The 71,290-nt window shown below is 32.7% G+C and overlaps 7 protein-coding genes across 14 annotated transcripts; 3 read left to right on the top strand and 4 right to left on the bottom strand.

Moving 5' to 3' along the window:
- Positions 1-21,895: 21,895 nt before the first annotated feature.
- LOC125370306 (secreted RxLR effector protein 161-like) lies at positions 21,896-22,570 on the top strand. The gene has a single exon (XM_048375325.1). It carries the CDS (start codon positions 21,896-21,898, stop codon positions 22,568-22,570), a length of 675 nt encoding a protein of 224 aa, XP_048231282.1.
- Positions 22,571-25,138: 2,568 nt separating this feature from the next.
- LOC8279213 lies at positions 25,139-29,333 on the bottom strand. Of its 2 annotated transcripts, XM_048376028.1 has the most exons (7): positions 29,053-29,333; positions 28,701-28,727; positions 27,979-28,101; positions 27,415-27,676; positions 27,011-27,047; positions 26,919-26,968; positions 25,139-26,558 (listed from the first exon to the last, which is right to left on the bottom strand). In XM_048376028.1, the coding sequence occupies exons 1-7, from the start codon at positions 29,109-29,111 to the stop codon at positions 25,344-25,346; spliced, it is 1,773 nt and encodes a 590-aa protein (XP_048231985.1). In that variant the 5' UTR covers positions 29,112-29,333; the 3' UTR covers positions 25,139-25,343. The 2 variants fall into 2 exon arrangements, with proteins under 2 accessions (XP_048231985.1, XP_015574185.2); XM_015718699.3 differs by having other exon boundaries at positions 26,919-27,047.
- Positions 29,334-32,557: 3,224 nt separating this feature from the next.
- LOC8279214 lies at positions 32,558-37,680 on the bottom strand. Of its 5 annotated transcripts, none has more exons than XM_048375885.1 (7): positions 37,590-37,680; positions 37,372-37,448; positions 37,081-37,107; positions 36,845-36,964; positions 36,292-36,538; positions 35,600-35,689; positions 32,558-35,181 (listed from the first exon to the last, which is right to left on the bottom strand). In XM_048375885.1, exons 1-7 carry the CDS (start codon positions 37,659-37,661, stop codon positions 32,824-32,826), a joined length of 2,991 nt encoding a protein of 996 aa, XP_048231842.1. In that variant the 5' UTR covers positions 37,662-37,680; the 3' UTR covers positions 32,558-32,823. The 5 variants fall into 5 exon arrangements, with proteins under 5 accessions (XP_048231842.1, XP_015574179.2, XP_048231843.1 ...); XM_015718693.2 differs by having other exon boundaries at positions 37,372-37,500; positions 37,590-37,607; XM_048375886.1 differs by lacking the exon at positions 37,590-37,680 and having other exon boundaries at positions 36,845-36,978; positions 37,081-37,500.
- A 462-nt stretch (positions 37,681-38,142) lies between these two features.
- Positions 38,143-42,506, bottom strand: LOC8279216. The gene is made up of 5 exons (XM_015718703.3): positions 42,307-42,506; positions 41,941-41,967; positions 41,337-41,459; positions 40,384-40,639; positions 38,143-39,480 (listed from the first exon to the last, which is right to left on the bottom strand). Exons 1-5 carry the CDS (start codon positions 42,363-42,365, stop codon positions 38,506-38,508), a joined length of 1,440 nt encoding a protein of 479 aa, XP_015574189.2. The 5' UTR covers positions 42,366-42,506; the 3' UTR covers positions 38,143-38,505.
- A 9,386-nt stretch (positions 42,507-51,892) lies between these two features.
- Positions 51,893-54,904, top strand: LOC8279220 (L-type lectin-domain containing receptor kinase IX.1). 2 transcript variants are annotated; one of them, XM_025157190.2, is made up of 3 exons: positions 51,894-52,762; positions 52,874-54,112; positions 54,565-54,904. In XM_025157190.2, exons 1-3 carry the CDS (start codon positions 52,114-52,116, stop codon positions 54,606-54,608), a joined length of 1,932 nt encoding a protein of 643 aa, XP_025012958.2. In that variant the 5' UTR covers positions 51,894-52,113; the 3' UTR covers positions 54,609-54,904. The 2 variants fall into 2 exon arrangements, with proteins under 2 accessions (XP_048231356.1, XP_025012958.2); XM_048375399.1 differs by having other exon boundaries at positions 51,893-54,112.
- A 5,132-nt stretch (positions 54,905-60,036) lies between these two features.
- Positions 60,037-62,617, top strand: LOC8279221 (L-type lectin-domain containing receptor kinase IX.1). Of its 2 annotated transcripts, none has more exons than XM_048375420.1 (2): positions 60,037-60,769; positions 61,154-62,617. In XM_048375420.1, the coding sequence occupies exons 1-2, from the start codon at positions 60,235-60,237 to the stop codon at positions 62,284-62,286; spliced, it is 1,668 nt and encodes a 555-aa protein (XP_048231377.1). In that variant the 5' UTR covers positions 60,037-60,234; the 3' UTR covers positions 62,287-62,617. The 2 variants fall into 2 exon arrangements, with proteins under 2 accessions (XP_048231377.1, XP_048231376.1); XM_048375419.1 differs by having other exon boundaries at positions 60,038-60,532; positions 60,646-62,616.
- A 1,025-nt stretch (positions 62,618-63,642) lies between these two features.
- Positions 63,643-66,043, bottom strand: LOC8279222 (anthocyanidin 3-O-glucosyltransferase UFGT-like). Its single transcript, XM_002518307.3, has 2 exons — positions 65,992-66,043; positions 63,643-65,491 (listed from the first exon to the last, which is right to left on the bottom strand). Exon 2 carries the CDS (start codon positions 65,477-65,479, stop codon positions 64,067-64,069), a length of 1,413 nt encoding a protein of 470 aa, XP_002518353.3. The 5' UTR covers positions 65,480-65,491; positions 65,992-66,043; the 3' UTR covers positions 63,643-64,066.
- Positions 66,044-71,290: the final 5,247 nt, after the last annotated feature.

Raw genomic sequence — 71,290 nt, 5'->3', positions numbered from 1 at the left:
GCTTCTATAGCTATCTGGATTGTGTTTCGCATTATGTTATGTAGATTTCCAGGCAGTCATGTCATGTTGGCTAATCTGACAGACTCTTTGTTTATCATGCTATATAGATTTTTCTTCTATATTGGTACTCTTTGATTGCTTATGAATAGAGATTTCAGAACATCTTAATGACCGTACCCACTTGAGCATGAAACGAATCAAGAAATAAATGAGGTCTAAAAAGAAGAAAATTCTTGCTTTGCCATGGATGGCCTGCCTGCTTCTAAAGCTATCCGGGTTAATGTTTGCATTGCGGCAACATATATAGATAACCCTTATGCAGGTTTTTCAGGCAGTCACCTCTGGCTAATGTGGCAGGCTTTTCTTTGTCATGCTAGACCTTTTAACTCTTCTTCTCCGACAATGCATTTGCTTCAATGCCTTGGTAGCTGTAGGAAGAGAAGTCTTACATGAAGAAAAGAGTGTTGTTTGGTAGCCAAGGATGACTTGCCCGCTACATGCATCTAAGTGGTTTCAATTTTTTGAGACACTTTTTCTGCTTCGGGCAGTCTCCTTGGCTATGCTGACAGACTCTTCTCTTTCATGCTAGGCTCTCTTTTCATCAAGTTCTTTGCGTCCATTTCTCTAATGCAATCTCTGAATTTGAATTTGCAGCTCTTCCATGTTATTTAGTCTATGTAGCTATTGCTTTTAGTTACTTTCAATGTGGCATTGTAGTAAAATATTATCGACAAATTTTAAATAATCTTAAAAGTTATCTTTAACATAAATATTCAAATTATAATTCGGCATTTAGCTTGAACCCTTAATAATTTTATCGCAATTACTTGTTTACACTTTTCTAATTGATATGTATAATTTATGCATATTTATTTATTATAATTTTGAGGAATTTAAATGTATTTTTAATAATTTTAATATTAAAAAAAGTTATTAACTCAAGTTTGTTTTAAGATTGAAGATAAAACAAAGTCTAGCTTAATTTTGAATAGTTCATCTTCTATAAGAATTCTTTCCAAACCATTTCCATACCGCTACTTTGTCCTGGCGTATCCTTGATCCCTGCAGATCTTCACACGTGATGGTCAGAAGGCTTTTTGGCAAAGGAAAATAATAGTCACATTATGTTCCTTGCAACATGATTATAATTATAAAAATCGCATTAGCTTTCTCCCGCGTCACTGACGTTAGCCCCTACTTCAATTAAAGCTCGCTTAGTGTCCAGAATTAAGACAGGGGTGGACCGTGGTAACTCGGCGAGTCACTTACTCATGAGATCCAGCCTTGCCTCCCATACTCACTTCAACCTGCTTTCTCTTTATTTTTTTGTTTTAGACTTGGATCTAGGGGATCAGCCGTTCCAGAAAGTTATTAGTATTCAGTCAGTGTCTCACTCTCTTGCAGACTTATCTCATGCCCTGTGAGATTGGTTCTTGGAACCTTCAGTGGAATCTGTCAATTCTCACATCCTCTTCCACCCTTTTGAATTAGGTCTCATGGGTATAAGATTTTTCTCATTCCTTGGAGGCGTGCAACAACAGATTGTCTACTATGCATGTTTTTATATTTTAAGAAGGAATAGGGGACTTTGTAAGATTATTTTAAGTTGAAAAATGATAAAAGCACTCAAGAGGGAGTCGTCAAGGAGGAGAAGAGAAGAGATCGAAGACTCAAATTAAAGATCAAATTCAAGACTTCATTTAGAGTAGAGATTTCAATAAAGAACCATACTCAAAATTTCTTTTCATACTTTTATACTTTTATCCAGAATGATTTTCTTGTTTCTTAATTCTTTTGATTTAGATTTCAATAAAGCATGAGTGGCTAATTTCTTAAGTTTTAGAAAATTGATGAATACTCATTAACTCAATTACGATTGTCTTGCATGAAACTATTGATTGATGAGTAAATAAAGTTTGATTTAGCAACTTGGTTTTTTTGTTCTTTGTGAATATTATGGCAAAATATTTACATATTTAAGATATTGGGTGATGAAATGAGAATTGAAATCCAATATTTATTCATGAATTGCTCTAGAAAAGTGAGAATCAGAGACGACCTCAATCCTACGAGGCTTTATGATTAACCACAAAGCTTAATAGGTTTTAGTTATTGTTTATGATCATGAAAATAGGTCTGGAATTAGTTTTAATATTTTTGGAATAACTTTGAGAAAGTATGAGGGATAATAATGGGTCATTAGTCCTCAAATTGAATATTTAATCTAAATCAAAATAGTTAGTTAATGTAATGGGATCCTAAATCCTAGAGTTGTCTTTAATTGATTGTTTTATCTTCATTATCATATTATAATTTATCTTTATTTTAATAAATCTTATTCATCAATAACTTTTTTCTAAATAATAATTAGTTTTAATATAGATCAGTGCTCGAATTTTCTTTCCTATGGGACAATACTTTACTCATACTATATTACTTGTTAGTAATTTGTATATTTGCAAATTTTTCACAACGCCAATAATCTTTCATACAATTTTTAAATTTAAAATTTTAATAAGTTAAATCATATATATCACTGTCATTTAATAAATTATTGAAGAAATGATTATGAATCCAATTAGAATGTTTGTTATTTGGATAAGTAAAGAAAATATTAAGTCCGTCTTTTTTCAAATAAAGAGACATCTAATCACAAATTATAACAAAAAAAGATATCTAGTGAGTAAAAGTGTTTCGATTTGCAAGGATTTAGTCATTTTCATTATGACCAGTCATTATTATCATGCTGCTCGTACTTGATAACATGAGTTTAGAGCTTAACAACTCCTAATTTCGTTATTTGGCCATCAAATTGTATTTTAACAAGTCATTGATCTGATAAAGTCGATTTGACGATCCAACAATGAAATTAGAAATTGTTAAACTCTAAATTTGTGTAATCAAATATGAGCAAAATAATAATGATGGTTGATCGAGGTGAAGATGATTAGATTTTTGAAAATCGAAATTTGTTAACAATAATTTTTTTTTTTGTCACGATTTATAATCACATATTTTTTTTATTTGAAAAATAAACACATATTCAAAGTTGTAAATTAGATAAAACATATTTTTTATATTTATCCCTTATTAGTTTATACATAAGCAAAACATTTTTTAAGCTTACTATCAAATAATATATTTTTCTAAACATTCAAGGACCTTATCCAATTTTTTTTATATTAGCAAAAAGTTTCAATTAATAAAGTATATTTTTCTTATAGAAAACGCTAAACATTTCGTCACTTGTTCTCCTACGTGGCATATAATAATTTTATAAACTATATCTTAATATTTTAAAGTTAAAAAATAGTCTATAAAAATATTATATATCACACCAGGTAGATAAAAATTAAGATAAATAATAATGGATTTTATAATATTACTCTTTTCTTTTATTTTTTTTATAATTATATTTGAGATAAATATAACTTAATAGAAATCAAATTTTTTTTGGCACTTTATTTCAACGTAATTTTTCTGAAATTGTTTTTTTTTTTTCCATTGATTCTTATTCCTATGTTATTCAATCCAAATAATAGAGAATCCATTATATGTGGGTACTTTTCTAAAAGAGATAAGACACAGTAATATATATATATAAGAAACCTAACAATTGGCTCTTTGGATAAGCAGCAACAAATATATTCCATTATAATTCATTACCCTTACCTTTTGCAACCAATGTACATGTTGCTAGTGACTAGCTGTTGCTGCAATTATTAGTTGCAAAATTCTTGACTTTACATTATTCTGCAGAAAATTTGACCCTATACAAAGCATAAGATCTTACAAAGGTATGGATTGGCTAAAGCTTGGATTCCTTTTCAATTTGGATACGATCTTTCCTGCATCATGTTTTTCTTTAAATCATGGGTCATTTTTCCCATAGTTATATGTAAGTGAGGCAATCCATTTAAGGTGGACCCACCCCAAAGAAAGCTTTCCTGCATAGTTTATGAGAGAAATTATTAATTATACTTGTTTATATATCAAATCGATATATATTAATGATTTAATATTTAAATATAAAATTATATATATATATTCCTTATCTATTTATTGCATGATATATTCAAAAGCTAGATAAGTCTTACCTTTCAAGGAGTTACACACTACTCATTGAACTTTAAGTTATCTACTAGGTAGACTTTCTTAGTTGATGTCTGTTATTTTGTGCTTTTCTTCTCTAGTTGACACTATCTTTTGATTACGTCGAATTTTGTATCCATTTAGGTAAAAGTTTAGTATATGCTCAGTATGTATCATGTTAACTAAAATGATATGACATTGAATATATTAAATGAATTAGAAAAACTTCAGATAAATAGTACAATTATATATTTGACATATTTTAATATAGAGATGTACAAGTTTTCTTCTAATAACGGGATACACTACGGTTTGATAGAGGCCTAATGTATGTTCTCACCTATGTATCAATAGATGATTGACATATATTTATTAGTTTAAAATAATAAAGTATGCGTCGATCATCCTATTCAAAATATAAAATACTTATATGTTACCACTCTTCTATTAGTTGTGGTATATACAACAAACCTAATTAAAAATCTTCCGGTTTGATAAATGAGTATATAATGATATGTGAGTTTTCATATAAAAAAATAATAGCTCGATGCAATACCATTAAGTTTTAGAGACCTAATAAAATAGAAATATGAAATTTTAAGAGCTTAAATATAAATCAATTAAATTAATACTCTAAGAATTGTGGATATGTATTCCTGTGTAAATATAATTGCCTTATTATCATGGAGAGTAGGTGATGAAGTTCTGCTAGGAGCAAATGGAAATCATATGTGCAAGACCTCAAGAAGTAATGCAATTATATTGCAAAGCTAGGCAAGTTATGTGATAATGTAAAAATGACCGGAATATATATTGAAAAATTCTTAGATAGACTAAATTTACCACTAACATATTATTTTTCTTTCTTGATAGTTATATTTTCAGTAATTTATTTATTTATTATAATTAATTCACTCATAATTAAAATCAATAAATATAAATACATCAATTAATAAATAATATCACATGTTATTGGAACTCTAGTTCATTCCACTAGTTATGAGTTCATATTTTAGCTAAGTCAAAAAACAAAAGAAGAGAGAAATATATAGAAGAAATTCCAAATTCATCCACGGAAACGATAGACTAGAGAAATGGAGTTAATGAAGAGCCAGCCTGGCATGAAAGAGAAGAGTCTGCCAGACTAGCCAAGGAGACTGCCCGAAGCAGAAAAAGGGTCTCAAAAACTGAAGCCACTTAGATGCATCGGGCGGGCAAGTCATCCTTGGCTACCAGACAACACCACTCTTTTCTTCATGTAAGACTTTCCCTTCCTACTTGAATAAGTTAGTAAACACTGTAGAAAACGATGCATTGTTGAGAAAGAAGAGAAGGTATAGCATGACAGAAAGAGAGTCTGTCAAATAAGCCAAGATGACTGCCTGAAAACCTACATAAGGGTTACATATATATAATGTAAAGCATAACCCAAATAGTTATAGGAGCAGGCAAGTCATTCTTGGCTATCAAACAAGACTCTTTTTCTTCATGTTACACCTCTCTTCTTTATTTCTTTCATGCTCATGGGGGAATTGCCATTGGTATATCTTGAAGTCTCTATTTATAGCTAGCTAAAATGAAGACAGAATAAATATAAGGTAAATATTTGACACGATTTGACACCATGCATGGTTCAAAACCTATTTCCCTCCTCCATATGTGGACATCACTTTTTGTTTCTCATTTAGGGTTGCCCCATTCTGGAATATGCCACCTTCTTTTTTTCTAATTAGTATTCAGAATTAGTTTAATTGATTTAGAGCATACTAAATAAAACTTTAAAAATAATAAAATACTATCTCAAAAATTTTAAAACAACTTAGAAAGATTATTACTATCTCATTTGAAATATATTATAGCTATTTTATTGTGAAGAAAGCCCTTGAAGCTTGAATCTACTAGTGCTCTCCATGCATGCACAATGAAAGAAATTCCCAAGGAATGGTTAAAACAGCCGATAAATAATTAGAAAAAAACATCATAATTTTTAGGGAAAGGGCTTAAATCTAATTATAAGATTAATTAGTTTCAACCATCCACTTGGGAAAGAGATGAGACGAAATATCTAATTAGTATTTTTGTTTTAACATAAAGTTCATTACATAAGAACAAGACAATATTGAAGTAGGATAATTTTCATTTTCAAGCAAGGATCTATTTAAATTGTTTAATCATTGGGTTTGAAACATTAACGTGGATACGAGCTTGTTATATTTTAAATTTTTTAATTTTATTCTATTAAATTTCTGAAATTTTATTAATCTTATTTGGTATTTATATATGTAATTTTTATTTTAATTAAGAACTATTCCTAACATATTTATTCTATTAAGCTTTTATTTATAATTAGGGACTATTGCGCCCTTATTAATGTAAATACAATGGGTTAATTAAATAAAAATAAAAATATAAGAGAAAATTAAAAAATTGAGAAACTTAATAATGTGTTTATTTATTTATTCTAAAACTATTATTAATGAGAGAATAACTAAAATTTGATGTAAATCAGAAAATGTCTTAAGATTAAATTTCTTCATTCATCATCAAAAAAATATTATTTAAGAGGATGATTTCTATAGTTTACAGTCCATTAAACTAAAATAAAGCAATAAAATTAGGATTTGAAATTCCATTTATTGATAGGAGATAATCTAGTATATATGCTTTTATTTAAAAGCTCAAATATAAGTGAAAATTGCCAGAGTATTATTATCTCTAATACATTACTTATAGGCTACTAAGACATTTAGTTATTAAATTAAAATCCAAGTGTTCCTTAACATTACAGACAGGTGCTTTCACAAGATGCTTATATCTTAAGAGGCCATTTTCATCCTTCATATCTCCTTGGAAGATCAATCCCTCTACTTTCCTTGAACACCAATCCCTTATGAATGCCCCTATCAGAATAAATGAAGTCAATTCTGATGTGGTACACTGAGTCTATTTAAAAATTTTCTCTAAATTCAGTCATTTTTTATTCTTTTACTCTCCCCTCTCTTCCTAGTATAATTTTTTGGAGCTTTTCTAGGAAATGGCTCAACCAAAGTTCTTGTAAAAACACAAAGTCTGAAGCACCCAGATTAAAAAAAAGAAAAAAGAAATAATAATAATAAAGGAAAGGCACAAAGCTTTACTAAGTAATCCATGAAGATGATTCGAGTATTACAAATAACATGATATCTTTGGTATTTGGCTTTATGGCTTTATGCCAATATTCTCAAGATGAGTGTAAAACCCTCTAAGCATATTTTCTATACACCTCTCTTGAAAGTTGAAACAACTGGATTTATGAACTATAATTTTTAATTACTAAATCATGAGAATGTGCCATGTGTAAATATGATATAATTTGACGTATGGGTTCCATATAGAAAGAGAGATTTTTTTTTTAGCCGGAAAATTTTAGCAGCTGATAGCTAATTTAGTCTCAATCAGATGATGATTGTATAATCTTTATTATAAAGTTTTATTTTATTAATTGATAAATAATTTAATTTTTCTATTTATTTGCACTACATTGTCCTTATTAAAACTTATTAATAATGATTACTTTAATTGATCTCATATAATTAATTTATAATTCATAATAAATAATTATTATTTTAAAATTTTATCTAATAATTAAATAATTATGACATTTAAAATAAAAAATTTCTTACTAGTGAAATTTAAATTTAAATTCTTATTTTAAAATAACTTTTATAAATACTTTTAATAATAAATATAATTGAGCTAAATAAAATTAATTAAAATATTTTTTATTAATTTATTATTATTGAAAATAATATAATATAATATAATATATTTAAAGATAAATTATACCATCATTGGTTGTTTAATATATTAATAAAAATTGGTGATAAAATTTTATCAAACAGTTTAATTTATCAGTTATCAACTGCATTAGTCGATCGAACTAACAAATCCTAATTCGAGTGATGAGATGAATTTAGAGAATTCTTATTGAGTTATAATAATTAGTTTAATATATCTGAACTGTACAACACATCATATTTAGTTTTAACTGAATTTTATAAAAATAGCAATTTGACTCTTAGATTTTGTTTTCAGACCTAGTTTTGGCTTTTTCTTTTTTAATACTTTTACTCATAATTTAACTCATGAATTTCTAAATACGATCAATTTTAACCTTTAACAAGAATGAGTTGCAAAATTAAAACAACTAATCGTTTTACCTGTGCATTACATAACCGTTATTATTATTTTAATTATAAAATCAAATTGATAGATACAATTTAATAAAATTTTCAGTATTTAATATTCTTTGTAGAATTTAAAAAAAATAATGACAAACTAATTAGTTTTAAATATTCTTTTTTTAAAAAAAATTTAAAATTTTATTAATGCAATAATATAAAAATTATTTATTAATTAGTTTTAATATTATAAATTAACATACCAGTATAATTAATATTATTATTTTTTAGAATTAATCTAAGATATTATTTTCTATATTAGAATTATTATCTAACTACAAAATTAATTTATTAGTTAATTTTGTTAGATCAAATTAGTCCAATTTTATTTTTTCTAACACTTAACCCCACAACTCCTATTAAAAGACCAAATCAATCCAAACTTTAACTCATCTCTAGGTGTGGATCTCACTTCCCATTGGAATATTAAAATAATATTATTTATTTATTTATTTATATATTTTTAAAATTTAAATAACAAAATACATTTATATTTTTCTAGTTAATTTTTTTCTCACAACTATCACCATTGACATATTATTTCCACTGTTGTTGCATCTTTATATTCATTATCGCCATTCTACTATTTTTATCTAACACATTAATAAACTAATATTATTAATAAATACTCAATTTAAGATCTTTGACAAAAACATGTTATGAAATATTAAATATGACTAAAATTTGAAGTTGTTTGGCCTCAGAATAGGAGTTACGGGTCTAATTGTTGGAAAAAAAATGAAATTGGGTCTATTTAATCCCTTAACACAAGTTCAAGGGGCAAATTGACCCTTTGTCCGTTTATAAGGTTAAAATAGTTCATTGAAATTAGTTTTTCTCGATTACGTGCTAAATTATTCAAAACCTTAAAGCTCATCCACACTCTTCAAGTCCATGGAATTTTCACGTCGCCAACTTGTGAAGAAATGAGCCTAGCATGAAAGAGAAGAGTCTGTCAGCATAGCCAAGGAGACTGCCCGAAGCAGAAAAAGTGTCTCAAAAAATTGAAACCACTTAGATGCATGGAGCGGGCAAGTCATCCTTGGCTACCAAACAACACTCTTTTCTTCATGTAAGACTTCTCTTCCTACAGCTACCAAGGCATTGAAGCAAAATGCATTGTCGGAGAAGAAGAGTCAAAAGGTCTAGCATGACAAAGAAAAGCCTGCCACATTAGCCAAAGGTGACTGCCTGAAAATCCTGCATAAGGGTTATCTATATATGTTGCCGCAATGTAAACAATAACCCGAATAGCTTTAGAAGCAGGCAGGCCATCCATGGCAATCCAGCAAGAATTTTCTTCTTTCTAGACCTCATTTACGTCTTGATTCGTTTCATTCTCAAGTGGGTATGGTCATTAAGATGTTCTGAAATCTCTATTTATAAGCAATCGAAGAACAAAACTTCAGGTCAAGATTCTGACATATATATCTAATGGTCTTGATTCTCTCCTGCCCATATAACCAATTTGCCTCATCCACATTTTATTTCTTATATTTAGTTGCCCCATAATGGAATATATGCTCTTTGTTTGTGAAGAATGTTCCTGCACGAAGGTCTGAATCTGGCATTAATTGGTCATCATGCACAATGTTAAGATGTGCATTAATCTGATAGGCTGCAAACTGAGTTATTCTGTTACAGTTTAAAGTATTTTCATTCCAAGATTCCAACTAATTTGAGAAGAAGCTATCCACTTTTGCCATTAAAGTAAAGGTGTTATTCTGATTGACTTTATGTTCTTGGAACAAATTTTGTTCTTTCTCTTTAATTTCATCCTCTCTCAGCCTTTCATGTTTCGGAGACCTCTCTGGGCAACTGATGGATTCAATAGTTTACTAATTAGTCTATGTAAATGATGATTGTTTATTATGGTTTAAAAAGTTTAACTATATAATAAATAATCATTATTTATAATTAATAATTTATGAAATTATATTTACAGTATTTGGAAAGAAAAGAATATTACATCAGTAACACCTATTTTAAAATAATCTTTTATAAATATTTGTAAACAATAAATTATTAAATATGAAATTGTTAAAATCTAGAGATTCAAGAAATTTATCTCGAAAAGATGATTTCTCGCCTTGCATTGTGCATTCACGGCACCATGATATTGTCAGAATTTAGTGCAACTTATTGCTGGTTTGAACTTGTCAAGTTATTCATTTTTAATAGGAGTCTGTTAGCTTATTTTGGTCCTTTATTTGTGCAAATAAATCAATTTTATGTTAGCTACTCTTGGACAAATTAGTTGAGTTTTTATAGGAATTATTTTAGTTTAAATAGATGTCTTACTGTTAGTAAATTGCAGTGCAGTGCAGCATTTCATATTTCAGTTTCTTTGTATTATCTTTTTTTTGAGTAATAATAATTTTTAGATTTATCTTTATTTTGAGAGATAGAATTTGTGTCATTGAATTTCTGTTATTTGGTATCAGAGCCTGCTGATAATCAAGTGTTTGATATTATTACTCAACCAAGATGAATGGTGGAAGTGCTTCTTCGAGTATAGCTATAGAAAAGCTTGTTGGTAATAATTATAATTACTAGAAGTTATGTATGGAAGCTTTTCTACAAGGGCATAATTTGTGGAATCTTATTGAAGGTGATGAAATAATGATCCCAGCAGATACTCCACAGAATGCCGACTTGCGCCGAAAAAGGAAGATCAAGTGTGGCAAAGCTCTATTTGCTTTACAGACAGCGATCAGCAAGGAATACATTGATCATGTTTGTGATTTGAAGTCACCAAAGCAAGTGTGGAAGACACTTCAAAAATTGTTTACTAAGAAAAATACAGCTCGATTGCAATTTCTTAAGAATGAACTAGCTATGGTAACTCAAGGTAATTTTTCTATTGAAGAATATTTCTTGAAAGTAAAGAATTTATATTCTGAAATTCAGAATTAGATGCGGAGGAGCCGGTGAGTGATGCATGATTGCAACGCTATCTTATTCGTGGACTACAAAAAGATATGATGCCTTTTGTTTCTTCAATAAAAGGGTGGGCAAATCAGCCTTCAATTATTGAATTAGAAGATTTGTTTTCTAATCAGGAAGCATTGGTTAAGCAAATGACTAGCAGCAACAAGCTTTCTCCAGAATCAGAAGATGTGTTGTATGTCAAAGATCAAAGGAGAAAGAATTTCTATTCAAAGCCTTCATCAAGTAATAGAAATCAGTCTAGAACTGAGGAGTCATCAAAGAAATCATTTAAAGCTTGTTACAGGTGTGGAAAACCTGGACATCTCAAACAAGATTGTCGGGTGAAAGTGGTGTGCAATCGATGCGAGAAACCAAGACATATTAAGTCAAATTGCCGAGTCAAAATGCAAGAAACAGAAGCAAATATTGTACATGAAAGCAGCGAGTTTCCAGATCATTCTTGGGAACAATGTTTATCCATTGAGGTTCTTGACCAGCCAGCAAATGTGACTTCAGCTGTGCATCAAGATGATGTGTCTCTAGATGGTCATGCTTTTATTGACTATAGCGAGTAATGGATCGTCAATTCTGGTTGTTCTCATCATGCAACTGGGAATGAAACTCTTCTATCTGATGTTCGTCCACATTATAAGAAGAAGGTCATTATGACAGCTGATAATTCACTACATCCTGTGACGAAAGAAGGAGATTTGAATGATGGTAGTGTTCTTCTCAAGGACATTTATCATGTTCCTGGTGTAAAGAAAAATCTTGCTTATGTATCGCAAATAACAGATTCAGGAAGATATATTCTTTATGGTCCTAAAGATGTTCAAATTCTTTATAACGTAAAACACATTGCTGCTAATGTTCTGTTTTGTGGAAAAAGGAAAGAATCTTTGTATGTTTTATCTACAAGTAATGAATATGTCAAAAAGGCTGGTCATAATGCAAGCTCAATGCTTTGGCATGCTAGCTTGGGTCATGTGGGTTTTCAGTTGCTGCAGAAAATATCCACAAACCAACTTCTTGATGATGTTCCTATTTTTCAAGATATTCAACATGACGAGATTTGTCCGAGTTGCCAATATGGAAAATCTCATCGTCTTCCTTTCTCAAGTTCAAAAAGTAGAGCTCCAGTAGCATTGGAAATGGTTCATTTCGATCTTTTGGGACCAACGAGGATAACAAGCTATACTGGCCTTCATTATGTGATGGTAATTGTGGATGATTTCTCTCTTTTCAGCTGGGTATACTTTTTAGAACACAAAAGTGAAGCCTTTTCTAAGTTTATTCAGTTTAAGCATGATGTAGAAAAAGAATTTGGGTTACAAATCAAGTGCTTGTGGACGGATAATGGAGGGAAATTTCTATCAAAAGATTTTATGGATTACTGCAGAGAGTATGGAATTCAGCGTCAAATAACTTGTCTAGAAACCCAGCAGCAAAATAGGGTGGCTGAGCGCAGGTTAGCTCATCTTACATCAGTTTGTTTGTCTTGGTTACATGCGAAGAGTCTTCCGAGAGAGTTATGGGCAGCAGCTTTTCAAACTACTTGCCATGTCGTAAATCGGCTGCCTCCATGGCCAGGGACAGAATCATCACCATTTGAGCTGCTCTATCATCGTAAACCCAATGTGAGTTATTTTCGTATTTTTGGGTCTATTTGTTATGTTCATGTATTGAAACACAATCGAATTAAGCTTGACCCAAAGGCCAAGAAATGCATTTTTGTTGGCTATGGTACTCATAGGAAGGGTTAGAGATGTATGGATTTGGAAACAAAGAAGGTTATTATTTCTCGTGATGTGGTGTTCGATGAAGTTTCATGTTACAAAGATGATGCAAATGGCAGTAGAAGTACAACTACTCTTGCACTCTTTCCTGATGACTCTACGTTAGGAATAAGTAATTCTTCAATTGAGGGAGGCATTCAAGCTGAGGAAAATACAAATGCCATTACAAATATTGAAGCTGCCACAAGAAAAAAATCCTCCGGGACAGACAAAGCTACCAGGTCACTTGTCTGATTTTGTAGTTGAAATGAATCAATTTTCTGTTTTGTCTTGTTTTTTCATGGGAGATTCTTGTGAAAATGAGCCGAAGTTGTACAATGAAGCTAAAGGTATTTCAGAATGGGAAAATGCAATGGTTGATGAAATTTCAGCACTTAAAAAGAATGACACCTGGGAGCTTATACTAAAGCCGTATGATGCCAATTTAATTACTTATAAGTGGGTTTACAAGCTGAAGAAAAAGGCTGGTGGTATGATTGATAGATACAAAGCTCGTCTTGTTACTCGTGGTTTTTCTCAACAATACAGCCGAGACTATGATGAGACTTTTAGTCCGGTTGCAAGGATGGTAACAGTTCGGGCAATCATTTCTTTAGCTGCTAGTAAAGGCTGGAAATTATGGCAACTCGATGTGAAAAATGTTTTTCTTTATGGAGAGTTGGATCGTGATATTTTTATGGAGCAGCCACAAGAATTTGTCTCTAAGGAATATCCTGATTACGTGTGCAGACTTAATAAGGCGCTATACGGTCTCAAGCAAGCTCCTCATGCTTGGTTCGGTAAGATTGCTCAATATCTTGATTTTTGTGGTTTTAAATCTTCAAATGCTGATCCGGGCCTATTTATTAAGAGAATACCACTGAATGCACCTTGCTCTTACTTTATGTTGATGATATGATTATTACCGGCGATGATATTGTTAAGATTAATTGTCTTCAAGATGCTTTGTCGGTTCGTTTTGAATTGAAAAGTTTAGGAGAAGCTAGTTGTTTCCTTGGTTTGGAAATTTAAAAATGTGATGGTCATTTTGTCTCTCAAAAAGGATATGCAGCCAGTTTATTGCAGAGGTTTCGTATGGGAAATTCAAGAGTAAAAACTACTCCCATGGAACCTAATCTCAAGTTAGCTAGAAATGCAGGAAAGTCATTGGAAGATGCAACATTTTTTGTCAAATTGTTGGTAGTTTCTTTTATTTAACTATCACAAGATCTGATATTGCATTTTCGGTGGGAGTTATTTCTCAAGTTATGGATCAGCCATATGAGATTCATTTGACTACAGCGAAAAGGATTCTTTGTTACATCAAAGGCACTCTAAGTTATGGATTAATGTATGAGCAATCTAAGTCATTTTCTTTGAGTGGCTTTGTAGATGCAGATTGGGCCGGTGACGTGAATGACAAACGCTCCACATCAGGTTTCTGTTTTACAATAGGTTCTGCTGCGATTTCCTGGTGTAGTAAAAAAAAATCTATAGTTGCTCTTTCTAGTTATGAGGCAGAATATGTAGCAGCTACAATGGCTACTCAAAAATGTTTATGGCTAAGGAGACTTATTCAAGAAATGCTGACTACTCACAGTCATCCAATTCAAATTTGTTGTGATAATGAAAGTGCAATAAAACTTGCAGGTAATCTAGTGTTTCATGCTCATTCCAAGCATATCGAAACCCATTACCATTTTGTTCGTGAGAAAGTGTTATCTTAGGAGATTAAGTTGCAGACAATACGAACCGATAAACAAGTTGCAGACATATTTACTAAAGCACTTGCCAAAGCTAAGTTTGAAGCTTTTCGCAAGGCTATTGGAGTTACTGAGAAATAAGTTTGCACTAAGGGAGGCTGTCAGAATTTAGTGCAACTTATTGCTGGTTTGAACTTGTCAATTTATTCATTTTTAATAGGAGTCTGTTAGTTTATTTTGGTCTTTTATTTGTGCAAATAAATCAGTTGTACGTTAGCTACTCTTGGGCAAATTAGTTGAGTCTTTATAGGAATTATTTTAGTTTAAATAAATATCTTACTGTTAGCAAATTGCAGTAGCAGTGCAGCATTTCATATTTCAGTTTTTTTATTTTTTTTTTTGAGTAATAATAATTTTCAAATTTATCTTCATTTTGAGAGATAGAATTTGTATCATTGAATTTGTGTCATTATTATTCGAAAAAAAATAATAAAAAGAAACTGAAATATGAATTGTTGCACTGCTACTGATCCTCAATGTTGTTCTCACTTATTATTGGATTATTTCCACATCAGATCCTCCTCCTGAGTTCTCGTCCCCTCCATTTTCTTCTGAATCCTGAAACTTCATTTTCTGTCAATACTTTGGTGCACTTGATCATCCTCATAGACCCACCTCTTTCGCCACTTGCCTCCATATTTCTCAAGAAAAATACCTGAATTTTGTAATATAGATGTTGAATCCTTAATTCATTAAATCGTAGACCCTTAATTTTTTTAGATGGATATAATTATAAAATGCAGCTAAAAAGTTTTTTTAAAAATTGCATATATAATATATGAGTGGAGTTTTAGTTAAAAGAAAACTTAATGATTATATTAATCTTAAATTTTTAATAACATCATTCAATCGTATTTTAGAGCTACATGAGAGAGTCGGAATACAATACGCTCTGTCTAATTTTAATAAGTCATTTTCAATTTAAGTAAAAATTAAGAAATTCAATTCTTTTCAATTAATATTATTATTTTTAACAATTTTCTTACTAAAACACTCTTAATAGACTTTTTAACATATTAATAGACTTTTAATACAGTGCATAATAATATTAATAAACTTCTCATTTAAAATCAAGAAAATAGAAATTAATTGTAGGTATTAATATTTATGTTAATGAAAAACATTTTATACATTTAATCATTCAACTAACAATTAAAAAGAAAAAGCGACATATTTTTAGACAGACAATCTGACAAAGTGTAATGAAGGGAGTATATAATATACAAATGAAGTGTTTGTACATTGTGACAATATTAATTTCTTTATTTATATAATTATAAATGTGTGTGTGCTATATAATAAATAGTGCACTTTAAAATATGACCATTTTCTGCTTATGCTGCAGTTGCTAATATTCTAAGGTAGAATATCTGTTTTTTTCTTTTTTCTTTTCTTTTCTATCTAACAGTTGTATCGGATCGTGTGTGTAATAGCTGAGACATAAAAGTATAGGAGGTTCCTTGGAAGCATTGGGAAATCTATGGATTTTGGGTTAGGAACATTGGAATTTATGGATTTAATCAAAATCCAATGTTTCTGGAATCCATAGCTTAAAGTTAAATCCATTGTTTTGGAATGTTTTTGTCCAGAGATACCGGCAGTCACAGTTACTCATGTCCGAAGAGAAAGAAACTCAGTGGCAGATCATCTCGCCAAAAATAGCAGTAAGAAGGCAAAAATGAACTTAAATGGATTTGACTTTTGTTTTTGTACTTATTTGTTGCATGTTTACAATATATGAAATGCACACAACAGGAGTTTTTCCCTAAACTATAGCAACCCCAACAATATATGAAAGGAAATGCACACAACAGCAAAGTATTGCTTGATACTAATTATGAAGGTGGTTAGCTTCGTTCATTGTGATGGGAATGTATATATTTGTTTCTGCCCTGTTACTACAATTACCTTGGTGAAATTGCCAAAGACTAGTTGAAATGCTACCATATGTTTCTATTCTCATGACGAGCAGTTTATGTAGTAATAACTGGATCTTTCTGTTGTGCTTTCATGCATGGTTCATTGGTTTGTTCTTGTAAAACAATCTATTAGTTTGTAAACACTACTGAGTACCGCTAGAAATAGATCCCTACAGATTGCAAGTTGGCAGAAAGTATGTATCGATTTATAGGTATTTTTTTAAGGAATTTGATTGTATTGTTTAATTATCACTTTTAATATTTTCCTTATTTTTACCACTGTCGTAGAGAGAATTCAATGCCACATAAAACTCAATATCCCCATAAAAATATATATTTGGAAAGAAAATCATATATACAAATCGACATTCAACCATCAAAGTATACGGAGTTAAGGATTTCTTTTAAGTGACAGAAGTGCTTCCAATTTGGAACAAAGTAATAAAATGGTTCAGGAGGCTTTGAAAAGTATTCTTAAGAGTTTCCGTTTTGAAAACATTTCAGAATAGATCTTGTGCTTCATAGTTAGTGGAGAAGAGAACAGTCTAGCATGAGAGGGAAGAGTTTGTCTGCATAACCAAGGGTAACTGCCCAGAGTCCAAAAAGAATTGAAACCTTAGTCTCTAATTAGTAATGGATCGTGGGCAAGTCATCCTTGGCTACCAAACTAAAAACTCTTATCTTCATGGAAGACTTCTCTTCCTTTCAGAATATGCATAACTCTCCATCTCCAATCAAATGGCAACCGTTATCCATTATCCAGAATGCCCTTGATGAAGATCGAGAAGAAGAGAAGAGAAGAGAAGGTGTAGCATGATAAAGAAGAGCTTGTCAGATTAGCCAAGTTGACTGCCTGATAACCTACATAGGGTTGTTTGTATATCTATAATAAACATGCAAATTAACCACAACTCAGAGATGGCTAGAAGCAGGCAAGTCATCCTTGGCTATCAAACAAGACTCTTATCTTCATGTTAAACCTCTCTTCTTGGTACTTTTGTTTTCATGCTGATCAAGTGGGATATGCCATGCCATTTCTACGTTTTTGTTATCTCTATTTATAGGACAAAGAAAGAATCAAGATTATTGACATTAATTAATACGTTGGCACCTTCATACCCAATTTGCCCCATTCGACTTTTATTTCAGAAATGTCTGCCTCATAATTTGGAATATATTCTGTATGGTTGCTTGGAAATGTACTGCTGAATCTAATTAACACTGGTCTCCATGCGTGCAAATTGCCAAGGCAACTAGCACCGAATCAGCAGTGAAATGGGCGTTTGAATAGGGGAAAATATGAAAAGGAATGTCAACTTAAAGGCTTTTAGACAGCAATTGAAGGAAAATAGGCCTCAAAACTGATCTAGTTTGACCCATATAAAGGGAAATTCCTTAATATGAATGGATAGGAAAGCACACAATTGATAGTTGAAATTTGACTTTAAATAGAGCCTTGATTCTTGATTTTAAGAATTTTTTAAATATTTAGAATTATTCAAACTAATTTAGAGCTTATTAACTTTTTCCATCCACTCATAGAACTGTTGGACTTGGTTCTTTGACTAAGTCTTTGGTTGTTTTATTTGTTAATAATTTCCTGATTTATTGCACTTCTTTTTAGATTCTTTTAGACTTTATTTTCTCAATTCAGTTTTGTAAAAGCTGATATATAACCAGCATCACTTTCAGTCAATAATATATGATTTCTGATTTCAAGAGCTTTTGAGTTTAACATATTTTGGTATCAGAGGCTCACATAGGGGCCTAGTTCAGAAGCTAGTAACTACAGTGTCCTATTTAGTGAGTAAAAGAGTGAAACACCTGAGAGTTGGTGAGGATTGAATTTAAAATGAGTTCAAAATTGGCAACAGATAAATATGTGCAAGCTGCCATTCCTCAATTTGATGGTCACTACGACCATTGGGCCATGCGTATGGAGAATCTTCTCCGATCGAAAGAATATTGGGACCTGATAGAAATGGGAGTTCCTGGGATAAAAGATGGCTAAAGCTAACAGAAGCACAGAAACAAGTGCAACTCAAGGATCTAAAAGCAAAAAATTATCTTTTTTAGGCTATTGATCGCACTATCTTGGAGACAATTCTTGATAAGAGTATTGCTAAGAGCATATGGGTCTCTATGAAGCAAAAAAACCAGGGAACTACAAGGGTCAAGAGAGCTCAACTGCAAGCTTTAAGAAGAGACTTTGAAGTACTACAGATGAAAGAAGGGGACAAAGTGGATGATTACTTTGCTCGGACTTTGACTATTGTGAATAAGATGAAAATTCATGGAGAGAAAATGGAGCAGATCATGGTCATTGAAAAGATTCTAAGGTCTATGACTTCCAGATTTGATTATGTGGTGTGTTCAATAGAGGAATCCAATGATTTGAGCAAACTTACCATAGATGAGCTCCAAAGCAGTTTACTTGTTCATGAGCAGTGAATGAATAGTCACCATAGAGGTGATGAACATGCATTGAATGTCTCTTACGAAGAGGGCAGATGTGGTCGAGGTTCAAACCGAGGTCGCGGGAGAGGCAGAGGCAGGCAAGGAAACAACAAAACACTTGTAGAGTGTTATAAGTGCCACAAATTAGGACACTATCAAAATGAGTGTCCTAGTTTGGAAAAAGGGGCTCATTATGCTGAAATAGATGCTGATGAAGATGAAGAAATAGTACTCATGGCTCAAACAGACTACCATAACTCTAAAAAGAAAGCAATATGGTTCTTGGATTCAGGATGCATCAATCATATGATTGGAGATAAGCAATGGTTCTTTCACCTAGATGAGTCCTTCAGACAAGTAGTGAAACTCGGTAATACCAAAATGGCAGTAATAGGGAAAGGAAGCATCAAACTATGTGTCAATGGCTTGAATCAAGTAATAACTAATGTGTTTTATTTTCCCGAACTAAAGAATAATTTGCTTAGTATTGGTTAGTTGCAAGAATGAAATCTATCTATTCTGATAGAACATGGAGAATGCAAGGTTTATCATCATAAACGAGGATTAATTATGCAGACGCAAATGTCTTCTAATCGAATGTTTATTCTTCTTGCTGAAACACAAGTACAAGCTCCTAAATGTTTAAAGATCACATTGGAGGATCAAACTAACTTGTGGCATCGAAGATTTGGGCATCTAAATTTCAAAGGTCTACGGACCTTGTATGATAAGGAGATGGTAAAGGGCATGCCTCATAATCTTAATGACTCTTATACTATATGTACTACATGCACAGTAGGCAAGCAACATCGACAAACATTTCCTAAGAAGAGTTAATGGAGAGCTACGCAGAAATTGCAACTTGTACATGCTGACATTTGTGGCCCCATTACACCGGAATCAAATAGTCATAAAAGGTACATACTCACATTCATAGATGATTATAGTAGAAAGATATGGGCTTATTTCTTGAATATCAAATCAGAAGCATTCAATATGTTTAAAAAAATCAAGAATCTAGTTGAAAATGAAACAGGAAATGTTATCTGTTGTCTTCGAACTAACCGAGGTGGAGAGTTCACCTCACTTGATTTTAATGAGTATTGCAGTTCAAATAGTATTACAAGATAACTCACAGCTGCCTACACTCCACAACAAAATGGAGTTGCTGAACGAAAGAATCGAACAATCATGAACATGGTACGGTGCATGTTATCAGAGACACATGTTCCAAAAAAATTTTGGCCAGAAGCTGTCAACTGGGCAGTTTACTTGCTCAATTGATGTCCAACTCTTGCTGTGAAAGATAAGATGCCAGAGGAAGCTTGGTGTGGCTTCAAACCTTCAGTAGAATATCTTAAAGTATTCGGTTGTATTGGTCATGCTCACATTTCATACAAAAACAGATAGAAACTTGATGATAAAAGTCTCCAATGTGTATTCTTCGGCTTTAGTCAAGAATCTAAAGCCTATAGAATGTATAATCCTCTGACAAGAAAAATTATTATAAGCAGAGATGTGGTCTTTAAAGAGGATAAAATGTGGGATTAGGGAAAAATAATTGAAAAAGGTAGCAACAAAATAATTCTTGATTGTGGAGACAAAGATGACAGGGTTCGTGAACATGTAACTGAGCATGTAGATGAAGAACATGTAACTGAGCATGTAGATGAAGAAGAAGACGAAGACCAAGTTGGAAATGGAGCAACAAATTCTGTATTAAATTCTTCAAGTGAAGTTGAACACAATTCTCCAAATCTACCTCAAGGGAGGGTTCAAAGAGCACCAATTTGGATGGAAGACTATGAAAATGGGAAAGGATTATCTGATGCAAAATTTAATTTGGTGTTGTTTACTGCCTCTATCCCATATTTTTTGAAGAAGCAGTTAAAAGCACAAAATGGAGGGAGGCAATGAAGTTAGAAATCAAGCCATTGAGAAGAATGGAACTTGGGAGCTAACTACACTTCCAAGTGGAGCAAAAAAAATAGGAATGAAATGGGTGTTCAAAACCAAGCTAAATGAAAATGGGGAAGTGGATAAGTATAAAGCACGACTCGTTGCAAAAGGTTTCTCTCAACAGTTTGGCATAGACTATATCGAAGTCTTTACGCCTGTAGCTCGGTGGGACACCATTGTAATGATTCTAGCTCTTGCTGCTTGTAGAGGATGGTATGTGTATCAACTTGATGTAAAGAGCATCTTTTTGCATAGAGATCTGAATGAAGCCGTATTTGTTGACCAACCTCAAGGCTTTGAAATAAAGGGTGAAGAAGATAAGGTATATAGACTTAAGAAGGCCCTTTACGGGCTCAAGCAAGCTCCGCGAGCTTGGTACAACAAACTTGAATCCTATTTTATAAAAGAAGGTTTCAAGAGGTGTCCAAGTGAACACATATTGTTTACAGAAATTGAAAACAGAGGGAGGTTGCTTATGGTGAGTGTATGTTGATGATCTTATTTTTGCAGGTAATGATGAAGCAATGTTTGAAAATTTTAAAAATTCCATGAAGCAAGAGTCCAACATGTTTGATCTAGGGAGAATGAAATATTTTCTTGGAGTGGAGATTGTGCAAGATAGTGAAGGAATTTTCATCAGTCATAGAAAATATGCCAATGAAATACTTGAAAAATTTGGCATGAAACATTGTAATCCAACAAAAAATCCAATTGTACCAGGTTGTAAACTTGTAAAAGATGAAGGAGGCACGAGTGTGGATGCAACCATTTACAAATGAATGGTAGGCAGCCTCATGTATCTGACTGCTACCATACCTAACTTGGCATTTGTGGTGAGCTTAATTAGTAGATTTATGGAAAGGCCAACTGAAATGCATCAACAAGTTGTTAAAAGGGTACTTCGTTACTTAAAAGGAACCATCGAGTTGGGAATTCTTTACAAGAAAAGAGGACAAGAAATGTTGGTTGGCTACTCAGACAGTGATTATGCTGGAGATATTGAGGATCGAAAAAGTACATCAGGGTATGTGTTCTTAATTAGTTCAGGTGCAGTAGCTTGGTCCTCAAAGAAGCAGCCAGTAGTCACCCTCTCTACCACTGAAGCTGAATTCATAGTCGCTGCCTCTTGTGCTCGTCAAGCTGTATGGATGCGTAGGATTCTTGAAAAACTTGGTTACAATCAAAGTAAATGTACAGATATTTTTTGTGACAACAGTTCTATAATCAAGTTATCTAAGAATCCGGTTATGCATGGAAGAAGCAAACACATTGATGTTAGATTTCATTTCCTCGGAGATCTAACAAAAGATGGGGTTGTTAAGCTGGAGCATTGTGGTTCTAAAGATCAACTAGCTGATATTATGACTAAGCCTTTAAGACTTAAAGTGTTCGTCAGATTAAGGGAGCTACTTGGAGTTAGCAGTAAACTGACTGCAAATTGCATATCAGTTTAAGGGAGGGCTTGTTGGACTTGGTTCTTTGACTAAGTCTTTGGTTGTTTTATTTGTTAATAATGTCCTGATTTATTGGACTTCTGTTTAGATTCTTTTAGACTTTATTTTCTCAATTCAGTTTTGTAAAGGCTGGTATATAACCAGCATCACTTTCAGTCAATAATACATGATTTCTGATTTCAAGAGCTTTTAAGTTTAACATATTTTGGTATTCCAATGGCAACATCGGTTCTTTTGACATAACCTCTTTCATAAAGTTATAGTCAATGACTCAATGCCTAACATAAATGCCACTAAAGGAAACTGTTTATTCATGATAACTTTTTTTGTTTATGAAAAGATACCCAATTACACATGGCTAATTTGGAGCAATAAAATAATTAATAACACAATATTAATTTAGAGTGATCTATAGTGCGCAGGGTAGGTTTTTACGGATGATAAAATATTACTTCAAGAGTTTTAATACAACTGCATATTCAAAACTCGAACTCAAAATTTTAAATCAACTAGAAAAAATTCTTATTATTTCATCTATATATTCTTCAATTAATATATTTGAACAAGACTCTCTCAGCCTAATGGAAATTTAATATGATATGATATTAGACCGTGCAACTGATAACTGAATATTAACGGGTTTTAAAAAATAAGTATAATAGGAAAAATTGTTCCATGTTTTGAATTAAAAGAAATAAGGATTATATGATTATTATATTTTTATTATATAATAGATTATATTTGTATAAATTTAATCACTGAATTCAATTCAGTGACAATATTTATCACTAATAAATATTTACATACTTTCTAATATTAGATTTAAGTTTTTAATAAAATCTCAATTAAAATTTAATATTAAAGATCAAGATTACACAAATAATTAGTTATATTTAAGTTGATCATGATAAGATTTCAATTCAAAAAGTTAAAATTTAAAAGTGAATAATCCATTTTAGTTTAAGATGAACTAAACAATTAATAGAAACCAACTAATTGATTAATGACCCTCGAGCATTTCTTGTATTGAGTTGAAGGTTGTGCTTTGTTCACAGTAATTGTAACAAATGCAACTCTAAATTGTAGTATTCCGAGTTATTAGAGAGCTATCCAACCTTGTACTTTTGTGGCTCTTCCTAGACACAATTTCAGTTTATCAATTTGGGACTAAATTCTTACGATTGCATGGATGAAAACTATAGAATTCTCCCAGAGAATCATACCCCAACATCATTTGCTCAAAGAAAATGATTAAATGGACAACAATTAACAATGATCCACTTTGTAGTCTAAGGTCTCTTTAAGCATTCATGCTTTAAGCCATGTAACCCTTCCAGAAGATCCCTCTTCCCCGTCTATATGATAGTACAGCCATTATATACTGCCAGTGAAATAATTTTCAGCCCTATGGATAGAGGTAAAGCACATCTAGCAAGGATCAACCGGATCTCGTTGTTGCATAGCTCAAGTCGGAGCAAGGCGGACATTCAATAGGCATCACGATCGGACATGAGTGTCTGGAAGTTGTCATTGTATACTCTCGCAGTGACTGCCCAAAAAATTGATGAATTAGGGTTTCTTCATGTTAGACCTCTCTTCCTGTTAACATCAAATTTTGTTGCTGAAAACAACATTACGAAATCTCTATTTATAGCCAATAAAAAGAATGAGAAAATGGCTTCCCCTATGCCCTATCTACGTGACCTTTATTTTTCAACATACATTTGCCCCAGAATGAAATTGTATTCTCTATTTTAATTTTGGAGAAGTAATGCATGAATCTGCTTCATATGTTTTTCATTCTCTTTCACTGTAATAGAATATCTCACAGGAAAAAACCTTGTTCTACTTCTACCAACTCAACATGCCTACCCGTCAGGATGCTGCTGGCGATGAATATGCATACAAAAGAAACTCGTTACCTATCACAGCTTGCATTTGCTTGTGATTGTATTTTCATTTAAAAAGAAAGGGTGTTTAATTATATTATTATTAAGCTCATAGTAACTTTATGTTGATTAATATATTTTTAATTATTTATTATTAATAAATATTTATTGCCATTTAACTCGATGTATATATAAGAAAGTATTTTCAATGGTGCTATTTATTTTAAAAATTTTAATTTCTATAATAAAGAATGTTTTAAAAAATAGTTAAATATAAAAAGTAAAATATTTTATTTAAGTCCAATAGGCTCTATATATTTTATTTTTTTATTTTGCTTTTATTTTCATAAGTATTGAAAGTTTTAACTTCTCTTTTTTTTTTTTTTTTTACTTTCTATCAATAAAAAGATAAAAATTATAAATATCAATTAATTATGTGCATAGAAATTTATAGTATATTTATTAAATATAAATTAAAGAGTAAAATTTAGCTTTCCATTAGATAAATTAATTCTCTATTTTATATCTTAAAAATAAAAACTATATTAAAATATTAGTTTATAACACGATTTTTTAAAATAAAATGACATATAAAAGGTGGATTGTAAATATTCTGAGTATTTTCAAAAAAGAAAAGACATTTAATTTAGATGGTCAGTTTTAATGGAGAGAGTGAAAATCCAAAACATGTTTACCTAGTACAAATTGCAATATATATTATACCATTTAGCTTCTATAAAACAACCAAAGATAAAAATCAGTACAACTTATGCAAAACTTTAGGTAACTGATCAAAGTTATTACAACACATTTTCATAGCCATCTTTACCTATACCAACTTAGTCAACTGTATTGCTGATGCCAACAGCAAATGGCGAACCAACTCAGGCCAGCCCACTGCCCCCAGCACCATTCAGTACTTTCCAATTAGCCAAGTGCTTACTCCCGTTGAGGTGACTGTCCATGTTTCCCTCACTATTACAGCTTATCTTGCAAATAGTACACCGCCAGACAGCATTTCTGACCTCAACAACTCCGCCCTTCATGTTCTCTTGCTTACCTTGCTTCTTCACTTTGCTGCTTGTATTTTTTGGTGAAGACACATTGCCCGATCTATACTTCTCTGCCTCTTCAGATGAATTAGATTTCTTTCCCGTCGAAGCAGGGGAAACATCCCTTTTCAGTGTCTGTATCAGGCTTTTCGCCCTCTCACAAGCATTCAGATGTCGCTTTCCTTGAAGATGTGAAACAACGCTTGCCTCATCCTTGATTGTTGTTCGACAGATACCACAAATCCATGGAATTTGGACATGCTTACAATTTTGTTGGTCAGGAAGATCACTACCAGTCATTTCTTTTTCCACCATCGTAGGGAAAATATTGCTTCTTGATGTCTCAATCTTAACTTTCAGCTTCTCTAGAGCACCCTCATGCCGCCTTCCCTGAAAATGTGAAATAAGGTCCATCTTACTTGTGACTGTTACTTCACAAACAGCACAAAAATTCCATGGTGGTTGTCTGTTATTAGATTGTAGTTTTTCAGGAAGATCGCAACTAGAGTGAGGAGGTGCACTAACTGTAGCTGAAGCAGAAAAAGTCTTGCTTTTCAATGTCTCTTCATTGCCTTTCAGCTTCTCACAAGCATCCACATGTTGCTTTCCTTGAAAATGTAAAATAAAGTCTGCCGCACTTGTGGTTGTTTCTTGACATACAGAACAAATCCACATCTTCTGGACATCCTTAGGATGTTGTCTATCAGGAATATCTGTACCTGCTAATGTTGCGCTATCCATTTCTTTACTTTCCAGAGGCAAATGTGTTTCCACTGAAGCATGGGTTTTGGCATTGGATGTCTGGTTTTCAGCTTCCAGCACCTCAGAAGTACCCTCATGTTGCTTTCCTTGAAGATGTGTGTTATCTGTCTCACTTGCAGTTGTAACCTGACATCCATCACAAGTCCAGTTCTCTCGGATTGTCTTGGAAGGCGGTATGTCAAGGAGATCTCTATCTGCTATCATTGTTTCTGTCATTTCTTTGATCTCCACAGATGCACATGTTCTGTTTCCTGACAGTGCAAAGTCAGGTTTGATTTGTCTAACCTGTGTATAGACATAAGGATGCACAATTGAGTTGTTAGAAAAGATAGAAGTTCATACACTATTATGCAGAACAAACCATATGTAAAACTTCAAAATCATGAGAAATGAAAGGAGAGAAGTCGAGTTAGAAACTATAGCAGGTGCCAAGTAAATGTCTGAATGTGCACTGTCTAATCTAAATATTAAGATGTAGAACCAAATTGCTAAATAAGTAATCCATTGAATGAATGCTTGCAGTGAGTAATTTATTTGCTCTATTTAACACTTTAACAATACAATTTCCCAAAAGATTCACTTTTCCTTATAATGCTGAAACAGTTGATAAATCTCCAAGAAGATATGCAAGACAGTAAACTCTACCTGCTTGGTTGAGGTCGCTTCATTCTTCTCCATTATTGCCACAGCATCACTTTCTTGCTTTGCACTCTTCTCCATTATTGCCACAGCATCACTTTCTTGCTTTGCATCTTTAGCATGTTCAAGCTTTGGCTGCATTTAGCAAAACATGGGGAAAGAAAAGCGTGAGGAGTAAGGATCAGTTCATTATAATATTAAAAACTAAAGCTATACTTAACACTACAGTATTGAGACTTAAACTTCTATAACAATATCACAAATCCGCAACTGCTCCATTCACACTGGTTTTAGGCTGCCACTATATAAATGGCAGAGTAACAAAGAAACCCTGACAAATAGCTGAATGTTTACTGCAGAATTATGAGGACATAAAATTAGCTTTGTGAAGCAAAAGATTATAATTAAAATGATCTGATAAATTTCTATATGTATTGAACAATTTTCTCCACTATATTCTGATTCACGGCCTATTAGGCAGTTGTTTGTATGGGAAACATACCTTGAGAGCTGTTAAAGTACCAAAAGCAATGAGATTCTCCACAGCATCAGGTACAGTTTCTTTTGCTTCTCTCTTTACATCAACTGGAAGGTTATCTTGTTCTAAGAACTCCTTCAGCTTGATGAACCAATCAAGGATGCTGTGTGGGTCGACAGACATGCATGGATGGACAAGCTTTTTATAAACATAAAAAGAACCACCGAAATGAGGTATAACCAAGCAGCCGACAATTATTAGCTTAATATACGGCCAGGAGGGCAACCTTGCATATGGAATCAGAAATTAGAACTAAATTCAAAGAAACTACACATGAAAAGATACAACTGAAGCACATAAACATATAAATCTGTCCAAATCTCAGGAAAGTACCCAACTCAGACCTAAATCCTTTACCATGAGTTTGACCAAGATTGTAGTAGCCAGAAAAGATAATTTTAGCTTTTGCTTTTGGTAATTAATATAGTTTTTATTAAAATATATGGGAAAAACCAACATGTGCAGAAGCACAAGTTGATGAAACAGAGCTGCATAAACAATAAGATGCATAATAGTTAGCACAATTACCATTCAAGTAGCTTTGCAAAAGCATGTTCATATAGCAAAATCAAGGACAAGCAGACCCAATAAGTGATCAGCTTCTCGGTGTCTGACTTCGAGTCTGTCTCAATAGCTTGAATGGAAGCACATCTGTTAAACATGGAAATAATCATCAGCTAAGATATAGTAAACTTAAAAACTCACTTCTCTTTTCAAGTTTTAGTTGTCTAAAGAGATCACTTACCAGTAGTTCTCTAAAGTTACATAATTGAACATTAATATGACAATCCATGTAGCAAGCATAACTCAAAATAGAAAAAGAAAAGAAACAATTGAAAGGAGTCTGGTATACGAGGCTCCTCACCTTGACAAAGGATTGAACATAATAAACATAGTGACTGTGACATAATTAAAAATAGAACCAAAAGTATTCGCAGCAAGAGCGCTCCCCATTTTCCTAGAGTTGGGAGGAGAATAAGGACTTCCCCTCAACCAAAAAGGTGACAACAAACTATATAATGCTAACATCATAAGTACGCCAAATTATATGGTACATCTGTTATGACATGTAAGTATGCAATAATACAATCAAACTATGAGAACCTGGAAATTCAAATTGCTTTTTCACATTGAAATAAATTGGCAAAATCTTAACTTTATTGTGCTGTTGCACTTGACATGACACAACAGATGCATCATGCATCACATGATTTCTGCATAATAGGTACATTCAGGGAAGAGAGACTTACAAAGGATAACCCAATGCAAAGAGAGGCCTGCAAATTGAACAGCAAGAAATTGAGAGTTCAAAGTAGGTAATCCACACAAAAAACAAAAGAATAAGTACAAGAATATGCAAAGCTGAGAAATAAATGGAGGATATATCAGTAATTATAAAGTCAACTTCATCAAGTCATTATCAATCATAAATAAGGTAAACTGAGAAAATTCCTATTACCTAGAAGAAACAATTAACCAAATGAAGATCGAAAAGAAATGGAAAAGACAATTACAGTACCCTTTTTGAGATAAAATTAAAACCTTGCACACAAATAACATTATCAGGCTAAAAGATTCAAACTTTGGAACTTGAAAGCATACCATGCAAGAACATCAAAACATTCCACAGCAACATTGACGAGAAGACCCATTAAACCCATGCTGCAATTTCTTTGGGAACCTCCTTAGAGATGATTTCTTGGCTTAAATCTCCATTAAAAGACAGCTCATCATGCTGCAATACCAACACGGCTAAGAAATGTAAGTACATTTCTTTTATATATGTAATGAAGTAGAAAAGTTAGAAACTTGAAAGCAGTCAGGCAGTCGCTTCTTGATTCACGAAATGTCGAGCTTGCCCCTCAGTTGTGTTCTTTAATCCCTACTCGAATCCTTACACGGAAAATATTCGCTCCAGTAAAATGACACGCGGACTTAACTGGTTCCTGTAATGAAAAGAGGAACTGGTTGGCGCGTCCGAAGAGTGCAAAGCAAAAGATTCTCCTCGTACGGACTGTGAGTTAGATTGACCCTTTTTCAATCCTTTCCTTTAGTTCTCTTTAGTCCTTATAAAACTTGTATTTTCCAATTAAGTCCTTTAGGTTTTTATTTTCTTCATAAAGTCTAAAAATCTAAAAACCCTATCATTCTACAGTTGCTAAATTACCTTTAAAAGCTAAAAAGCTAACTTTTGATTGATATTTAAATTCATCCATAATAACATAAAATGGAATTTGAACCTAATGAATATTCTTGTATCCTTTTCAGGGTTGGCTCATAATATTTGTGGCCTTATATAAGAATCCATTTAATGGCCCTTTAATAATATAAATATAATATAAGATTACTTAAAATTTATTATTTTATTTTTGCCTTTTGAGATGTAAATTAATTAAATTTTTGTATTCAAATTTAAAAAATAATTTTTTCTCAATTGATAATATAGCTAAATTACTTAATTTTTCTTATGATATGGTTAAATGTAAATAGTATTTTATTAATTTTTAACGTGAAAAAATTATTTCCATTGCAAATACATTAACAAAAATAATTAATAATATTCTATAAATTATCCATATATTTAAAAAAATTACTCTTTTTATGAATTTAGTATCTCAAAAGGACTTTTAACTCACTTTTATAATTCTTTTAAATTTTCTAATTATAAAAATAAATTTAAACCATCAATGAGAACGGATATCATGTTTTAAAAAAATTTAAAATTAAATAATTTTTTTCAAATTATCATCGTCAAGTAATTTTAAGTTAAATATATTATAAAAGAAATCAAAATTTTAAATTGGTTTAAGATATTTTAACCCTCGTTACTAAGAAAATTATTAATTGATAACATTAATTACCCTAAAAAATAGATTAATTTTGTTTAGAATTTTAAGAAAAGTTCTCTATAAAATTAATAATTATTATTAAATACATCTAAAAGATTTTATATATATATATATATATATATATATAGTAATTGTTTTTCGGGGCCCTAGGCATATTTCTTGGTGACCTATGCCTCAAGCCCATCCTCATTCTTCATATGTAATTTTTACAACTTGTCATAGTGAAGAAGAGAACAGCCTACCATGAAAGAGAAGAATCTGTCTCATAACCAAAGATAACTGCCCAAATCCAAAAAATTAAAGCCTTAATCAGCCTCTAATTAGTAGTGGAGTGGGCAAGTCATCCTTGGCTATCAAACAGAATTCTTATCTTCATGTAAGACCTCTCAAGATATATAATATTCCAATCTCTAATAAAATGACAATCATCAATTTCAATCCATTGTCCCCACCAAGGCAGAAAGTTAGGGACAATGCCTTTGTGCAAAGATCAAGAGAAAGAAGAGAAGGTGTAGCATGATAAAGAAGAGCCTGTCAAATTAGCCAAGGTGACTGCCTGGTAAACCTACACAAGGGTTATGTTTATATTGATAATGCAAATTGGATCACAACCCAAAAATGGTTAGGAGCAGGCAAGTCATCCTTGGCTATCAGACAAGACTCTTTTCTTCATGTCAAACCCCTCTTCTTGATACTTTTGTTCATGCTGATCAAGAGAAGCATGCCATTACTATAGTTCTTTTTTTTCCTTTGTTTTTGTAGTACATGCCATTACTATGTTTTGACATCTCTTTTTATAGCCAAAGAAAGAATCAAGATTTTGACATTTTAGTTTGGCTCTTCTCCAGTTTCCATAACCAATTTGCTTACCAAATATCCGTATGACCTTTTTGTTTCTCAAAGGGTTTCCCCATAATTTGGAATATATTCTTCTCAGTTGCTAGCAAAAGTGCAAAATTTTTGAATTGGATCTAATCAACAACAATTCTCATGCACATTGCCAAGGCATGCAACTGGCAAAGAATCAGCAAGGACATGGGCAATTGATCAGCAGGCTTCAGAAAAGGAAAAAAAAAGGAAAAAACTGAAGGAATGTCAACTTAAAAGGCCTTTACACAACAATTGAAGAAGAAGTAAACATCAACATGTCTAAAACTGATTTTGGTTTAACCCCACATCAAAGCAAAGAGTAAAGACACACCATTAATGACCATATGCATTTCTCCTCCCACTCATAAGATTATGATTCCAATGGAAACATCAATACATTTGACATGCCTTCACCATAAAAGGTACATATGCCCAGTATCCACCTTACACATATAGAAAGGAAACATATGTTACACAATATTTGAACCATATTGATCCATAATCATGGGATGGCCAAAAAGACTTTGTAAATTATTTCAATTCTAGAACTGTATTTTCTCAAGGGTTGCTTTTCTAGTTCACTTTCCTTAAAGATTATAAACTTTTCAGAAATATCAAAGCTATAACCTTCTCTTTAATTTGAATAGAAAACCATGCTTGTTATATATATCCATAATGAACTAGAAATTTATTGACAATGGGGAAGGGTGAAAGGAAACATTTCTGCTTTATTGTGTCGAATCCTTGAGAAAGAACAAGCTCTTCGTCTCAAATATTCAGAAGCTGTTAGGATGTCTAGGCATACTTATTATTTTTATAAATAATATTATTTTTTTATTTGATTATTACATTATAATCTAGAAAAAGGAAAAGAAATTATCAATTGGTTTCTTTTTTAGCCAAGAAGGAACCATCAAACTCAAAGAAATGTGTGTCTGTGTTTTTCCTTTAAAAAACAAAAAGAAATAAGCATTTTAAGAAAAAAAGAAATATCTAATTTCATGGTCCATGAGATAGAAATATTTTATAATTTAATTTAAATATCGGAAAATAAAAGCATATATAGAAGCCTGAAAGTTAGTTCAAACAACAGAATTAGTTTAAATAACTCACTTTGAATGAGAATAAAATAAGGGATTTGACCTTACCGGATGAAATTTAGATTTAAAATTTATAAAAAAAGAAAAAATTCAAACCAATCAATGGATTTCATGAAACAAAATTATTAAAAATCAGTTATTCATAGTTTAATATGTGGATATGCAAAATTGTATATTCAGTAAATATACTCAACATATGAATATAATACATATTTCTTTTTTATTATATACTTTTTAAAATTGAAATTGTATAAATTCAATGTGATATAAACAAAAATACAGAACACATTAAAAGAAAAATAATTGTTATAATATTATCTTGTTGGAAAGGTAAAACACCACATATGTACTGCAAATGAACCACAATTACAGAACTGCATTACACTATAATTGAACTACACCAAGAAATGGATCCAAGGAGGAAGAAGACTAACAATTCAGAGACAAAGTTTATGTATATTGATCGACTCTGGTAGAAGGGTCACATAAACTGTAAGGCCAACTTTACCTTAAACAATATACAGTCACCTGCCATGGTGATGAGGCCAACTAACTCAGACCAGCCCGCTACCACTGACCCCATTCTGCTCTCGAGTCCTAGCCAAGTGCTTTTTTCCATTTAAGTGAGGTTTTATGTTTCCTTCGTTATTGAACTTTATGTTACAGATGGTGCACTGCCACACAGAATCTCTGACCTCAATATATCTGTTGTTCGTTGGGTTCCCAAGCTTACCTTGCTTCATTGCTTCATCTCTTGTTGTTTCAGGAGAAGACACATTACCTGATGTATGTTTCTTTGGCTCCTCTTCAAGTGCATTACATTTCTTTGCCACTGAAAGAGGAGAAAACTCAATTGTTGTCTTCGGCTTCTGGGCTTTGAGCTTCTCACTAGCATCCTCAAGATCTGTCTCACTTGATGTTGTTGCTGGACACATAGCACACGTACACTCCTGCTGGATAAACTTAGAATGTGGCATTTCAGGAATTCCTTGATCTGCTACTAGTAGGGTTGTCATTTCCATGCTCTCCAAAGGTACGTGTGTTGTCAATGAAAGAGGGAAAACCTTACTTTTTGATGTCTGGCTCTTGGCTTTCAGCCTCTCACACATATCCTCGTGCTGCTTTCCTTGAGAATGAGAAATATGATCTACCTCACTTGTGGTCACTACCGGACTTACGCTGCAACTCCATTCCTTTTGGATGTCCATGGAAGGGGGTATGTCGTAAACATCACTACCAGCTTCCGAGACAGGTGCTGTTTCTTTAGGTGTACCTGGTTCCAGTAGATCAAGGGAACTGTTGCTTTCTAATTGTAACATCCAGTTTGCTTTCAGGTTATTGGAAGAAGCCTCATTTTGCCTTCCCTGAAGATGAGAAATAGAGATTGTCTCACTTGCATCAGTAACCTGCTCCTTGATATCTTTAGTAGGTGCTTTGGTGAGAAGATCACCTGCTACTGCTGCTTCTGGCATTTCTTTATTACGTGCACTTGTTTCCAATGAATGAAGAGAATTCTCATTTTTTAAAATCTCATTCTTGGCTTTCAGCGTCCTTGAAGCAGCCTCATGCCGCCTTCCTTGAAGATGAGAAATAAAGTTTGTCTTATTAGTGACTGTAACCTGACATATAGGACAGTTCCACTCCTGGATGCTCTTGGGTTCCTTGTATGGAAAATCTCCACCCACTTCCATTGCAGTTGCCATTTCTTTAGGTGCATCCGTCTCCATTAAATCAAGGGAATTGTTGCTTTGGAACATCCAGTCCTCAGCTTTCAGCTTATCGGAAGCAGCCTCATGTTGGCTTCCTTGAAGATGGGATATAAAGAATGTCTGATTTGCGTCTGTAACTTGACATATAGAATAGGTGCTCTCCTTAATGTCGGTGCAAGGTGATTTGGTGGGAAGATCACCTGCTACTGCTGCTTCTGGCATCTCTTTATTAGGCGCACCTGTTTCCAGTGGATCAAGGGAATTCTCATTTCTCAAAATCTGGTTCTTGGGTTTCAGCATCTTTGAAGCAGCCTCATGTCGCCTTCCTTGAAGATGAGAAATAAAGCTTGTCTCATCAGTGACTGTAACCTGACATATAGGACAGTTCCACTCCTGGCTGTTCTTAGGTGTCTTGCATGGTAGATTTCCACCTGCTTCCACTACAGTTGCCATTTCTTGAGGTACTACAACAGAGGAATTTCCGTTCTGCAACATTTGGTTCTTGGCTTTTAGCTTCTCACAAGCAGCCTCTTGTTGCCTTCCATGAAGATAGGAAATAAATTCTCTCTCACTTGTACTTGTTACCTGACTTATAGGACAGCTCCAATCCTGCTGAATGTTCTTACTAGGTGATTTGTCATGAAGATCTCCACTCTCAACCGTTGCAGCTGCCATTACTTTAGCGGCACCCATTTTCATTGAAGCACACAAATTCTCACTTTGCATCAAATGTTCATTGGCTTTCAGCTTCCAGGAAGCAACATCATGCTTGCCTCCATGAAGATGGGAAATAAAGACTGTCTGACTGGTGGTTGTTACCTGGCATATAGGACAGTTCCACTCCTGAATGTTATTAGAAGGTGGTTGTTCAGGAAGATCTCTGCCCACTTCCATTGCACTTGCCATTTCTTTAGGTGCATCTCTTTCTGCTGAACCTACGGTTTGTAACATCTGGTTCTGGACTTTCAACTTCTCAGATGCAGCCTTATGTCGCTTTCCTAGAAGATGGGAAATACAGTCTGCCTCACTTGTGGTTGTTACCTGACATATCGGACAGACCCACTCCTTTGAGATTTTCCTAGAAGGTGGTATGTCAGGAAGAAGATCTTGACATGATCCCATCGCAGCTGTCAGTTCTTTGATCTCTAAAGCAGCAGATATTCTATCTACTGCAGGAGCAAGATAATGTTTTATTTTTCCAACCTGAGAATGCATTGAAAAGAAAAAAAAGAAGTTAAGGATACAATCCCAGTTGCAAGAAAGTTTGTATTAATGATGAGGAAGCACATGCAACATAATGAAATTTTAACTAATCAATGACAAGCACATAAACACCTTTTTATACATTGCTCAATCAGCATACATAGCAACATTTTACAACTAATTTTCAGAACTATCAATTTATAATATGAGAGCTTGAAATGTCCAATTTGTGCCACGCATCCATTTTCCACATTCCTCCTCTCGTCTCTCACTTTTACTGAATACTCAAAGGCTTATTTAGGTATATCATTTCCCTGTTTTTTATTTGATGTCCTAAAAAATATGGTTCTTTACTTCTTTAGAAGCATCGCACTGTTGAATAAACATCTAAGCAGATATACAGTTTAACAAATTATACCTTCTTGTTGGAGGTTGTTGTTTCTTTCTTCTCTGTCATCTCCTCAGCATTAATGTCTTTCTTTGCAAATTTATGTTCTTCAAAATTGGGCTGCATTTAGTAAAGGGTTGGGTGAGAAGGGTACGAGGTGCAGAGGGTTGTCATCTCATTAGCAATTAGAATCTAATAAATAGAGAACTATACATTCCACAGCAATGCAGACATAATCACTCTTCTGTGATATGAAGAATCAATTCATAAGCCTTTTGTTATGTGCTACTCGGTAAACATAAATAATGAACAATCAATACTGTGCAATTATCAAGTTTCAAATATGACAACCTACCTCTCCAAACAGATAGGAGTCTGAGTGCCTTTTTATATTACTAGAACAATAATGAATGAACCATGAACAGATGCAACTGAAATTAATGAACTTTAACACTCCACTTTTGCAACACAAGTTCAGTTTTTTCATTATTTAACTGGAGGCACACGAAATAAATAAATAAATAAATATATATATATATCTGAAGAAGCACCATGTAACTATTAAATTGAATATCATCATGTCATAACAAGAGTTCAGTACCAAGTAATGAATTTTATGTGAATACAAAATGTTATAGCTATATAGTTTAAACTAAAATGGTCCTATAAATTTCCAGTATTTATTGAACAATGTTCTTAACAAAATTCTGCCTCACAGATACCTTGAGAACAACGAGATTCTCCATAGCTTCAGGTCCATATTCTTTTACATCTCTCTCAACCACAATTAGAAGATAACATTTCTTGAGAAATGATTCCTTCAGTTTGATGAACATGTTGATGACAACTTGGGGGTCCATAGAGAGACATGGAAGAATTATGTGTTTATAGACATAGAAAGAACCATCAAAATAAGGAGTAACCAAGCAACCGACAAGTACTAGCCTAATAATATGCCAGAAGGGTAACCTGACACAAGTAAATATGAACATTAATTAGAGATTAAATTACAAAGAAATTCACTTTCCCTTGGTAAAATGGAAACAATGATAGCAAAGGAGCATCACACTAAATTTCTGAGGCTTTCCCTTGATATTATGAAAAAAAGAAACACATTTTCGCTTTCTTTTTTCTTTCCCATTGTTCTGTACATAATATAGACACAAAGCGAGGGGCTATTAATATACTGAACAAATTCAGGAAAACTGATCATTAACTTGGCCACCAAAGGGCTCCATAAACAGTAAACAGAAGAAAAGGAAATACCAACATTACCACTCAAGTAGCTTCAAAAGTTCTTCAAGTATCAAAATTAAAGAAAGGGAGACCCAATAAGTGATCAGCTTCTGAATATCTGACATCGAATTAGTCTCAATGGCTTGAATGGAAGCACGTCTGTTAACATTTAGCTGATGAGAATCATGAATGCATAGTATGTTGCTTGTTAAATAATAACAAGAAAAGAGAAAGAAAAAGAACAGAGACACACATATATATAAAAAGAAACTTACAAGGGATAGCCCAAAGCAAGCAGAGGCCTGCAAGTAAGAACAGATCAAATTAGCTCAAGGAACTCTCAAACAAAAAGGGTAAAAGATATAGAAGAGACAAAAGAATATACATACGAGTGAACTGATTGCCTGTCATTAATTACAAAGAAAATAAACTCATACGTTATCACTTAAGTAATGGAAATGATTAAAAAGAAGGAGAAAAAATTTAAAAAAAAAATTGGATTATGGAATCATCTACTAAAGAGAAAAAGTTACATTCTAGAGCAGGCTAAAAGATTAAGTTAATACCACGCAAGAACATCAAAGCATTCCAATGCAAGATTGAAGAAAAGATCCACTAATCCCATGTTGGAGTTCCAATCTCCCTGAAAAAGATTTCTCTTCTTAAATCTCCATTAAAATCCGGTCAAAACTACCCTACCAACAGTACAATGTAATAATTAATCAAGTCTTCTGTATACTATATAAAAAGAAGAAAAGTGGCTGAATTATTGAAAAAGACGAACTTGTCCATCAACCCACACGCGCTTAAGTATACTCGCAAAGCTACAGATTCCAGAGGGAATTCCTCCTATCATAAGAAACCCTGTGTACGGACATTGAATTTACAATCATCTGTCTATAAATATATATACAGGGAAAAAGTCCAATTATGCGCCTAATGTTTTAGAAAAAAGTCGTACTGATCCCTCAAGTTAATTTTCTTCCAAAGACACTCTCAAAATTTCAGAAGTTTTGAATGTAACATGTTTCCTTTTAAGTATCAGAGGGTTTCTGTTTTCTTTGGTTGGTCTCTTAATAGTTCAACACAATAGCAATATGTTATCCTCTTTCCAGCCACATCCTTTTACTAATTTATAAATTTGTGAATCTTTTACTAATTTATATTTCATTTTTTTCTATAAAAATGTCAAGAAATCTTTAAAAAAATAATGAATGAAACATTTATGATAGGCTGACACCTCTATAACATCAATATTAAATCAATTGATATTTACCTTTTCTCATTTAATAATTTCTTGTTTAATTAACGGTCGCCGCATCCCATTGTTCAGCAACTTATTAAATTACACTTGATATGGATTTATATAATTAGTCAAACTCTTTAGAAGAATCCCACAAATCCATATCCATATATGTATACATACAGTCCTGTAAAATGAAACAAACTCAAGCCTCCCAACTGCCTCCAACACCATCAAGTTCTTGAGTTCTAGCCAAGTGCTTGCTACCGTTAAGGTGACACTCCATGTCTCCCTCACTATTACAGCTTATATCACAAAGGGTACACCACCAGAGAGAATTTCTAATTTCAATAATTCTGCTCTTTATGTCCTCTTGCTTACCATTCTTCTTTCCTCTCCTTGCAAGTCTTTTTGGTGAAGACACATTGCCTGATATATACTTCTCGGCCTCTTCCCATTAATTAGATTGATTTCCAATTGAAACAGGGGAAATAGCCCTTTTCGGTGTCTGTACTGGGGTTTTCAGCTTCTCACAAGCATTCACATGTCGCCTTCCTTGAAGATGTGAAAGAATGGTTGCCTCGCCTTGGACTGTTACCTCACAAATACCACAAGTCCAAGGCTGTTGAAAATTCTTACCATGTAGTTCATCAGGATGATTGCTACCTGCCATTCCTTTGTTCTCTGGAGGAGCAGATGTTTCCATTGTAGCAGGGAAAATATTTCTTCTTGATGTCTCAATCTTGACTTTCAGCTTATCTAGAGCATCCTCATGCCGCTTTCCCTGAAAATGCGAAATGAGGTCCATCTTCCTTGTGGTTATTACTTCACAAATAGCACAAGTCCATGGTGATTGAGTGCTATTAGATTGCAGTATGTTAGGAAGATTGCAACCAGGATCAGAAGGTGAATTAGTTGATGCGGAAGAAAGGGAGACATTGCTTTTCAATGTCTGTTCCTTGGCTTTCGGCTTTCCACAAGCATCCACATGCCGGTTTCCTCGAAGATGAGAAATAAAGTCTGTCACACTTGTGGCTGTTTCTTGACATACAGAACAAATCAACATCTTTTGGACACCCTTCAGATGTTGTTTGTCAGGAGTATCACTACCTGCTATGGTTGAGATTCCCATTTCTTTACTATCCAGAAGTACATTTGTTTTCGCTGAAGCAGGAGTCTTGGCATTGGATGCCTGGTTCTTAGAATTCAGCTTCTCACAAGCATTCTCATGTTGCCTTCCTTGAAGATGTAAAATGAGGTCTGTCTCACTTGTAGTTGTGATCTGACAGACAGCACAAGTCCATTCCTTTTGAACTTTCTTAGAAGGTAGTATGTCGAAATCTCTACCTGATATTGTTGCATATGTCATTTCTTTGATCTCCACAGATGGTCTGTTTCTTGACAGACCAAAGTCAGGTTCTATTTGTCTTCCCTGCAAGTATGATAAACATCATTAAGACAAAATAAAAAGTTCCACAGAAGAAAAAAAAAAGTTAGAACGCATGTATTATTATGAGAAAACAAAATGAGTCTGAAGTTTCAAAACTATGGACTAGAGAGGAAAGAAGAAGTTGAAAATGGTGAGCTAGTGCAAGCAAGTACCTGTTTGCATTGCCAACTGTGTCATCATCATATGACAACTTGGAGTGAATAATTTATTTGCTCCATCTTGATAATTTTTAAAAGGAGATCGAGCAATTTCTTCATTATTAATACACTTCTCCTTATTAATACAAGATTCCTAAAGGATTCACTTTTCCTTAAAAATGCTGAAACAGTTGATAAGTTTTAAAGACACATGCAAGGTGAAGATAGCAAACTCCAGAAATTTGTTTGAGACCACTTCGGTGTTCTCTATTATTGACACAATTTTCCCTTTGCAACTTTAGTCGGCTTTGGCCAGATTTAGCAAAATCATGGGGAAAGAAAAGGAGCTTAGTGAGGACCAGTCCATTATGTTTTTGATAAATAAAGGTATGCTATTCACAATTATACACATTTCAACCATTCTCCTCAGATAATATCACACAAAATCCGCAACTGCTCCATGCACAATAACTTTACTCCATGCATTATGTAAATGGAGGCACAAAGAAATATAAAAGATTATGTGTAAAATTTTCTCCAACCATTCTCCTCAGCTTTCTATTGTTATTACCCCGCTCAGGAGCTAAAGATTTTAGTGCAGAATTATGTCAACTGACAATTTTGCTTGTGATGCTAACTAATTTAAAAGAAAATGATCCCACAAATCTCTAATATGTATTCAACAATTTTCTTCACTATATTCTGATTGAGAGAACCTATTTTGCACTTGCTTGTATGGGGATCGTACCTTGAAAGCTGTAAAAGAACCAGCAAGATTCACCAAAGCATCAGGTGCAGTTTCTTTTGATTCACTCTTCACCTCGACTAGAAGGTTATCTTGGTTCAAGAATTGCTTCAGCTTGATGAACCAGTTGAGGACAACGTGTGGATCCATAGAAAGGTATGGATGAACAATGTGTTTATAGACATAAAAGGATCCATCAAAACGAGGTACAACCAAGCAGCCGACAATTGTTAGCTTAATGTAAAGCCAATAGGACAACCTTGCATATGCAGATGAAAAAGAAATAGAAATAAATTCAAACATATACCTGATTGGCAAATAGAGAAAAAGGAAAATAAGCCTCATGTGCAATACAAAACAGAATGATTGGACATAAACACATATGACTACCCAAATCTCAGGATAAGACCCAACAAAACCTAAATTCCTAATGATGAGCTTGTTGAAGACTGTGGAAGACACAGAAGAAAATTTAAATTTATAATAATATCAAGTATAATAAAGCATAATTCTCGATATCATTTTGTGGTTTTTCACATTGTCTTGATAGATTTTTACAAAACCTATAATAATGTCAAGTATAATAAAGCATCTTCTGTGCATGTTTGCTCAATTTAACAAACTCGATATTAATTATGTAATGGAAAAACATGGAAGATATTTTGTCCTATTGTACTTGTAGGCCTCTGTTTGCTTTAAAATCCATTTTCTGCAATATATAAATACTATATACAAGATATATATAGGTGAAACAATAGGCAATGTCAGGTTGACAAGAAAATGGAGAGAAGTTGAAATTAGACACCCTGAGACAATCATCCTGCCTTGCCTCCCATACCACAATTAAATTAAACCAATTTTGTAAGGAATAAGTTCAAGTTGGTTATTAACATGTCCACCTAAACAGAGCTTAAAAAAACATAAACTATAAGATGCAGAATTGATAGCACAATTACCAGTTTAGTTGCTTGGCCAAAGCATGTTCAAGCAGCAAAAGCAAGGAAAAGCAGACCCAATAAGTGATCAGCTTCCGGGTGTCCGACTTTGAATTACTCTCAATTGCTTGAACAGAAGCATATCTGTTAAGTATAATATTTAATCATCAATGTCAACAACAGTCAAATATACAAACACTTTTTCTACTATAGTTTTAGTTTTTGAAGAAACCACTAACCAATAGTTCTTTAATCATTTTTTTGTAAATTATGTCTAGAAATTTCTGCACATAATTTATCATTAGTACAATAATGCATGTAGCATAAATCAAAAGATAAATGGAAAAGAAAAAAGTGGCAGAAAATGAGGATTCCATGATGAAGGTTGTCTACCATGCATTTATTGCACAATTGAACTTCAGTAAATAATGAATGTAGGAAAATTAAATAGAAAATCTAGGCAGCAAAAAGGCTCCCCTGACGGAAGAAACTTAACTTTACAAAACAAACCTATATAGTGAGCACAATCACAGAGGAACAAAAAAAGAAGAAAGCAAATAGTAAGCACAGATTCTATAATTATAATGTCATAAATGCTACACATTGAGAGAAGTTATGTACTTACAAAGGATAGCCCAATGCAAAGAGAGGCCTGCAAAACAGAACAGAAAGAATGAGGAGGTAACCCACTCACCCACAACAACAAAAACAGAAAGCAAAAACACAGAAATAAAATTATGTGCTAACTGAAACAAAAACAATAGAGGACAAATCAGTCATTACAAAGTCAACTTCAAGTCATAATTGATCATGGAAGCAGGTAAACTGAGGATTTTTATCACTTCAAGAATTAAGAAAACAACTAACCAAAAGAAGATTTAAAGAAAAAGAAAGCAAAAATTACATAACCCTTTTGAGACGAAGTTAGAACCTTGCACAGAAATAGCATCATCAAGCAGAAAGATTAAAACTTTTGGTTCGGAAAGCATACCATGCAAGAACATCAAAGCACTCCACTGCAACCTTGAAGAGAAGACCCATTAGACCCATGTTGCAGTTTCTTTAGAAATCTCTCAAAGAGGATTTCTTGGGCTAAATTTCCATTAGAAAACAGCTCAAGCTGAAGACCAACATTCCCAAGCAATAAAGAACATTTCTTTTTAATACTGTGTTATTTTAATACTATGTAGTAAAATGAAAAAACAAAAAGTTGGAAACTTGAAAGCAGTTCCGAATAAAGCGAGGCAGTCACTATCTCGATTCCTGAAATGTCGAATTTACCACTAAATTATGTTCTGGAATCCATACTCGCTTGTTTACATTTAAAGAACACTCGCCCTAGTTTAGCGACACGTGAACCCGAAACGCGAAATAAATACTCGCTCGAGTCTGCAAAGATACTTTTTGTAAATAGAGTAAGCTTGGACTCTCTTGAATCAGCTCTTACTTTTTCTTTTGGTGGATAGTCAAGTGACATCACTTTTCCAAGAAAAGTAAGCTTTACATTTTCCCATTAAAACTAAATACCCAATGAATGAGGAGAAACCATTGTTGGATAACTATAATTGCCGTGTACAATTTTCCATGTGTACATGCACGGATAATGTTACACGATCCGTTAGTATTTGTTTCAACTCTTATTCATCTAATATAATATATAATATATTTATTAAATTGTCTTTTGATGTTTTGAAGTGAAAAGCAGCTCTATAAAAGTATTATATACCAGGTAGGCAAAAATTAGGATAAAAATAGTGAAATGTCTTAGCATTTTTCGTTTGGTACTTGCCATACATAAAAATCAATTCACTGTACCCAAGATCGTGCAACTAATCCTGACATTACTCTAATCTACTGCATAACAAATAGAACAGACTTCATTACAATGCTTGGAGAGACTAGGAATTGAGCTGCAAAATCTTCAGCTTAGAGTTTAATGATGAAATGCTATAGTTGTAATATTTCAGTCGACTGATACAACTGCTCCTGACATGGAATTAACTAATGTAATAGTCTAGGATAAAAAGAAATAACTCAAGAGCCAAATTATAGGTAATCTGTCATATTCTGTAGAAGAATTCCACTAATCCTTGGCCACCTTTACCCACACAAATAAACATTCTTGCTGTAAATTGAAACAAGTCAAGCTTGCTTACTGCCACCAACACCACTGAGTTTTATAGTCCTAGCCAAGTGCTTGCTCCCACTAAGATGATCTAACATGTTTCGCTCACTACATCTGATATTACAAATGCTACACCACCACTGGGAAGCATCACTTTTTGATTCTAGTACGAGGGCTTTCAGCTTCTCACATGAATCTTGTGTCGCCTTCCTTGAAGATGCTGAATAAGGCTTGCCTCAGCTGTCACTGTTACCCGACATATACCACAGGTCCAGGGCATTTGGACATTGCCGCTATGTGGTTTGTCAGGAAGATTGATACCTGCTTGTGCTACTGCTGTAGTTGCCATTTCTTTGTTTTCTGTATAAGCATATGTTTCCACTGCAGGTATCTGCTTTTTGATGTCTCAACCTTGACTTTCAGCTTCTCTACAGCTTCTCTACAGCATCCTCATGCCGCCTTCCCTGAAAATGTGAAATGAGATCTAATTTACCTCTGACTGTTACCCATAGAGTACAGCTCCATCTTGTTTGTGTGCTGTTAGAAAGTGGTTTGTCAGGAATATCACAACTAGAGTCAGGAGGTGCACTAGTTGCAGGTGAAACAGGGGTCAATGTCTGCTCCTTGGCTTTCATCTTCCCACAACCATCCAGATGTTGCTTTCCTTCAAAATGTGAAATAAAGCCTATCAAACCTGTGGTGTTTCTTGAGATACAGAACCAATCCATATCTTGTGGAAATTATTTAATTGTTGTTAATTTTTCAGGATTATACCTACCTGCTATAGCTGCAGTAACCATTTCTTGATTTTCCAGAGTTACACTTGCTATTATCTTATTCATCATATCTTTGATATCCTCAGATGTACATGTTCTGTTCCCAACTGGCAAAGCAAGGTCAGGTTTTTTTTGTCTAACCTGCAAGTATGGTAGCATAGACATTAGGATGAATAATGTAGTTGCAAGAAAGTTCAGAAGGGAAAAAAATTAGTGTAAACCTTCACAATCATGGGAAAAGAGAGGAGATAAGAAGTTCATATGGATATTATAGCAGGGAAGATGAAACAGTGCAAGCAGGTATATGTTCATTGTACATGTACATGGCTCAAACTAAGTATTAACATTTAGAGCCAAATTGCTATGGTTTTCTTGGATTGAATAATTTATTGGCTCTGTCTTGAAATTTTGCTGGGCAGTTTCTCTGTCATAATTAATCGTTATTACGATTCATGCAGGATTACATGGCACCTTGCTGGTATGAGAAACATACCTTGAAATCTGTCAAAGAACCGAAAGGAATGAAATTCTCAGAAGTATCAGGTCCAGTTTCTTTTGCTCCTTTCTTTGCCTCAACTAGAAGAATATCTTGGTTCAAGAACTCCTTCAGCTTGATGAACCAGTTGTGGACAACGTGTAGGTTCAAAGACAGGCATGGAAGAACAAGGTGTTCATACCCGTAAAGAGAACCACCGAAATGAGGTATAACCAAGCAGCAAACAATGGTTAACTTGAAGTAAAGCCAGGAGGGAACTGTGGAAAGATTTGAATATGAAAGCCTCAGATGTTTATTGATCAATGATGTGTAATTATATTATTTCTGGATTCTAAGTTACAAGATGAATATGCATTCTGTTATATACAAAATGAGTGTAACGGTCCTATTGCTAATTTGTTCAATTCCAACGTTAATTTCCTGTTAGGGAGAGGTAGAAACAGCCTTTTCCCTTAGGGGAGAGGTGTTGCTCCTTCTTTCCTAGCTAGGCCTGTGATGATCTAGATGTCTGAGGCCAATGACCATCAGTCAAAGATTGTCAGTCCTTACGGCCGGTCTTTGCCTGCTGAGCTTTGCCATTGTGGTATGATTTTGTGCTTCAACATTCCCCCTCAAGGTGGGTGCGAATAAATTGACAGAACCCATCTTGCTTAGAAGTCTTTGGTGGCTTTCTTTGTCTAGGGCCTTGGTGAAGACGTCTGCCAGTTGTTCGTGGCTTCTGACAAACGGGGTTGTGATTTCTCCTGATTGGACTTTTTCTCTTATGAAGTGGCAGTCAACTTCAATATGTTTAGTCCTTTCGTGAAAGACTGGGTTTGATGCTATGTGTCTGGCTGCTTGGTTGTCACAGTACATCTCCATTGGATCCTTGCACTTTACTCCCATGTCAGTGAGCACTTGCTTAATCCAAATAAGCTCGCTAGCTGTTGATGCCATGGCTTGGTACTTAGCTTCAAAGACTAGATCTTATCACATCGATTGCTTTTTGCTTTTCCACGTTACCAGATTTCCTCCTACAAAGACACAGAACCCAGAGGTTGATTTTCTGTCGCAACTGCCTGCCCAATCTGCATCGGAGAAACCAGCAACGGTGTTAGCATTATTATTATTCTTCATCAAAATACCTTGGCCTGGAGTACCCTTGAGATATCTTAAGATTCTGTCGACCGCATCCAGGTGGGAAGTACGGGGAGCATGCATAAATTGGCTAATCATGCTTACGGCATAGCTAATATCAGGCCTGGTGACAGTTAGGTAGATCAATTTTCCTACCAACCGCTGGTAGTGGCCTATGTCACTTAAAGGGTCGCCATCCTCTAGATTGAGACGGTTTTTCGTTTCCATTGGAGTATCTACAGGCTTGGCTCCTATTTTTTCTGTTTCTTGCAGAAGATCTAGGACATACTTTCTTTGAGATAGGAATAGTCCTTTATGAGATTTGGCTATTTCTATTCCGAGAAAGTAAGTTAGTTGACCGAGATCCTTGATATTAAATTCCTTCTTTAGAGCTTGTTTTACTTCCTCAATCTCCTTATTACTATTTCCTGTAATAATAATATCATCCACATATACTAAAATAATTATGGTGTGAGTGTGAGTGTGTTTAACAAACATAGAAGAGTCAGAGGTACACTTGCTAAAATTAATTTTTAAGAGAAACTGCTTGGCATACCATGCTCTCGGTGATTGTTTCAGCCTGTAGATTGCCTTTTTTAATTTACATACCAGGGAAGGCTCAGAGGCTAATGTATGGCCTGGTGGAAGTTTCATATATACCTCTTCGGCTAGAGACCCTTGAAGAAATGCATTCTTGACATCCATCTGAAATAAGTTCCACCCTGAGTTAGTAGCAACAGACAATAAAATACAGACTGTGCTCATTTTAGCTACTGGGGCAAAGGTCTCCTGGTAATCTACACCATAAGTTTGGGTAAAACCCTTTGCTATTAGCCAGGCTTTGTACCTTTCACTGGTACCATCATGCTTGTATTTGATCTTATATACCCATTTACAGCCAACTGATTTTTTATTTGATGGTAGGGTAACAAGATCCCAAGTTTCATTTTTTTCAAGAGCCTGGAGCTCTTCTTTCATAGCCTTACACCAATTAGGATCGGTGTTGGCATCATAGAAAGAGGTAAGCTCAGTGTGTGATGTGAGAGTATTTAAATAGGTCTTGTATGAGGATGATACAGAGTCATAACTAATAAAGTGATGAATAGGGTACGATACCGAGTTGGACACATAGTCCTTTAGCCGAGCAGGAGGTCTGGTTGGTCTAGTAGATCTTCACAGGGCGAGTTCTTCTGTTGGTGACTCATTCCGTAGGGCAAGTTCTTTTGTTGGTAACTCAGGATCTCCCCTTGAAGAAATTGCCACAGGAATGGAAGGCATTCCCCCTGAAAGGCTAGGGCTAGGGCCAGTGATAGGCACAAAGGGGCGCTCATGAGCGAAAGAAGTATCCTGAAGAATGTTGTAAAAAAAGGAAGAGTTAGAGGGAAAAAGATCTGTTGAGGGAGCTGTGGGAGGAATGGGATCACAAGGAAAGTAAGGGGTGGTTTCGTGAAATGTCACATCTCGAAAAATGTAGGATTTGTAAGTGGTAGGATCGTAACATTTGTAGCCTCTCTTTTCTGAGGAGTATCCTAGGAAGATGGTTTTGACACAACTTTTGTCCAACTTATGATGACGTCTGATATGAACAAAGCCAGTGCAACCAAATATTCGAATATGACTGAGGTCGATTTTTCTTTGTTTGAGAAGCTCTAGAGGGCTGAGATTGTTAAGAACAAAGCTGGGGAGCCGGTTGATGAGATAAGCGGCGGTAAGGAGGGCATCCGACCAAAATATGTGAGGAATATTGTTTTGAAAAATGAGAGTACGAGTAACCTCAAGAAGATGTCTATTTTTCCTTTCTGAAACCCCATTTTGTTCGGGATATAAATGCAGGTAGTTTGGTGCAAAATACTGTTTTGAGAAAAGAATTTAGAAAAGTTCTTATTGACATATTCAGTACCATTATCGGAGCGAAAAATTTTAATTTTAGCATTGTACTGATTTTTAATAAAGGTAAAAAAGTTGAGAAAATATGTAAAAATCTCATTTTTGCCTTTTAGTAAATAAACCCAAGTAAGTCGTGAGTAATCATCAATAAAAGTGACAAAATAGCGGAAATGATTATAGGAGGTAATGGGAGCGGGTCCCCAAACATCAGAGTGGATTAAATCAAATAATTTTTTTGATTTGGTAGACGATGATGGAAAAGGTAATCTAGTATGCTTTGAAAATTTGCAAACATCACAACAGCTTGAATCTATTTGAAGATGGAAAATTTGATTCAAAATTTTGTCTGACGGATGCCCAAACCGCCTATGCATCAACAAGCCTTGGTTAAAGGAATTGGTCGTGGTCAGACACTGACTAGGAGTGGTGAGATAGTAAAGGCCATTTTGAAGGTATCCTTCACCAATCGTCTTTCCGGTGAGTCTGTCCTGAAAGATTACAGTAGATAGTGAGAAAATAACATTGCAATTTAAAGTTTTGGTTATTTGACCAACAAATAATAAATTAGATTTAAAAGTAGGCAGAAAAAGAATATTTGGTACTGTTTTATTAAAAAACTTAGATGAGCCAAAATCAGAGATTTCAGCTCGATTTCCATTAGCAACGATCACATGTTGGGAATTTGTCGGGACAAAATTATGTAATTTTGTCGGATCCCAGGTCATGTGATCCGTTGCACCGGAATCAATAATCCAAGTAGAGTATTTATTTGTAGCGTGTTGAGATACCAAACCTGACCCCCGGGAATTCTGAGACTGTAGAAGAGACTGGAGCTGAGAAATTATTTGTGAAATTTGGGAATTGTTGGTTTAATTAATTTCTGGTCGGGTTGGTGGGCCGGATCCGGGTTGGCCCAGAGCCGCTATTGGTGTGGTTGGCCCATTGGGGGAGTGAGGCTAAGTGAGCCCAGCTACTATTGGGGAGTGAGGCAAGGTGAGCCCATGACCTCTGGCTGGGCTGGTCCAGATTGCTGCATTCGGGTCAATCGAATACAGCTGTGTCGGGTCGGGTGGAATTAAAGAGATCCGACCCGCTAGCTACATCTGATCCAGTAAACATGTCGAAATTTTTGGGGTTCGACATGTTTACTCCTATGCCACCAAACCTTTCTCCCTTTCTCTCTTCTCTGTCCCGCTTGTTGCCTTGTCTCCCTCGCTCGCCTCTGCTGTGATTCGGCCTGAGGTAAGGATGGAGATGCCAACACCGATCGGTTATGTGACCCTGCTTTTTGCAGTGGTCACACCGCTCGACGTGGGTAGGCATCCCCCTGCCTCGAGTCGTTTCGCGTGAGTGCAAAGCGAAGGCTCTCCCTTCTGTGTCCTGGCCCTGTGTCGTCGTTCCCATGGTGACCCATCTCGTTTCCTCTTGCTGTATGAGGGCGATGGCCGGAGAGCTTCATAGGTGGAGTCGAGACCACCTAGGTACGTGTAAACTAAATCTTGCTCTGCCCTCTTCCTCACTTCTTCGGGGTCGACAGTAGGTGGGAGGTAACTCTAGAGTTCCTCCTACCGAGTCAATACCTCGGTCGTATAGATAGAGCTGGACTTAGTCCCTTGTTTAATATGGGCTAGTTCTTGTTTCAGATTAAAAATGTGTGCGAAATTCTGTTCTTGGCCGTATAGATTTTTTATTTTTGTCCATACTGCCTGTGATGATGCCAGAAGCATACACAATCTGGCAATTTGAGGCTCCATCGTGTTTGTTAGCAAGGACATGACCAAATGCTCACTGGCCTGCCATTCTTCGATGGCCTCCAGTTCTTCCTTCGTTGGTTGGTCTGGATTCTTTACTTCTGGCCTGTTTAGGGTTCCTGTTATGAACCCTCGCTTCTTCCGGCCACTAAGGCCGATGTACACAGCCCTTGACCATTCGAAGTAGTTCTGATTGCCTCTTAACTCAATGTTTGTGAGTTTTGTGAGGTCGTTGTGAGACATGATGAGAAATTGAAGTTTTTCTGATCTTACTTGGGTAGGTGATGACAGAATTAATCCTACTCTGATACCATGTGGAAAGATTTGAATATGAAAGCCTGGGATGTTTATTGATCAATGATGTGTAATTGTATTGTTTCTGGATTCTAAGTTACAAGATGAATATGCATTCTGTTATATACAAAATGAGTGTAACGGTCCTATTGCTAATTTGTTCAATTCCAACATTAATTTCCTGTTAGGGAGAGGTAGAAGTAGCCTTTTCCCTTAGGGGAGAGGTGTTGCTCCTTCTTTCCTAGCTAGGCCTGTGATGATCAAAGACCGTCAGTCCTTACGGCCGGTCTTTGCCTTCTGAGCTTTGCCATTGTGGTATGATTTGGTGCTTCAACAGAAACCTTGCATATGCAGATAGAAAAATTATAGTACAATTCAAAGAAAACATACAACCTTGTGGAAAACTTCCAAATCTCAGGAAAAATATCTCAAAGAGAACCTGAAAAATAAAGCATGAGAAAAATCAGGAGAAAATAATTTTAGAGAAAAGAAATTGGTAAATTAATTAACTGACAAATTTCTATTGCAAGAACTTGTGAAATTTGAACTTGTAAATGACCTGAGAAGATCAAAATTCATTAGTTTTTAAACTTTTAATTTTTTTTGTCTCCTTTAAATTAGTGGCATTGAGATCCTTCATATTATTTTCACTATAAAATTTTATGCCTTTAGTGACAGATAACTGACAACCAACAGAAAAAGTAAAAAACAAAAAAAAAAACTGAAATTTAGAGACAGGTTAAAAATGAAATGGTGATAACATTCAACAATGGAATTAATGCGTCAAATTGATACTAAATTTGGAAATTTGACCACTTGATTTTTTTAACTAATAGCGACATTTTATAATTGTCGTTAAAAGAGATTTAGCGATGGATTTAACATAGATTTAGCGACGAATTTTCAATTTTTTTTTTAATTTTCTGCACTTTTTCTGTTTGCCGCTCACTTTTCTTTTTGACTTTAGTGATGGATTTTTAAATTTTGTAATCTTCTGATTTTATCCATTTCACACTCATTTTTTAAACTTGACAAATTTTTAAATTTTTAATTCACGCCAATTTTGTTGAATTTAGGGACGATTTTTGTGTCTTACTGTTAACCTATTATAGATCACTTTTCTCCCTTTATTTCTTTATTTTCATCTCTATACTATTTTTTCTCTTTTCATCTCTCCTTACTTTTCTGCCGTCTTTTTTTCTTTTGTATCTCTCTTTCAATTTCTTTTTATCTTTTTCTACTTGTATTTATTGAATTAATAATATTACCTTCAATTAAATTAAATTAAAATACGATCAAATTAACTCAATTAATTAATGAAATAATAAAATCCTATTAATTTATTTAATTGTCCTCCTTCTCCAATTATATTTAATAATTAAAAATTTTAATTAAAAATTAAACTTAATAAATTATTAATATTATTTATAATTAAATTAAATTAATAAATAACCAAATTAACTCAACTAACTAAAAAGCTAATAGGGCATAAGCCCTATTAGTAAATATATTTATTCCACTCTCCTTCGCATTTTAAAAAACTGTATAAGTTTGATAGAAAAAAGAAAATGGGCCATGAGTTTTAATTAGTAATATTATTTTGTAACAATGAAAAGTCAAATTTGTTTATTAGTGGCCGTCTGATTCAAATCTCACTTATTATCTCAAAATCATCCCACCTACATGATATAATATTTGGATATTTTTATTTATTAATATGCATTTTCAATATCTAATAAATATTGATAAGATTTTTTATTAAAAATAGTGATTATCATATATTTATAAAAATATATAAATTTGTATAAAATGCATCTCTTACAAATAACAAAATTGAAGAAATATAAAGAACCTTTTAATTTAGTCTTGGCATATGAATGGTAACGTTATTCAGATATAATAATCTTTTTATATCATTATGAAAGAGAAAAATTCAAAATTCAAAAAGCAGTTTAAAAATGTTAAAAATCTTAATCGAATAATATATAAAATTATTGTTGAACAGGTGAGCCATTGACCAAACCCCATATATAAAACTATCACCTGATCCATCCTGTTCTTAAAATATAGCAGAAATGGCTGTTGTTAGTCATTGAAATGTACCAGAAACTTTGTTTAGAAGATGTCAAACTCGTAGGCCGGCTCTGACACGTTCTACGTACTTTCTTTCTAGACTGGTTTGGTCTCTGGTGCTGATGAAGTCTTTCCCTTTCACAGGACTTCGAAAATTCAAAATTAGACTGTGTTTTTCTTCACAAGAAAGGAAGTAGTATGGATGTATATTTATATGATTGTTTTACAGTTTTCTGAACTGAACTAAATATTTTCTTTCTCCCTGGTCACATTTTTCAATATGTCCATCAGAATAATAATCTGTGATGATCTTCATCGCCAATGTTACTGCCGTTTCTTATTCATATTTTTCTTGTCCATCTTATTTGTACATCTTCCTTTACTGTCGGCAATATCTTTCAATTACCCTGATTTCTCAAACCCTCAAAACTTGAACAGATCTGAAGAAGTCGGCTTTTTACCTAATGGAATCTTATCACTCACTAGAAACACTGCTGATAGTAGTAACCTTATCGACAGCGTTGGCCGAGCTGTATATTCCCAAGAGATGCATCTTTGGGATAATGCAACCGGCAAAGTTGCAGATTTTGTTACTCATTTTTCCTTTAACATATCGATGCTTGAACCGCCTTTTGGCGGCGATGGGATTACCTTCTTCCTGGAGCCTAGTGGCTCTCAAGTTCCTGATCATGCTTGGGGAGGCTGCCTTGCACTAATTAGCAATTGTTCTGATTTTAATACAACAGGAAAAGCAGTAGTAGCTGTTGAATTTGATACTTACCAGAATGAATGGGATCCAAGCGATAATCACGTTGGAATTATTGTCAACTCGATTAAGTCAGTTGCTAACATCACATGGAGTAGAAGTATTAAAAATGGATCAAAGGCTAATGCTTGGGTCACATATAATTCTCAGACAAGAAATTTGAGTATGTTCTTGACTTATGCTGATAATCCTGTTTTTAACGGGAATTCTAGCCTCTCCTATGAAATTGATCTGTCAAAAGTTTTGCCTGAATTTGTCACTGTTGGATTTTCAGCTTCAACTGGTTTTCGTACAGAGATACATAATATTCTTTCGTGGGAATTCAACTCCACAGAAATTTCAACAAAGCCAGACGTTGGTACTGGCGGCGGAGGAGGAAATAACATCGGTTTGATAGTTGGTTGTGTGATTGGTGGACTTGCTGTGGTTGGTGGATTGTTCTCAGTCCTAGTCTTTTATGGGAGAAGAAATAAAGGCAAAAAAGATGATGATGACGATGATGATGATGCAGCAACAGATGATTCTATGGATCATGAATTCCAGCAAGGAACTGGGCCTAAGAGGTTCTCTTATAAAGAATTGGTTCAAGCCACGAATAATTTCTCTGAAGAAGGGAAACTTGGGGAAGGAGGATTTGGAGGAGTATACAGAGGATACTTGTCAGATTTAAGTGTTGCAGTGAAAAGGGTAACTAAAGGGTCTAAACAAGGAAGAAAGGAGTATATGTCTGAGGTGAAAATCATTAGTAAGTTAAGGCATAAAAATCTTGTACAACTTGTAGGTTGGTGCCATGAAAAGGGTGAGCTACTTCTTATCTACGAGCTCATGCCTAATGGAAGTCTCGATTCGCATCTCTTTAGAGGAGAAAATATGCTTTCTTGGGCAGTGAGGCGTAATATAGCCCTGGGGTTAGCTTCAGCATTGTTGTATCTTCATGAAGAATGGGAACAATGTGTAGTGCATAGAGATATTAAATCGAGCAATGTGATGCTGGATTCAAACTTCAACACCAAGCTTGGAGACTTTGGCTTGGCAAGGCTCATGGATACTAATGAGACAGGACTAAAGACTGGGTTGGCTGGGACGTTTGGTTACATGGCACCAGAATATATTAGCACAGGAAAAGCTAGTAAAGGTTCAGATGTCTTCAGCTTTGGTGTTGTGGCACTGGAAATAGCATGTGGGAGAAGATCAATGGAATCAAGGGACGTAGAGGCACAGATTTCATTGGTGTCTTGGGCTTGGGAATCATACGGAAATGGGAGGATTCTTGATGTAGTTGATAGGAGATTGAGCATGGATTTCAATGTAGAAGAGATGGAATGTTTGTTGATAGTTGGATTATGGTGTGCTCATCCAGATTACAGTCTTAGGCCATCAATAAGGCAAGCATTACAGGTTCTCAACTTCGAAGCTGCATTGCCAAATCTTCCTGCAAAGATGCCTGTTCCAAAGTATGACGTGCCTTCCTCTTCTTCAACAGAACCTTTACTTTCCACTGTATATACCACTGGTCGGTAAACTGAAGAGCTTCTTAGTTTTATTTTGTTAATTATTAAGCATTTTATTCAATCTTTATTTTATGTGAATTTCATTATCGCATGGCCTGAAATATTGACATTGCCACCAAAACTGAGGTACATGCATTGTGAAATGAAGAATAGCTAGTAAAAAATTTACCACTGAAGTAGCTTCATGAACGAATGTTCAATAAACAAAATCAAGGAAAAGTAGACCCAATAAATGATAAGCTTCTGGGTGTCTGACTTTGTGTTAATCTCGATTGCTTGAATGGAAGCAACATCTGTTAAGTATGTCAATGATAATCAATGAAGATATAGTTAAAAATATCGTTACTTACTCTTTTCTAGTTCTATTTTCTACTGAAATCACTGACCGTTCTTAGTACTTCAATCCTTGAACCATAATATATAGACAGTACTTAATGCACAAATATGCATGCAGATGCAGGGAAGAGAGGCTCACAAAGGATAGGCCAACACAAATAGAACATGCAAGAATGAGAATCAAGATACAGTAACCCAGAACAACAAAAACAAAAGGAAAAGTATAAAGAAGTGGTAATTACTAACTAGGACAAAAATACAGGACATATCAGCAATTAGAAAGTCAACTACGTCAAGCCATCATGACAGAATCAATCATAGAACTGGTAATTTAGAGTGATGATTTCTATCACTTGGAAGAAAAATCATCAATCAAAAAAGAATTATTAAGAAAAGCAAGCCGATTATAGAACCCTTTTGATACAAGATTAAGAACTTACTCATTATGTATAGCATAATCAAGTACATGATCGATACCATGCATTGCAAGAACATGAAGGCATTCGACTGCAATCTTGAAAGAGAGGACCCATTAAACCCATGTTGCAATTTCTTTAGAAATCTCCTGGGGTTTATTCCTTGGCTTAAATCTCCATACAAACTTGCTCATACTGTAATACCACCATGGCTAAAGAAAGAAACTTTTTTCTCTTTCTTTAATTTAGTAAGTAAAGTGCTAATTACTTGGGTTAACACTTGCTTTATCTAAAGCTACTCTTAATAAATAAATAAATAAATAAGAGAGACAAGGTGTCGATTTGCCTTTAAACTTATGTCAAAAGGTCAATTGACTAAATTTTGACTGGCTAATTATACTCTTGACCTAGGGATATAATGCATTATGTAGTTGTATCCAAAATGCATGAATTCTATAGATGACACGTATGTGTTTTTTTTTACTTTTATCTAGATATTTTATTTTTTTTATCTATGCAGTATTATCCAACCAAGTTCTAAGTATATAAAATATATGTATTCTGGATATAATCTTTTTGTTGTTTTATTTTATTTGTAATATCTCTAATTAAAATTATATTTTTTTATGTTATTTTTCAGTATTAAGAGATATTAAAAATATTTTAAATTTCTTAAGCAAAAGATTATATTAGTGGTTGAGTTTTTTATTTATTTAGTTCTTCTAATTAAATTAAATTAATTTTTCTAAAAATATTACATTAATGATTGAGTTTTTGTATTTATTTAACTCTTGTAATAAAAAATTTAGTTATCATAAATATTGATAAAAAAATAAAAGATTTAATTTTTCTTGCAATTATTTATTTATTTTAACATTTTTATGAATAGTTTTTTTAAATGATTTTAAGGAAATTTTATATTTTTATAAAATATCATATTTATTCTTTATATGAAATTGAATTTTCATTGTCACATATATATATATTTGATAAATTATAAATTCAGTAAACATATACTATAGATTCATTCGTAGTACGGTGTATATGTATTAAAAATTTACTATTAGATATAGTTATAAATATTAAGATCATTGAATATTTCTTACAGGTTTATCAATTATAAGGTGTAAATTCATCACATGTGAATTATAAATTCATCGGTTTACATATATTTTTATTTTTTTAATTATAAATTTCTAAAGTAAAATCTCTGAATCTCAGGTGTACGTGTCATAAATCTATAATTTATAATTTATGAATCTTTCATTTTAACCTATGAACCTGTATTTTTAAAAAAATTTCTAAACTATTATATATGAATTTCAAATATATATGTAATAAACCTATAGTTTATAATTTGTGAACTTATTGTTAATCTACGAACCTACTGTTTTATGATTGATGTTTATAGTTTTTATTGATGAATCTATGTTCATATAATCTATGGTTGTAGAGAATTATTAATTTTAATATTTCATTACTATTATTAAATTTCAAAAATTAAAATATTATAATGCAATGATAAAAAATAATTAGAATTTAAATTTTATGAGTTAAAATATAATATACCTTAAAATATAAATATATATTAAAATATGATTAAATTTTATTTACTTATAGAAAGATTAGATCATTGATAAATTTTATTTTAATATATGATATTTCATTATAAAAATACTAATATATTATTAAAAGATAATTTCAGTATTATAATAAAAAATATAAGATCTATTGAAAAAATTAAAATTAAAATATAAGTATAATAAGAAAATAAAAAATGGGATATAAAAAAAATAGCATAAAACAATTTCTAACATTTAAAACAAAATACAAACAAAGGAGTATTTATTGCTTGCTTAGTGCATAATAATGATGGACTCAAATCCATAATATAACAATCTATTTTAACTTTTAATAGGCCAGCATTTTGAAGCCATTCCAATCCAATTTCTGACTTGTTTAATAGTTGAATTACAAATGCTTAAATGGAGAGTGACTCAATATTTTAAGACTGCATTTGCAATAAATCATTTTGAGAGTGTATGCATTAATGCTAAAGTCTCTCCGCCAATATATAATAAAACGGTACTATATAAATTTATAAATATTTGATATTATTTTTATTTTAATAATTTATTAATATAATTAAATACTAAATTAGTCAATTATATATAGTATTTAATTATTGATCAATTAAATATATTATTTTTATTTATTAAATTTTTTATTTATTTTTAAAATATAATTAATGGTACTTGATAATTATAAAATTCAACTATAATATTTTGATTTGTATCAATAATTAAAAATTATATATAAATTTATTAATAATTTATATTAGTAAAAAATATAAAATAAATAAATTATTTAAAATGATATCAATTAATAGTTTATAATTAAAAGATAGACTTATAATGGTAGAGTACTACAACAATACTTTGACAAAATCCTAATTTATGTTCAATAAATATGTAATCAATGTTTATTGTTCAAACGTTAAATGTTTATTATATATTAATTTAATTTTGTTGAAAAGATATGTGCACTATAATATAAATTTAACTACTTTATTATGATACCGAATCCTTGGGGAACTTCACTACTTTGAGAGTAGAGTTAGGCCTTTTATTCTGTTGTGCTTGGGCATGTTTACATTATTATTTATAATAAAAATAATTATGAAAATCATACACCAAGTGATTAAACGATTAGTTTTTATAAATATATGAAAAATTATCCAATATATAATTTTTAATATAATATTATTTTTTAAAATTTATTTTATCATATAATTTAAAAAATAAAAAATTTATATGTCAAAAATAAATATATAGATTAAAAAATTTTAAAATAATGACATTCAAAAGATTTGTCTCAGAATTTTATATATATATATATATATATATATATATATATATTAATTGAAATTAATTATAAAATTAAAATAAATCAAATTAAATTAGATTAAAACAGAAAATATGATAATAAATAATTATTTTAATTATTATTTATAATCAAAATAATTATAACAGTTATATGAATAAACAACTAATCATATAAATATATAAAAATTATTACATAAATAATTTTTTAATATTAATATTATTTTTATAAGAATAAAATTAAGAAAAAGTATATTCGAAAATGACAGATATTATTCTAAAGAAAATTCCTTCAAAATACGTCAATTAAAAAGGAAGGAATAGAGAGTATTTAAGCCGGGACCAGCAAAAAAAAAGAAAAAAATGAAGTGGGACAGTCAAATAAAGGCTGCCATTGGACAGTTGGGTTCCATTTTCTTTCCTCCTGCTTGTATGAATGGAAGCCCACATGAGTCAGTCAACCGTTAGGCCAGGAGACTCTTAACGTTTGGGTCAATAGAGTAGTGTGACAAATCACACACTGGCGCATCAATAAGTACCCCATGACGGTAAATGTTTTTTTCTTATTTAATTAAAATTATAAATCTAAATTTCAAATAAATAATTATATTAAAAATGCTGAAATGATATTCTATTATTTATAAAAATACTGTCTTATTATATAATATTAAAAAATATATATAAATATAAAAGAAAAATATACAAAATTCGTTCGAATTTTTCAGGCCTAGTATTTCCTAGAGGAAAAATTCATCAATTGTATCCAATTTAAATAAATAAATAAATAACTCAATAGTGGCATAATATATAAATCTAATTAAAAATTAGACCAAAATCTGATAAAAAAATTATAAGATTTTCTCTCAAAATATTTATATTACTTAATATGCATCAATTTTGAATAGTAAATAGGTTATTATCCAATCAAATTAAATATTTATTTTGACTTGAAATATAATTGTTATATCTCTACTTGACCCAATTAGTGTTTTTTATATTAAAGAAGCGTACTTAAAAGGAAGCTTGAAGCACCCCTCTTCCTCGCACTCTCTCTTCAACCTTGGAAATTCATATCCACGAGAATCATATTAATTTGCATCTCGACTCCCACAAATGCATGTCTTCCTGCTCAATCGTCATCCTACTGTTAACAGTGGTTGTTTTGGCTACTGGAGGAAGAAGAAAAAGACGGCAGAAGACAAGGTAACAGGTCAGCATCATTCACAAAAGACGAATTTGAGGAACTTAAGGTAAAGCAGATTTGTGGCAAGGGATTTGATTTCAGCAAATTAATTATGCTGCATTATTAATTAATCCTCATTTATCAAATATACAAAGGATCATTCATAAAAAATATGGTCGAGAGCTGTGTGTCTACCAGTTTATGTACGAGCCTGAGAAAGGGGTGACTGATGAGGACATGTTCGCCTTTCAAATGGTCAATTCTCTTATTATTACAAACTCCAAACTTGTTTGGTTTGCCCCCAGCTACTTCCTAGAAAATAGACTTTTTTTTACAATTAATAAATAAATCATTGAAAAATAAAAATAAATAAAGCTGTACGTGAATGCAAAATTTAAATTAAAATGAGTAAAAGATAAAAAAAATAAATAATTAAATATAGAAAAAAACTCATTAATGAACTAAAATTAGTAAATAAAGATAAAAATAATATATCAAATGAATATTTAAATTTAAAGCAAAATTCTGTAATACAGCAAAAAATACAAATACAAATATAATTAATTAATTAATTTAAAAAAGTACATATAGAATTTAAATTCAAAAAATTGTTATTATAACAATTATAGATTAAAAAGAAGAAAAAAAATGTCCCTAAAAAGTTATTTATTTATTTATTTATATTTTAAGTGCAAGCTCTAACTAATTGTCAATTGTCTAGTTAAAAGCTTACTTTGAAGAGTTGTTGGAAACACTGGCGTACCAATTACTCTCCCCATTCTACACGAAATGTTTCATTTTTAAAATTAAAAAAATAATAATTATTTATTTATTTATTTATCATTTTTATATATTTAATGTAATAGATTTTTTTCTTTTTAAATATTAAATTTCTTTTAACTCAAATGAATTACAAAAAAATAAAAATTAATTTGTATGGAAAGTAATGAATAATGTGAACTAGTACATTGACTTCAATGGTAAACATTGGTTTAGCTAATTTATGATTTTGATCAAACTTTAAAAATTAATTTGGCAGATGCCAATTCCACATATGTCATGTCAATCTATTTAAATCATGAAAATTTAGTTAGAATGAATTCTCATAAAATCGCACTAAAAAAACAAAACACAAATGTTTGATTTTTTTTATTTATTAAAATACATTTTGATCTAATGTTATCAGGAAGACCGTATTGGACATGCTAGACCAAACGTTGATCAAGTCCACTGGCATGGGTACTTGGAGGTCTACTTGAAAGGAAACTTGCACCACCCTCTTCCTTGAACTACCTCCCTCTTCAACCATGGAAATTATCATCCACGTTAACTTGCATCTCAGACCCTACAACCATATGTCTTTCTGCTCAATCATCATCCTACTCTTAATGGTGTTTGCTTTCCCTTACAATGTCCAAACAGAAACAACTTCTTTCAATTTCACCGAATTCACCCAGACTATGTCCGATATCGTGTTCGAAGGAGACGCAACTGTAGTTAGTCGCGCAATTAAACTAACTAAATCCTTTGATGATTTGAATTCTAATGGCAGCATTGGTCGTGCAACATATTTCAAATCGATCCATCTCTGGGACAAAGACTCTGGTAATGTTTCAGACTTCACTACTTATTTTTCTTTCACTATCAACTCCAAAGGCAATAAGAACAGAGGCAATGGATTTGCATTCTTCCTCGCTAACAATGGCTCCAAACTCCAGGCTTCATCAGAAAATGGACGTCTTGGTCTTTCGAATGCAACCGATGTGCATCCATTTGTTGCTGTGGAGTTTGATACAGGATATAGTCCTAATTGGGACCCGAGTGATCGAGAGGAGCACATAGGTATTGATGTCAACTCATTTCTCTCTGCCAAACTCACAAACTGGACTTTCAATGATGTTGAAAATGGGGGAAAAGTTCAAGCTTGGATCGAATATAATTCCCGTTCAAAGAAATTAAGTGTTAATGTAAGTAATGGTTATGAAGGAAATCGCCAAGGGAAATATTCGTATAACCTTGACCGCACTGTAGATTTTAGAAATTTTTTATCGGACTATGTTACTGTTGGCTTCTCAGCAGCCACTACCATAGATTTGTTTGAGGAGCATGAGATTTACTCTTGGGAATTTAACTCAACCTTACAACTTGATGAAAAGAAAAAGCCGACCCCTAAAGGTTGGCTATGGGCTCTCTTGGGTACTAATGGCGTATGGATTTTGGTTGCAGCGGTTCTGAGTTTGGTTTATTTTGGCCACTGGAGGAAGAAGAAGAAAAGACAGCAGAAAGAAGGTAGCAGGCCAGTATCGTTCACAGAAAAGAAATTTGAGAACGAGACTGGACCGAGGAGTTTTTCATACGAGGAACTAGTTGTTGCCACAAGCAACTTCGCCGATGATCGAATTCTTGGTAAGGGAGGGTTTGGAATGGTTTATATTGGTTTCTTGAGCAATATTGGATCATGTATTGCTGTGAAAAAGATAACTTCAGAATCTGAACAGGGATTGAAAGCTTATGCATCAGAAGTGAAAACCATCAGCCGATTAAGGCACAGGAACTTGGTCCAACTCCTTGGTTGGTGTCGGAAGGATCAAGAACTTCACATTGTGTACGAGTTCATGACAAATAAGAGCCTGGATTTCCATCTCTTTAACAAAACAGGCTTGTTGAGATGGAAAAACAGGTATGGAATAGCTTTGGGCTTGGCCTCAGGATTGCTTTACTTGCATGAAGAATGTGAGCAGTGTGTTCTGCATCGCGATATTAAATCAAGCAATGTGTTGTTAGATTCTAACTTCGACGCTAAGCTTGGTGATTTTGGGCTGGCTAGACTTGTTGAACACGGCCAAGGTTCATACACTACAAGATTGATGGGGACAGTCGGATATGTATCTCCTGAGTATTTAGAAAGCAGCATGGCTACCAAGGAATCAGATGTTTACAGCTTTGGCGTAGTTGCATTAGAAATAGCAACCGGAAAGCCTGCTTTTATGGAAGTTGATGGAAATAATGGCATGAAATGTAAGGTGAAACTAGTGGAGTGGGTTTGGGAACAGTATCGAACAGGAAATATTTTTGGTGCAGCAGATCCACAATTGAATCGAGATTATGTCAAGGAAGAGATGGAATGTTTGGTTGTCGTTGGGCTTGCTTGTGCTCATCCAAGCCACTGTCATCGTCTATCAATCAGGGAAGCAATCGATGTGCTGAAGGCTAAAGCTGCATTGCCCATATTGCCGTCAGAGATACCTGTGCCACCAAATACTGTATCTAGTCAAGCCAACATGAATATGTTTTCTGGATCTTCATCCCTTGGTGTTAGTGTCAACACTCAGTCATCATCTGCTGCAACTTCTTTCTAGTTAGGTTTTCAGATGTGTAACGTACCATAAATGATAATTGTAATATAGTCGCTATGCTTCTGTTTGATCTTTTTACTTTTAAGGTTTAAATGTTTGAAGTTTTGGTGAATCATGTAATCACCAAATTGTTTTTAATTTGTATCTGAGAGTTCGTAATATCAAAAATTGTTTTCAAAAACTGTAGAAAGAAAAAAAAAAGTACTTAATTAATTAAATTCAGTAAAATTAAAAATTTCCTTTTATATCTAAGCCCTCTGCGTATAGAAAAACAATCAGCATAATACCATATTAATTAATTAAATTCAGTAAAATTAAAAATTCTCTTTTATATCTAAGCCCTCTTGCATATAGAAAAACAATCAATATAATACCATATATATTTATATAGTATTTTACAACTTGATATTAAATGATCGACACATGTTTTACTATTTAAAACTAATAAATATATGTCAACTATTTCTCAATTTGAGCGTAAAATAAGGATATATATAATAACTAAATAAGAATTTTTCATAAAACTTTCTTTATCCGGCACATTTTCTTGTCATGAATGTTGGAGAAGACAGTCTTTATATTGAAAAAGATAATCAAATTTCTGCACATCCGTTTGTTCCAATAGAATTTGATACCCCCAGTAACAGATGGGATCGATCCACCACATTAACATGTTGGTACTGGTAACAACTTCAGCTTGGTTAAGCCTAGTAGAACCTGATACAAAAATCCAAGCTTCTATCAGCTAAAATTAAGTAATAATAAGGTAATTGAGCAATATTGATTTGAGAGGCTGTTTACCTGAATGGGTTTTGAAATTGATTTCTCTGCTGCAACTGGAGGATCTTATTCATGGTATTTCACTTCAATTTTGCAAGTCAATTAGTAACAAGCCAGTGGACATAGCTCCAGTGGATAATGAATCAGTAATCAATGTTCCCAAAGATTATGAACCAACCCCTGACTCTTACACTCCATCATTAAATTAAATCAAAATCGTGGATATTATATGCTCGAGGAAAAGCTGAGCTAGAGGATGCTCTTATCTTTTATAGTCAAGTAATTCATAAGAAGTAAGCTCGAGAAAAAGCTGAGCAGTGTCCATCAATTTATGTACGAGATTGACAATGAAACTCTTAAATTTATGGTGATTGATGAGGACAGGTCCGCTTTCAAATGGTCAATTTGTGGTGTTATTATTACAAACTCCAAACTTGTTTGGTTTGGTTTGGCATGACCTACTTTCTGGAAAATACAATTCTCCAGAAGTTAACTTTCTCGGAAGTTATATCCTAGAAAGTATCACTATTGAATGTTTGATTTATATAATAAGTTTCTAGGAAATAGGCTTTTTGTTTTCCATGTACTGTTGCTTTTTCCTTGGAAATAGCTACTGTAAAATACCATAATACCCTTCTAATCAATTTACAATTATTGTCCTTTGATATGTTGAAATCTCATATTTCTGAAGTGACGTACATAATTTGTGGAAGTTGGAAGTTCTTATTCACGTACCTTAAAAATAAAATAAAAAAAAACATACATGTCCACATATTTATATCAATATATGGGTTTCCATTTAATAATCCTCGTTTTATCTATTTTAGATTAGTCTTCTTAAGTAGATAACCATAGAAACTTCTAAAAGCACTTGATTAATTTATTGATCCTAAGCTAGAACTATCTAGAAACTTCTGTCAATATCTAGTTATGTTTATTCATGAACCCACCTCAAGCTATAATTTCTACTTTACATATAACTTTTTAAGAGGTGCATTACATGTTACTTTAATGAACATTTTTCCACCAAAGTTTTGAAATCTTGAGCGGCATGCCCATTAGCTTTAGCAGCCTTAAAAACAAGCTGTTGGAGGGCATGGACCTTTCTTCTTATTCTTCTGCCTTCTTCATTTTCCAGGACTAGCTCCAAGCTCTTGATTACTCCTTTCTTTGTGAATACACCATCATCAATTCTCACACCGATTCCCCATATATCCTCCACTATTCGTGCATTTATTCTATTATCAGCAAAGACTGGCCTACAGATCATTGGAACTCCATTTGCCATACTTTCATATACAGAATTAGCTCCACAGTGTGTTATATAAACATTGATTGAATTGTGTGCTAAAACCTGATTCTGTGGTGCCCATGGAACCACCTTCCCGTCCAACTTAGTCCTGTCAAGAAACCCTTGAGGCAATTTGCTAATTAAATTGTCCCTAAGTGACCAAAGGAATGGAAGTTTAGTCTCTTCAAGTGCTTCTGCTAGTTCTACTATCTCACTAGAAGGAATGTTGACCACAGTTCCAAAGCTAATATACGCTACTGATGTGGGTTTCTGGCTATCCAACCATGATAGACAGCCGGTTGCATCTGCATTAGATAATGGCAATGGGCATGGTGGAATTGAAAGGGTCAAAAAACCAACATTAAGTAAGCTCGGAAACTTGGTCTTCAGGTCGTCTAATAAGGGTGTAGAGTAAAGTTCCTTATAAAAATTCATAACAAGAGCACTTGCTTGTGGAAGTACATTTCCAACTTGACTCAGCATGTAACAAAGGAGGCTTTCTTGTGTTTCATTCAGCAACACTTCATCAGGTAAATCCGCAATCCGCAATTCACCTAATCCTGGAATCTTTTCTAGGATATTTTCAGGATCTCTACTATCATTGTCACTAGAAAGATTATTAATGTTATAATGCTTACGAATCATGTCAGAATAAATATGCGCAGATAGAGAATGGGGCACAGGGATCCAAACTGGGATCCAAGGAACATTCAAATCCTCAGCAATTGCCCCACCAAAAAGCAAGAATGCATCTGTTATCAAGCAATTGATTTGACCCATCTCCGTCATCGCAATTTCCAACCCTTCTCTGAAATTATCTGGTGTAGCTTTCATAAATAGCTCCACCCGTTCTACAGAATGTCCTGAAATTATATGATTCATGGGGGCACCATCAGCCACATTGTACGCTTTTACGTTACAAGGCAAATCGCTTGCTGTCGACGTGAAGAAGAGAGAATTATTGGAGCTGGTTGTGTTAAAGAAAGAAAAATGAGTGTGTGGAGCCGCAATTGCTAGTTTCTGGACTAGCTTCAAGAGAGAAAGAGGATGGCAGCCAAATGGGAATGCCATGACGGCAACATGTTGTCTTAATGGCCATACGGTTGCTAGCTTGTGGGTCGGCATTGGATCGAAAACCTGAAAAAGGAGGGATGAGTAAAATCAGAAGAAAAGAATTGCAGAGGAAAGAATTGGTTAAGTAATCAACTGACAAACTTCTAGTGCGAGGGCCCTCTGAAATTTGAACTCGTGAGTGACTTCAGGACAACAATAAAAGTTTCTTTCTCTCTCTATAGGTTCACCATCAACATATTAACACTGTACAATCTGAAAGTTGCATGCTTGATAAACAATTTTACTGAAATGCAAAAGAGAATATTAAGGTGTGGAATTCGTCTCCAAGTTACTTGGAATTGTTTTGGTGGAGAAGCACAAACTTCTGCATATACAACAGCATGAATCTCCTGCTATCCAGGAAATCAGTGTTCTTAAGGTATATAATATATACATATTTAAATGGCTACAAATAACAAGAAACTTAATTGACTGAGAAAGGAAGAATAATATGAATGAGAAATAAATGACAGCATTTCTAATAAGCTAATAAAAATTAAAGTAAATAATCTCAAAGTATATACCAGGAAGTTGATCACAAAAAGCTATATTTACAGATGGATAAAGGATACATAGATTCATGGGATATGTTTGTTGAGAATTGTTACCTATATATACATGGAAATTCTTGTTAACGTAAAATATGCATTTAATTTACATTTAGTAGTTCTTAAGACTATTAAATAATTAAGAACAATTTTTTAATTAGTGAAGCAGTAGGTTTAAAATCAAACCAGCAACTTCAATAAGTGAAGACACTTAAATAAACTAAAACAAAGGAGTTTTCATGGAATTTATTAGGGATCCATAATGCTTATTAAATCTGACATTCCAAGAAATTAAATCAAGCAAAACTTGGGCTAGTTTGGTGGTGGGGTGGATCTAGGCCTTTAGTTGCACCCTTGACTGAGCCGAAATAAAGCCTAACCCTAGTTAAGAAACATGGCTCTTTTTTTCTTTTTTTGTAACTATACCAAAAATGGGATGCACCATTATAATGTCTTTTTGATATTTTATTGGTATTTTTTTTATGTCCTTTTTCTTAATTAATGATAGTATTATTTCCATCATTCACTCCTATCTATTTTTTATTGACATAGAAAAACTAAATAGTTGTTATAAATATAAAATTATTATCTTTATTGGCACATTAAATGAGTTTTATTTTAATTATATCTATATATATTTTTAAATATATTTTAGTATATTATGATATATTTATTGAAACACGCATCTTCGTATCATCAGAATACACTAATTGCTATTAAAAAAATATATAATATCATTCAATTCATAAAATATTAAACATAAAAATATAAAGTAAAAATTATAAATCTACCCCATTTAACTGATTTCACAATAATATAAGTTAAAATAATATCATTTCAGTAAATTTCAAGTATACTTTTAAAATTTTTAGTCTGGTGAAATTCTAAAAGAAATAAAAGATATATAAAATAAAAATTGATTTCACAACAATATAGATTAAAATAATATCTTTTCGGTATCTTTTAGGTATACTTTTCTTTCTTTTTTTTTTGACGAATTTCTAAAGAAAATTCATAATAATACAAGTTAAAATATATCATTTTAGTATCTTTTAATTATACTTTTAGTATCTTTTTTTATAATAAAATTTTGAAAAAAATAAAAAAGAAGATATAAAATAAAAACTAATTTCATAATAATACAAGTTAAAAATAATATCTTTTAGATATACTTTTAGTATTTTTTTTTTTAAAAAAAATATCGCATAAGTAAAATGATCATTTTTTATTCATTGAGATATAGTTATTATCATCATAAAAGATAATTTATTTCTAATATTAATATATACTCAACAAGAAAAGTAAACTTAAAATCTTTTTTAATTATTATAAATAAAAGTACTAATCAAATCGCTCCATAATTGATATTCTTAAAATTGGATTGGTAATTGGAGGAAGAATAAAAGCAATATTACATATTGGATCACTATGCATACCCTTATCTTAGAAGATAAAAACACCCTCATCTCAAGAATATAATAAAAGACCCAAAATGAAATAAATGGTTCGCATGCATATGAGAGAATTATGGCTTTATACCAAAGTCAATAACAGCTTTCTCATTCATTTTTGACGTTTTCTTTTCTTATTGAAACTTCAACATTTTATAAAGAGAATGGGGCAATCACATTCTTTACTTGCCAAGCTGTTTCCTTATAATAATGCAAATGAATTTGGACAATTTTAGATGGGTAATTCATAGTTTGAACTTGGATTTGAAATCTACCAATTTCCAAGAACTTTTCCCAGCACTTTTAATTAGACTATACAAGAGAATTTATTTTGTTGAAGATTCCATAAGAAAATGAGAGTTAAGGACTACTGTGTTTCTGCACTATCAACATACATTTCAAATTAAAGCAACAAATTTGCACTCAAAAGGGTCAAAGCCACGAGGAAGAACTTGCACCTTGTGCATGACTTGATCGTTCTCAGCCTAGAAAATTGTTTTAAAATTTGTTCTTTCGAAAAATAATATTAGTAATAATTAGTATAATTTGAATTCCGCCATCCATTATTAAAGTAGTCTTATTTTACTATTTTCATTTATTTTATTTATTTTTAATATTGAAAAAATAAGACATTATCATCGTACATTCAGCGTAGCAGTTCATATACTTTTATTACTAATAGTGTGTTATAAAATTAGAATTGCTTTTTCTCTACTTCTCGAAGTTTAAACCAATTGTTTTATAAATTACTTTTTTTAAGAAAATCTTTTTTTTTTTATTTGAGGAAAGGAAATCATAGTTTTGAAATAGATTAGGATTTTTCTAGTGTATCCATTGAGATAGCAATTCAGGAATTGTGTGCATCTCATCAGAAATTGACTTTTGGACATCCACAAACATTAAAATACATATCATAAAAGCACATAAATATTATATATTACATTATATACTCTTTGCCCAAAAATAGATATTATATTATATGGTCTAATTGGTCTTCCCTCTTATAACAAAGTTGAGAAGAACATTTAATGAAAAGAATTCAAAGTTGAACCCTATTACAAGGCATTAATTTCATCTCTTAAATATTAAGTGAAGAAACAATGCATGTATGTCTACCATTTCTGATAGATAGTTCATAGTTGACTCAACTAATATAATACCAATTAAATTTTTGGCTTGAGTAAATATCAAACAAAAGTTTCATCTATATGACTCTAATTTCGTTTTGTCAAAAAGGCTCTTTTATTTTTCTTTAAGGAAAGAAAAATAGTGATGTACTTAGACTTTGAATGTTTCTCTTGATAAAATATTAGTTTCAAATAATAAAATATATATTAATTATTTAATAATAAAATATAAATATTCATAATATATCAATTTTATATTTATTATGGTGTTACACCAAACCTATATAAAGTGTTTTCCTAATACTACATTAAAAAAATAGGTATAAAAAATACAAACATTCTTTTAAAGATTGTCTCGACTCTCGTTAGGAATGGCAACCGATAGGATATCCACTCATTTAAGGATATCAAAATCCAAACCCGATTAAAATATATATATTTGAATCCAACCGAAATTCATTTAAAAAATTATTTTTATTATTTAAACCCGTCGTAAATCTAAATAGAAATATATGTATACTATCCAGATGTGATAAAAATCCGTTATATATATATATATAATAAATTCTGTGATTATTTAAATAGATAGTGGGTACTCTACAGATTAAATACCTATTTATATAAACATTCAGATAATTAAATGTGTACCTTTTTACTGATTATAATAATTAAATTCTAAAATAGATTATCAAAAATTAATAAAAATTATAAAATTATAAAATTTAAACCATGTAATTTTAGATAAAATTCTATAATTTTAATTTTTCATTATTTTATTTCATGTACATAATACATAATAATTTGAGATACTTATTTCAGGTACCTTATATCCATATTCATTTAAATAATCGGATTCGGGTAGCGGATATTCAAAGATTCAAATCCGAATCCGACACAAATATCTAAATTTAATCTCAAATCCTTTTATAATTACATGTATCCATCTTATAAGAATTCGTTTGAGTTGTCATCCCTTATTCTTCGTAAAAAAAAACCTAATTAAATAAAATTCAAAAGGATACAATTCTAGTTAAGAAAAAAGAGTATAACAATGAAATGAAAGAAACAAATAAAATACAACAACATAAATATGCCCATAAAAACGGTCTTGTTCCTCAATTAGTCCAAACCCAACCACTAGAAATTAATTGACAAAAGCTTGCTAAAGCATGAGATTAAGAATTAATTATCCGAGAATTAGCAGTAATAACTTGCACTACCTGAGCAGTCCTTGCAAAGGAAGCTTCCCTAGTAGACCAATTTCAGAGCAAGAGATTTCAATATATTTGAATGGAAATATTGTTGGCCACTCAATAATAACTTAAGTTTCACTCCTGCTTCCTCATAATTTAACTAAAAATTCTACCTTTTTGTGAAAGAAAACAACTGATTTTACATTGAGTTTTTCACGATCTAAAAGATTTCCTGAGCTCACCATAAATTCGAGTTTGCAAATGAATTCTATAGATTTTATAGATTTCAATCAAATATAGTATTAATCATATTTGATAATTTGAGTTGTATGATAATTGAGTTATCGATTCCATCAGGAATGTATATAGTCCCGAGATGGCGGAGGCAAAGCCAATTATGCAGTTGGCTATGCAGACGCATTTCCTTTCTCTTCATGAAGAAAGTGATTGCTTGATGGTTAATGCCATTAAGAATGCTGTTATTGGCACAACCTTCTCTCTTTTTTTTTTTTTTGCCAAGAGACAGAACCTCTTTGAGTATTGTGATTTCAGACATTTTACATTTGGCCATCTCATTAAAAAGTGAGAACTTCATGGGTGGTTAATGTCATTTATTAGGTTGAATACATGTAATAATTGGTTTTTAATTATGGGTAGTTAATAGTAATAAATGATTCAATTCATGTAAGAGTTGTATCTAATAAATAGTATCATATAGTGGGTGTAAATTTAGTATATCTACAAATAACCTAATAACTAGGACTGCATTTGATTCTCATGTAAATTAAAATATTTAGATCTTTTTTATTTCAAGAAAATAGTCTATTTTTAATTTATACATGGATTAAGAGATATAAATTTTTAGTGAGTGAATATCATTACTTTTTATTATTTTTTTCTAAACTATTTTATCAAATATTTTATAAAAATTATAATTTTAAAACATAAAATATTAAAACTAATTACATGTGATAATAAATATATTAATTAGCCATAGGTATTTTTGTGAATCATTTATTAAACTAATAATTAAAAAATTGGTTAAATTTTAAAGTGAAGGAAAGAAAACTATCAATATGGAACGAAGGTCACTACAAAGCAATAGCACCACACAAAAGAGAAAAGACGTGTACTATGAAACTAGTACACATATTATGGGATTCATTGGGAATTCCACTAATCAATTGGATCCAAAAGGTCAACACCCATTAATAGATTTTGTACGATTGATTCATATATGCTAAATAAAATTAATTGCTAATTAATTCTTTGCTTAATCTTGGTGTTTCCTTAGCCACAGCCTAAGAATTTGACACCACCAAGACTTTTTCTATATTTCCTTTTGTATGATATGACTTCTTAAAGAGAATAGAGAGAGCCAAGAGGTTTCTGTGCCAACTCTTTCCTATTGTTTCAAGCTGGCATGGTTAGCTTAGCTTCAAGGCTTTCCCTTTATTTTCTTTATTAGTTTCCGGAAAATGTGTACAAAATGGCCAACAAATTA

This window comes from Ricinus communis, chromosome 6, assembly GCF_019578655.1.
Source record: "Ricinus communis isolate WT05 ecotype wild-type chromosome 6, ASM1957865v1, whole genome shotgun sequence".
In the NCBI taxonomy this organism is placed as follows: Eukaryota; Viridiplantae; Streptophyta; class Magnoliopsida; order Malpighiales; family Euphorbiaceae; genus Ricinus; species Ricinus communis.
This window is presented reverse-complemented; position numbering and strand designations above follow the sequence as displayed.

What these genes read in the sequence shown, in the direction of transcription:
- LOC8279221 (XM_048375419.1), top strand. Translation starts at nt 60,473, where the DNA reads ATGGCAGCATTGGTCGTGCAACATATTTCAAATCGATCCATCTCTGGG. An exon ending in TCTCTGGGACAAAGACTCTG is followed by an intron (nt 60,533 to 60,645) that starts GTAATGTTTCAG and finishes TCCAAACTCCAG; the next exon opens with GCTTCATCAGAAAATGGACG.
- LOC8279214 (XM_048375885.1), bottom strand. Translation starts at nt 37,661, where the DNA reads ATGATAGGAGGAATTCCCTCTGGAATCTGTAGCTTTGCGAGTATACTT. An exon ending in GCGTGTGGGTTGATGGACAA is followed by an intron (nt 37,449 to 37,589) that starts GTTCGTCTTTTT and finishes AATCTTTTTCAG; the next exon opens with GGAGATTGGAACTCCAACAT. An exon ending in TGCTTTGATGTTCTTGCGTG is followed by an intron (nt 37,108 to 37,371) that starts GTATTAACTTAA and finishes TCTTACTTGCAG; the next exon opens with GCCTCTGCTTGCTTTGGGCT.
- LOC8279222 (XM_002518307.3), bottom strand. Translation starts at nt 65,479, where the DNA reads ATGCCGACCCACAAGCTAGCAACCGTATGGCCATTAAGACAACATGTT.
- LOC125370306 (XM_048375325.1), top strand. Translation starts at nt 21,896, where the DNA reads ATGGTAGGCAGCCTCATGTATCTGACTGCTACCATACCTAACTTGGCA.
- LOC8279213 (XM_015718699.3), bottom strand. Translation starts at nt 29,111, where the DNA reads ATGGGTTTAATGGGTCTTCTCGTCAATGTTGCTGTGGAATGTTTTGAT. An exon ending in TGTTTTGATGTTCTTGCATG is followed by an intron (nt 28,728 to 29,052) that starts GTATGCTTTCAA and finishes TTCAATTTGCAG; the next exon opens with GCCTCTCTTTGCATTGGGTT. An exon ending in GTACTTTAACAGCTCTCAAG is followed by an intron (nt 27,048 to 27,414) that starts GTATGTTTCCCA and finishes TGCTAAATGCAG; the next exon opens with CCAAAGCTTGAACATGCTAA.
- LOC8279216 (XM_015718703.3), bottom strand. Translation starts at nt 42,365, where the DNA reads ATGGGTCTAATGGGTCTTCTCTTCAAGGTTGCAGTGGAGTGCTTTGAT. An exon ending in TTTGCATTGGGCTATCCTTT is followed by an intron (nt 41,460 to 41,940) that starts GTAAGTACATAA and finishes TATACTTAACAG; the next exon opens with ATATGCTTCTGTTCAAGCAA. An exon ending in TTGGCCAAGCAACTAAACTG is followed by an intron (nt 40,640 to 41,336) that starts GTAATTGTGCTA and finishes TGCATATGCAAG; the next exon opens with GTTGTCCTATTGGCTTTACA.
- LOC8279220 (XM_048375399.1), top strand. Translation starts at nt 52,114, where the DNA reads ATGTCCATCAGAATAATAATCTGTGATGATCTTCATCGCCAATGTTAC. An exon ending in TTCCACTGTATATACCACTG is followed by an intron (nt 54,113 to 54,564) that starts GTCGGTAAACTG and finishes ATATGCATGCAG; the next exon opens with ATGCAGGGAAGAGAGGCTCA.